We start from the raw sequence: 72089 nt of genomic DNA, 5'->3' as shown, positions 1-72089 counted from the left end.
GGATCCTCGTTTGGCAATCCCCAAATTGTACACAATTTTGTAACATGTGAATGATCGAGGGTTTTATCTCAAAATTATTTGCCTCTGCAGTAGGAGGACGAATAATTGAATGTATCCCCGTACCAGTAGGGAGTACATAATTTCTGAACGGTCGGTCAGCCTTAGCTGCTACGTTACCCGCATTACCCAGATTTGCATTGTTGTTGACACCGTTACTCACGTTCTCAGCCATGGAAAAATCCAACCTTCTCTTTATCTTTCGATTTTGTCTGCATGTTCTCTCAATTTCAAGATCTACCTGTATGAGTTCATTTTTTCTACTTCCCTGCATTTACAAATAATTCCTGAAACACAATATAACTTCGATCCGAATGAGTGTAAAATATAAAAACCAAATTAGAAAGAAAAACAATTAATTTTGATATTGGAAATTAAGTCCTCGACAACGGCGCCAAAAACTTGATCGCGAAAATATGATACGCAAGTATACGTAATCGATTCAAGTAATATAGATAGTAAATAAGATGAATAAATAGAATTACAAACATAATTTAAACAATTGTAAATAAAACAATTAATCAAAAGATGAAAATCAATAATAAAAAGACCTAGGGTATTAACTTCATCAACTTTTCATTTTATTAACTCTATTAATCAATTTTAAATTTCTTTCTTCCTACTCTAATAGCAGGTTAACATAAATCGATTCCTATTCTTTTTCAAGATATAAGATCTCCACCTATATGCAGGTTTTCTACATCTCTGTGATAAACTTAAACATATAGCAGTCATTAAGCATAGAAACCTAATTGCTACACAAGCCATACATGGACTTTCGTCCAATATGTAACCTATGTCTATATTACAATAGCATATTCATTACTCATTTTTGAATTTTGAATCAAAATCATAAATCAAGCAAATATTAATCATAGATTTACGAGCATTAAGCAAACATTATATAAATTAGAATAAAGAAAGGATCAATAGAACATTATAATAAAATTAAATAAAAATCCAAGTGACTACATTAATCACTAGAAATAGGTGTTTAGTTCATATCAGACATGACTAAAACAACAAAATAATTATTTAGAAACATAAAATTTAAAAGCTTGAAGAAGAAATATGAAAGTGCAGAAAAAATTGTCTCAGAATTAAATTTACTCTCTAAATTCGTAATTAAAATCTTACCTAACTCTAACTAAAACATAAAGTATGAATTTATACTAAAAAACACGAATTCCTCTTTTTTTTTTCATTAGCGGGCCGTGACTTGGCCTTTCCTAGGTCATGGCCCGTGTCTTTTTAAAGCACTTCAAAATCTAGTTAGCCCTTCAGGCGCCGCGACCCTCTAAACCCAGGTCGCAGCCCGCATCTCCATGGACCTCCTGGGTTTTGACTCTGTTTCTTCTAGCGTCACGACTCTATTGACCAAGTCGCGACTCTAATTCCTTTCAGCAAACCTTCAACCCTCTGAATTTGCTAGAGTCACGGCCCTAAACATCCTGCCGGACTCTATTTCCATTTTTTTAAGATTTTAACCTTTCAACATCCTTCCTCATCAAAAACTTATTATCACTACAAGAAAAAATGCTTTTAATAACACCGAAAATGTGTTATCAAAACATACGATAACACTTTCTGATGTGTTAAGACCGACTATGTTATCGTAGGTCTGGGTACTTTACATAACACTTTATCAGTGTTATACAGATGTGTTATTGTACTGTCAACGATAACACAATTTCTGTGTTATTTTAATATATAGATAAGTGTTTAATTATGTTATTTATAGTCGATTATATAGCACTTTTTTTGTGTTATACTACACTTTAGTATAACACTTTTTTTGTGTTATACTACACTTTAGTATAACACATTTTTTGTGTTATACTACACTTTAGTATAACACATGTGTTATATTAGCTTAGAAAAACATAATCTTTTTTTACTTACACAAAACTAGGAAAACAAATATGAAAGTTGAAGCCAAATAAGGTAACATAAATAGATTTTTATTAATTACTCAAATGTAATTACAATATTTAGTCTACTAGTCTAGGCTTAAGAAAACATATTACAACATAATTTATGCCCAATTTAGATTCCTTTATCACTAAATACAAAACAAGAAATGTATACAAAAATTAGTGAAATACATTTGTCCATTTTAAAGGCCTGAACTACAAATGTTGTCAAGAATTGCTCCAAAGAAATCATCTCAATATACCTGCACATTGTAAAAAAAAAAGTCCTTTTATTATTAAGAACAAAAGTTCTTGCCACCACAACAACAAACTTACAGTCTTTTCTTAAATGATACATTGAAAACTTCAAAAGAAGAAAATGGAAAACTAAGATAAATACTTATCTGTTTTAGTTCAATAAAATAAGAGAGCTATCAAGAAAGAGCTAGGGAATTTTCAGATGAACAATAAAATAAGAGAGAATCAGTAGAGAGTTTCTCTATGGTGATGAGTCTGATGACTCAAAACAGCCAGTTGGGACATAAACTATATAACTAACTAACAAAAACACATACCCTAATACACACTCATGCCCTCACTTCACACGAGATAAATAACTACAATTCTAACAGGAAAATGTATTCAGAATTATATAATATCTATAGCAAAAAATAGCTAATTCCACCATTGAAAACCTGATACATCCACACAGGCATACAAATAGTAAATCCAAGATTCCAAATACAGAGTACTTCAAGTATTTATCTCTCTAAGCATACTGTGTGATTGTTTACTTTTTCCAAGTAATGAGACCTTATTAACAAAATAAAGACAAACAAAGCAATAAAAAATTAAGACAAAGCTGTTACTAACAGAATTTTGGATTATCAACACTAATACAATCTAATCTAAAGGAAAATTTTGTTAATTTAAGAGATGAACTCTATCTCTAAACAGAGAGATACACCACAAAATGTAAGAAACCTATCATAACTTAAAAAAACTTTCAAAAAGATCACTCATGCAACTAAGAAGTTTATGCTCAGTCTAATATAAATTAAAATACTAAATAAGAGGAACACCTCATGTAGTTAATGACCATTAAACAAATAAGCTCCAAAGATTTTTCAGAAGTTCAATAATGGTATCATGAATCAATATGCTTTGATTTACCACAAAAATGAATTTAATACCTATAACCGCTCTGTGAATATTGGGCTAACAATTCAAAGAAAGCAGGATGACTTTGAACCTGCAAATGGAATTAAAAAAAACAGAGATATTATGCTACCTAAAATTTATGAAAAACTGAAAGAAAGTGAACAAGTTCCAGTTAAGATTTTAGTTAAAATGAGCCCTCAAAGAGCTCAATACTTCCCAATTAATTTAGGACAACATGCCTGAACTATTTATCTAAACTAACTATACCAATCTTAAAAGGGAAGCAGCAAACCTTTTTAGACATGGTGCCCATCTTCTAAAGTATTGATACAGATAAACTTCCAGTATCACCAGCAGCTAATTTCTCAATCAAATGCACCATGACTAAACTGGCAGAAACCTGCATATATTTACAATATAAATTAACTTAAAATGCCAATAATCAGTAATCACATCAAAGAAGCCATCTAAAACTATATGATCTGCAAACATTTTGTTAGGCATCAGATATTGAATAGAGCTATATAGGATTAGTGTGTTGACTTGTAAATTTACTCAAGTTCTATTGGTTGGCTAGTAAGTGTTATTGTTAGTCTATAAATAGTATAAGAGAATACTTGGAAGAGATATATAGAAGAATTTGGTTACTGTTTAAAGTTTAGAATTTCTACTCTGGGAGTTTTGGCTAGGTTTTCTCAAATTAACCTAGACTTTGTGCAAGATTTAGTTCTTTTCAGTACAATTCGTTTATTCTTAGAATAAAGCTTACAGAATCTTTCAAATCAGCAACCTAGACTGTGTATTAATTAAAATATATTAAATGAGAAACAATGGGTCAGTTGTTCAAATAAAAAAATTAATGATCAGGAAAGAAAATGCATTAACTCGAACACGCTAAAACAGCAAACGTATGGTGTTGACTTTAAAATGACTAACTAAAATTCACCCCAAACTTCATGCAAGAAAGAGCCATATATAAGTTTATACCCAAAAGTAGAAAAAAAAATTGCAATATGGATTAGCGCTAGACTTGAACGCTGAAAATGGAGACAGCTAACCTCATTTTGGCATGTTGAAGTTAATATGTTAGATACTGATACAAGGCAGTACTTATAAACTGGAGCAACTAGATCCAAGGCTTTTTTACTTGCCTGAGAAACAAAAACAGGGCAGTGCTCATATATTTCAGTTGAGGAAACAAAACTAAGTAGACTAGCAAAAACAGAGGACAAATACAATTTTAAATTAGCAGGACTTATAGGAAAAGTTTTATTGTTATATTAGCACTGCCTTTAAGACTTCCATTGAATGAGATGTTACTTACACTGCCATTTATAATAACATGAAGTTTCTACCCTGTGCTAGAAGTTCTAAATTGTCCCAGTTCCAACCCAGTTCATATATCTATTCATACAACAGAAGAATCCTTTAGAAATTATCCTGTCTAAATCAAACTATGACACAATTAGTAAAGCAAAATTCTAGTTATGTTGCTCACAATCAAGAGATGTGATGAAACTTTTAGGTAAAATTACCCATTCAATGATCTCACTACCCAATATTACAACCTTTCCAATAACAGTTTTACACAGATGGATAAGAAAGGAAGAAACATTGCTGCTTTTTATATTTTTATAAAGCAAACCTTTTTTTTTTACTTGGCAAACTTGGAAATATCTTAAGAGTAATTAATTTAAAAAACAAAATGGACCTTGCAACACTGTCACAAATCAATGGGACACAGTTTTGGGCACAAAAGAAGCATAGCACTAAGGAATGCAACAGCTACATTACAGGGCTATTTTCTATTCTTATAAGAAAGGAGAGGACCAAATTACTAGTTACAAAGAACCGTTACCAATTAGAAATAATATGAGCATCCTATGCAAACATAAGTGCTAAAGTCCAAAGATAAGAAAATTAAGAACCTCATTTTTGAAAGCCTGGCCAATTTGAGCAGCAGCAAAAGGAAGCTTGTTCCCATTGTAATAGTACAAGTCTTTGAAGTTAACAAATATGCCTTGTGCAGTTTCTGGCCGCATGAACCTACAGCAGAGGAGATTTAATTACATATCATTACTGACCAAACAGGAGTCTTAATAAAAAAGAATCGCTAAGAAAGAAACAGTACCTCACTTGCCGCTGCCTTGAAATGAACATATATAACAGATGCCTCTACACCCTCAGCAAGAGATGCCTTGCTGCTACTATTGCTCCGGATTGCTGACTGAACCTGATGAAGAAACAATAACAATATAGAACCAGAATGTTTTCTTTTTTAGGTAACAAACAGAGCACTTGCTTTAAGACCAAAAGGAGACAGAAACAGAGGTCTACCAACCCAACAAAACAGCACAAAACAATGGAGTGCATTAATTCAACCCCTACATTATTTTACCTGAGAAGACGCACTTTTGAGTACAGAAAGTACATGAGAGCGAATCATACCCAATGCTCGAGACTGTCATAACAAAAAAATTACTCAATTATTGGAAATGGAAACAAATTTTAGTGGAAGAATGTGCAAAAATGTAACGTTATACCTGCAGTTGTCAATCATACCCAATGCTCGAGACTGCATAAATTTGTTTCTACCTGCAGTTGTCAAAATTTGAGTAAGTAAACGCCGGATTCAGCATACTGTGGATTGTTTTCTACATACCTAATATAAAGTAGATAATGTTTAAGGTCATCAAGTTGATTGAGAAAATAAATGTCTCAACAAAATATGCTAGTAATTCCCTAAATCAACATATAAATTAATGGTACGACACAAGTAATATTTAATGAATGCAACTAAAGTAGCAAAAATAGATACATAAATATATATGATGTAAATAGCATCCCCTTACACTATGCAGTCATCAAGGCGTTTGAGCAGAGGGAGGAAGTTCTCATTGACAACATTCATATTTGGAGAATAAAAATTTGTAGAGATCTGCACAAGGATAGACAACAGCAAATCATTTTGTAATGATAAGAACCGAATAGTTTAGTATAATACACTGTCCAAGTTTTGAATCCAATAAATTGCAGTTCATTTTATATTTCACTCTCCAATTAAACTTTAAAGACTGGACACTAAGACTAATCTGACAAATTCAACTTTTACACTAAAAAAATTCAAGCAAAGAAAATGTTAGATAGTTCAAATGCATTACTAAATTATATTCATATTTCATTACATGCATTTAAAAAAATCCAAACAGAAAAAATTACAAGCGGTATCATTATCAAAGCCTACCAACCTGTTAAAATGAGCTTAATTTATAAGGTTTTAAGAATGGTCTATTTTTCCCAACCCAACAACCAAAAAAAAATAGGGGGAGAAAAAAAAAAAGATAGTGATGAACCCATATGAAAGAAATTTAAAAGAATAAATGACAAACACGAGATCACTTCACATGAGTATATGTAGAAAGCATAAGCTTAGATATGACCACGAACTATGACTTTAGATCATTAAGAAAACATGTAAACAAAACCAGAGAACTATATAAATGATATTAGAATGTCAAACTAGGAATGCATTGCAAGAGAAGGGAAGCTTATAGATTACCCCTAACAATGTGACCAAGATACGAGCTCCACTGCATCCTAATGGGTGTCCCAATGATACAGCCCCACCATGTACGTTAAGGCTTTCATGCAGTTGTAAGTATAATAAATATTTTAAACCATTCATTCATAACAACTATGAACAAGTGCAACAAGAAAAAGAGCGAGAGAAACTGTTGCAATAATGAATAAAATATTCCTTAAAATATACTTCAAGCAGCAGTATGTTTAAAAAATCAGATTTACAACTAAGAAAAAGATATTGTAAAGTGCTATACCAATAAGAAAATTAAGTTGCCCTCAATTCATATAGCAATACAAGGATCTGTGTATGCACCTCAAGGTAGTAAGATGTTTGAAAATCTGGGGAAAAAATGACAAGCACAAATATTCTTTAGTGTATAAGTTCATTTTTTGTATGTAAAAAATAAATAAACAAGAGAAAATGAAATCCCTTGAAATTCTATTTTTTTTTCTTTCCCCTTCTAAAAATACAATTTCCAAACAGAAATGTAAATAAAAGTGTTCAAATGTTAGTAAAGCTCCCTACGGATAATTCGTTTTCCAAAGCTCCCTATATATAGAAAATTTACAGTTACAGAGCACAAGTATTAAAAATAAAGGTTGAAAATTTTAATGAAAGCCCAAGAGCCTAATTAGTCTACAGATTTCATACCAGATTTAATTCAAAGAAGAAAAATTCAAAATCGAAACTTTGAACCAAAAACTGAGATAAGTCTACAGATCAGTGCTCGAAGTATCATACAAAAATAAAACTGTAAAACCCACATAGCTCTTACCATTTTCTGAAAAAAAAATTCCTGAAAGAGCCTCATTGTTTGATCCACAAAGTCCAATCTTTCAGATATCTGCAGCAGTAACAACAATGGCAGAGCATTAATCAATTAACAGCTTAATCACAGAACACTAATCGAACGGTTAAGCATAAATATTCATAGAAGTGATCTAACCTTCTCAGTAGATCCAAACTGTACTAGTCCTCATGGTTCAACCAGTACTACCACAATGGTCTGCAAAGTGAGTTTGATTGTTAATAATTCTGAGTTGTGAGCCAGAATCGAACAACTTTGACAACATATGAGAAGAAGCCATAAAATTTATAACACAAGTTTCTACCATACTAATCTCAATTAAAGTACTCAAAAAGAAAAAAAATTGTACCTTTATTCCAGAGGAAAACTAATAGCAAACCTCATAATCATCCTGTAGAGTGAAAGAAAATTCACAAAATAAGCAAACATAACAAGAATTCTAACTTCAAAAAATTCAACATATGTATGTGATTTCAACTCTAAAAACTGAAAAAGAAAGAAGAAATACCTGAAATGAACAAGCTTTTTTCTTCCAACAGAAATCACCTCAAAACCACTCCCCAGAACCTGAATCATCCTGTAGAGTTAAAATACTCTGCTTGGCTGCTCGGAAAGATTGGGAAAACTTGAAAGAAATTCCCACAATTTGTGTCAGTTGGGATGCTTAAAATAGCAAAGCTTTTTTCAAACGAGTTCCATACAAGTGTATGCTCAATTAGATAAGCTCCCAATATTTTGCTAGCCAAAATAAACTAACAAAAAACCCTCCACACATTTTACAATTCCTTCACTTTCTAAGTAACCAAACACAAATCTTTATTGACAAATCATCCAAAAAAACGAAACCCAGAAAGAAGTACCAAATCCACGAGGCAAGAAATCTCTGCCCACCACGCTTTCCAACACCGAAGATTTACCATAACTCTATTTACCAATTTCAAAAACAAAACGAAAAAGATTTAAAATCCCAGAAACTGAACAGAAAATAAAATGAAAACCATTATAAACAAATGAAGAGGAAAAGAAGAAAAACCTGGCCTTTGAAGGTCTCGGGTCTCAGAAATGTTGAAGGAATTAAATGAAAGGAATTTTCAGGTCTCTCGAGTGACTCACCTTTGGCTTTCATCTCGGTAGGTGTATTATTCTACATTTTCCAAAAAGAACATTCATTCATTTCTTTCTTCCCCGTCGACCATGAAAAATCCAGACCTGGAAAGGAGAAGGGCCGGTGGTGGACATTTGGGAAAGTCGGGCCGATCGGGTGTCTTCATTGAAGCGACGATACAGAAGAAGATCGAAACGAAGTGAGAGGCCAAGGGCAGGGAAAAGAGTCGAGTCGATCAGGCTCGACGACCGGGAGAAGCAAAAAGAAATTAGGATTTGGCCGAAGGGTCTCTCGGGTCTCACAAATTTTCTGGTCTCAGGAATAAAAAAAAGGCTAAGGGGCGGGTCTCACAAATTTTCAGTTCTCAGTAATGAAAAAAAAAAGGCTAAGTGTCAGGATGGTGTATATTACCGCCCTTTTTTCATGCCCAATATAATACTCTAGCATAACACTTTTTTATTAATATTATATTCATGTGTTATGGAAATGGGTATTTGGTGTAGTGTATAATTTATCCTTAACACCAATTTTGAGTCAAGCAACCACTGAATGCTCATTGTTTTCACCATTTTCTCTTTTCACATTTATCTCATGATTCATTGCACTGACCTACAACAAAGACAAACATAAGCATAATCTTGCACAAAACAAACATAAATACCCAAGATTACCACAAAAACACATCCTAAAACGACACTAAAATGGAGTTATCATTTTTAGAGGTGTTCAAGAAGCTACATATTAACATACCTTTCGCTGAAGCACTATAATTGATGCCTAGATATGTAAAGTATGAAGGAGATCCTGTCTAACAAGAGGAAGATGGAAGATTATGAAACTGTAGCATTGACTGAAGAGTATAGTGAAATTTTGCAATGAAAGATCCCACAAAAGTTAAGAGATCCTGGAAGTTTTACTATACCATGCACCATGGAGTTTGAATGTAAGCATGCATTGTGTGATCTGGGGGAAAGTATAAATTTGATGCCATTGTCAGTATTTCGTAGACTTGGATTAGGAGAAGCGAGGCCCACGACCGTGACATTACAACTGGCAGATAGATCAGTCAAGCACCCAAGAAATATTATAGAAGATGTGCTGGTAAAGGTGGATAAGTTTATTTTTCTGGCAGATTTTATTGTTCTTGATATGGTGGAGGATGAGAATGTCCCAATTATTATGGGGAGACCGTTTTTAGCAATTCGGCATGCTTTAATAGATGTGAAAAAAGGAGAATTACAGTTGAGAGTGCAAGGTGATGAAGTAGTATACAATGTATTCAAGGCCATGAATTATCCTAGGGCGAGTGATAGTTGTTATTCGGTTGATATGATAGATGGAGTAGTAGAAAGTCAGAAGCTAGTAAAAGATCTACTTGAGCTGAGTCTTACAGATGATGACGTAGATGAAGAGGATTGTGAGGAGGCAGTGAGTTATTTGAATTAGATACAATCATATGGACTATTGAGAGAGAAGAGGTCTGAAGAACTTAGTCAAGGGTCTGAGGGACCACTGCCTTCCATTGAGAACCCTCCTGTTCTAGAATTGAAGGCTTTGGCAGACCATTTACGCTATGCATATCTTGGAGCAAAGGAAACCCTTCTCGTTATAGTATATGCATTTCTTACTGAGGTAGAGGTAGAAAATTTATTACAGGTATTAAGAGTTCATAAGACTACTATTGGATAGACTCTAGCTGACATAAGGGGAATAAGCCCATCGACTGTGATGCATAGAATTTTGATGGAAGATGATGATAAACCAACAATTGATGCTCAAAGAAGATTAAATCCAACAATGAAGGAAGTGGTAAGAAAAGAAGTTCTTAAGTAGTAGATGCTGGAGTAATTTACCCAATTTCAGATAGTGCATGGGTGAGTCCAGTGCAAGTAGTTCCAAAGAAGGGAGGAATGACGGTGGTTAAGAATGAGAATAATGAATTGATTCTAACTCGTACTGTGACAGGTTGGAGGATATGTATAGATTACCGTAAATTGAATAAGGCCACTAGAAAAGATCACTTTTATTTTCCTTTTATTGATCAAATGTTGGATAGGTTGGCGGGCCATAGTTATTATTGTTTCTTGGAGGGTATTCAGGATACCATCAAATTTCCATTGCACCTGAGGATCAAGAGAAAACCACGTTTATATGCCCGTATGGTACTTTCACGTTTAGAATAATGCCATTTGGACTTTGTAATGCACCTGCAACATTCCAAAGATGTATGGTGGCTATATTTTCTGACATGGTAGAAAAGGGTATTGAGATCTTTATGGATGATTTTTCTTTTATTGTTCTTCTTTTGATAACTGTTTGGAAAATTTGGAGATAGTTCTTGTTATCCATATTTTCCAGCTTTTACATGTGGCATTGCCAAACGAGTCAGTGGGCCCTCAGAAGAGGGCCGGGCCCAACTTGGGACTAGCGAATGAGGGACGAGGAAGCCTTGACAGCCTAGACCATACTGAGCCCAATGATGGGCGAGTGGCCCTAGCATTATAAAGGGACCGGGACTGAGATGCAGGCCCGAATTACCTTCCCGATCACGCCCAACCTACATTATTCGGGATGCATTTATGGTGGTAGACTAATTGTTTCCAAGAGACGAGTCCTATCAAGAATCTAGGTGAGGTCTCCGCCATCAAGATATCAGCCTTGACAAATGAACTTGGGTCCTGGTAAACGAACCAGGACTTCGGTAAGAGAACCTGGACCATACGTTTTGATAGTACAAGCCTAGTCTTTGCTGATGATGACGTGTCCCCAAGAAATCCAGAGGTTGGTCTCCCTAACTAACCTGGAAAATGGGGTATGCACGGAACGTACACTGTTCCTAGGAAACAGTACTGCCACTACTCTGACAGATCCTGCCCCTAGGATCACCTCGATAGCCCACGCGGATCAGTCCGTGCTAATGTACAAAGGACAGTTGTAAGGCTTCAACACACCTAAGTCAGTCCATTGGGCCCAAATTAACAACCCTTAATTATGTCACCTTTCTTGTATTATGACTCCATTAGCGAGAAATTGTAATTATATCCTTATTGGGCCCGGATTAGTCCAGCCCAAGTGACATGATTGCCTATAAATAGGGTTAGTTATGCACTGTAGCGAGGATCCCAAATTTTCTCTTGTAAGCAAAATGTTGCTGAACTTGCAGAAAACCTCCATTGTCAAAACTCTCTAAAGTCTAATACTAGTGACTCGTGGACTAAGGCTCATTAACACCCCAACCACGTCAAAACTGTGATCTCATTTATTTCTCAGTCTTTCTTTCTAGCTCTTATTTCATAATATATTTATAGTTTCCAAAAAACTCAGTAAACATTTTGGTGCTTTCATTGAGAGTTGAAGAAAGCTTGAATCAAAATTGATCATCTGCGAAAATGGTGAACACCAGGCATACCGTGTTTGTTCCTACTCACCAACAACAACAAGCCAATGGAGAACCATTGTCAGATCAACAACTTCCTCAAGCCTAACCAGAGGATATGCCTTATCATGGGCCCTTACCTGATGACTCCCAGAACATCGGGGAAGGGGGCGACTACGATGAAGGCTATTACGAGGAACACGAAGAGGAGTATGAAGATCACGAGGCTGAGAACCCCGTTGATCCTGACAAGAAGGATGTGGATCCTAAATAGGAGGATCCAAAGGTGGTCCATCTGAGACAATAGGTCCTGGATCAAGAAGCCAGAATGGCTGAAAAACTGGAGGCCACCCGCCAAATGCAAGAGTCCCTCCTGGCTCTTCAGGCTTTTATCGCTGCCCAAGGATTAGCAGCCAGTCCTTCAACCATTCCTCCCCCACCAACACAGTCGCCTGTCCCACCTATAAGGACTGGCATGCCCAACAACGCTGCCCCTATTCCTCCTCCGAGACGATCCCCGCAACCCAGAGTCGGTTCCTCAAACCTAGTTCAAGAAAAAGGGAAAGTCAAAGTGGTCGATCCCGTCGAAAAAGAAAACCCCCAAAAAAGCTTCTCCCACTCAAAAAACTTGGGTTGACCCAGGGCAATTCCCTAGGAAGGAACAAACAGATCTTGTTCCAGGACGGAATCATTTGAACAATCTGCAGGGGAAGCGCCTACAGGGTACTAAGCCCTGGAATGTCCCCAAACCGAAAGATCAGGGAGGATCACGGAGGGCGTAGATGCGGAGAGGACCCAGAAACAGTCAGTACGGGAGACGATACATACCGAGTGGATTTGCGAGACAGCCTCAACGCTAGGAAGGAGCGGGCCCGGAAAGAAAATATTTGCCCTCATGGAGGCGACTTGAGAAGTAACCTCAACGAAAGGAGGAGCGAAAGAGTTCCCCTAGACGATGGAATGGCCAAGCAGTTCATGGAACAGTTGGTCATTCTAAAAAAGGTCACGGGCTGCTTGGTCAGGAAACAAGAAGGCGGAGGTTCTGACTTAGAAGACGAGGAGAAGGAGTTGTGCGCCAAACACATCCTGGACATCGTGTTACCTAAAGAGTTCAAGATGCTGGATATACCCACCTATACAGGAAACACTGACCCCAGAGATCATTTGTCCTGCTACATTCTCCTGATGACTGTAACTCATTTCTGTGACAACGACAAATGTCTATGCTTCTCAATCACTCTGGCTGGACCAGCTGAAGAGTGGTGGAAAAGGCTCAAGTCGGGATCGATCCAGTCTTGGTACGGATTGCAATTAGATTTTTGTAAACAATTTATGGTCGCCCAAAAGATGGACATGGAAGTAACTGCGCTGGCCAACATCTAGCAGCATCCCACAGAGACCCTTAGGGCTTACATCCAATGCTTCACGGAAAATGCCTTAAAGACTAAGGTGGATGATGGACAGTGCCTAGTAGCTCTCCAGTCTAGAATCAAAGTTGGATCCCCTCTCTGGGATGACATGCAACACAACAATGCGGCCACTCTTAAAGAATTTATAAGGAGGGCACAAGGTTTCATCCACTGGGAAGAGGCTCGAATCCAAGCCTTTGGATGGCAGTCGGTGTCCCACTCGACAACACAAACCTTTCTGGATACGGAACGCAATATTTAGAAAATCTCTATCTAGCACCTCCAGCAGCGTCCGGATCTGCTGTAACCCTGGGGATGCCATTCATGACCCTGATTGTCTATGGTCCCATTTCATCGAGATATGCTCCAACTCTGTCTGCCCCTTTCTTCGGGTACGGAGTGGCACCAACCGGGTATAGTGTCGCTCCCGGCGGTGCCCAACCACCCCAAGCTGAAACAGCTAAGGCGAGCATAAACCCCTGCTGGGGAAAGACATTGGGAAAAATTCAGAATCGATACGAGCCCACGAAGAAGGGAAAGAATGGGTACGAGCCCCAGTACACGGAGTATACAAACTTGGTGGACACCCAGGAAAACATCTACCTTGCAACGGGAAACGTAATCCATTACCCAAAACCAAGCCCCATGTTTAAAGGGGGAAAGCATTCGAGGGACACCAGCAAAAGGTGTGCCTACCACAAGTGTTATGCCCCGAATTCTCCGATGTGGTTTAATGGCGAGATTAGTAGGCCGAGAGGGCCATACTTGTTTAATTATTCCATTAAATGATATTATGCATGTATATGTTAATTATATTATGATATGATGTTATATGCGTGCATGTGGGTCCACATTTAAATAATTATGTTATTTTGATAATTTGGCCCATTGAGGGTGAATGTGTGTATTTGGGTGCATAACTTGATTTGTGAATGAGATTCCATTATTTTGGAGATATATTCGAGCTATTAGACATGAGATGGTCATATATAATGGATTAGCGGTTTTGTCATAACGGGGTCAATTTTGGGGTAGTATAAATGTTTATTTGATGATAAATTGGGAATATTTGAGATCAGGGTGAAATTTCGGAGGTTTTGACTATAATGTCCCCGGGGGTATTTTTGGGACCTCGAGCACTAGGTTTTATTTGAGGTTACTTAAGCTGGAAGTAGCTGTCAGATAGAACGTACGATTAGAAAACCTCTCGTTCTCCCTTTCGATAGTTCGTTTTACCGTTTGAGCATTTTCGAAGATATCTCGAGTTCTAGGAGTCGGAATCAAGTGAGGATTGAGTCATAGCGATCCTAGGAAAGATTAGAAGCTTCTTAACAGAAGGATTTGACGGAAAACAACCCAATCAAAGGTAATCTAAGTTTAAAGTTTTGAGTTTTATGACTTTCTAAGCTTTGAATTGGACTTTGTGAGTTGTTGGGTTTTTGGTTGGTTTGAACCTTGGGTTTTGAGGGTTTTGGTGTTTTGGGAAGCTTGGGAACTTTGTTATGATGATTGGGGATGGTTAGGTATGATTTTGGGAGTTTGGAGAAGTTGAAAACACGTTTGGGAATGGCCCAGGGTTGGAGGCCGCGGCCCTGGTTCGATGAGGAAGAAAGGGAGGTTCTGTCTTGGCTGGGCGCCGGGGCCCTTGGTGTTGGCCGCCGCGGTGCTTGTTTCAAGAATTTCTGGGGGCCGTGGCCCATGGTGCCAGGGCCACAGCCCTTGCCCTATTTTCACCCCGTTTGCTCGTTTTGACCCCGAGAACTTAGCTATAGGCCTCGGGAGTGTTCCTACTACTTGGATTAGTTGGGATTGATCTTCCGGAGGCTAGATATTGGTGTGGGAACCTATGTTGACCTTTATTATTGATGATGTCCCGTGTTTGGTTATGATTAGGTGACCGCTAAAGGACTAAAGGTTGATCGTTCTCACGGGTCATTCTTTTAATCATTCTATCTTGAATCTGTGGTAAGAAAACTGCACCCTGTGTATATGTGACATGTGTGATTATTATTGAGGCATGTTGATTGATAGATGTGGACATGGATTTCCTATTAAATGCTAGCAAATGTTGAATACTTGTATATGTACTGATTAGTCAGGGACATTGACCTAAAGAGTCAGAAATGGCATAGCGTCATGAACGCCGAGCCAAATGAAGATTAGATCTAATAGATATCAGCAAAGAATGACTCATATGGGGTACTAATGCTGGATCGACCCTAAGGTCGATGAACTTATAAGCGCTTGTCTGGTCTAAGACCAGTTATTCAGAGCCAGGGCATATGACCCCGGTGACTGTTTGTCACATGGCTAGGGAACGCTATTCCAGGGTTATGAATGTAAGTCATGAGGAAGGTTATGTTGGTGACTAATCACCATACACCTATCCTGTTTAAACTTATGAAAGGCTCACTTATTTGTTAAGCCCTGGTGACCCTATCATCACATGGCTGGAGGGTGTTGTCCCCGTATTAGTGACTCTTGCGATAGTCACCTATTTGTTGGGACTGATAGTCCTGGATGATTATTATGATCATTGTTGATATTATACCATGCTTTATTGTGTTTTCTTGCTGGGCCTTGGCTCATGGGTTCTATGTGGTGCAGGTAAAGGGAAAGAAAAGCTCACCCAGCCTTGAGTGGAGAGCTTAGGCGGTGATGTGTACATATGCGGCCGCTTGACCACCACGGCCAAGGCGTTCTCAGAGGAACTAGGGGGTTTACCCTATTTTTGCCGCTTAGGTCGGCGTGATTGTAAATTTGAAACAGTAATGACCGTTTTGTACTGAGAACAACTTGTAAATGTTTTGATTAGTTCTGTAGAGTGGTTTGTAATGAAAATATCCATTTTCCTTTTATTATTTTTCTACCTTAACCTGTTAATTACACTTAGAGCACGTTTTTGACCAAAGGACTCGGGTAGCGGGTCAAATTTCTGGTCCACCATAATTGTTCTGGGGTAACCAGGGCGTTACAACAAGGATGTGGGCCAGACGATCGAAGAATGTCGTCAGCTGAAGGACGAGATTGAGAATTTGATCAAACTGGGACATCTCCACCAATGGGTCAAGATGCCAACGGAATTTGTGGGACTGGCAGCGGCTCCCGAACAATCTTTGGCTCCGGGTGCACAAGTATCGTACCAAACTCCTCGGGGAGGGTACGCTCCAAGATCGGGAGCACAAGCCCCTCAAAGGGCCCCAATATTGCAATCACCTAGAGGTCCTGTGGCTCCAAGGCCTGGAATGCCCTATCCTCCCAGAACCATGCCTCCTCGAGTAGACGACCACGTGGCCACCATATCAGGAGGCCCGCACCTGGGAAGACCATCCCAAAATGATCAAAAGAGATACCTCATCGAGCTCGATCATAACCAAGGGGTGTGCGCATTGGTCCAAACTCTGGCCAAGTGTCCAAAGCTGATGAACCTACCCATAACGTTCATGGAGGAAGATGTGCGAAACGTTTGTTTCCCGCATCACGACCCCTTAGTCATTGACGCCCAAATCGCCAACAAAAGGGTATCCCGAGTGTTGGTAGACGTCGGGAGATCCGTCAACATCCTATTCAAACCAGCCTTCACGACGATTGGCCTAACAGAGGAGGATCTAGCTTCCTTCCTTACCCAGATCTACAGCTTCAATAAGGATTCATTGCTCCCGACGGGCAAGATTCAACTCCCCGTGATGTAGTGGTGGATTATTCCACTACGTACAACGTGATTTTTGGGCGCCCCGTTGTAGTCGACTTTGGCGCCATCACCTCCATCCGCCATCTATGCATGAAGTTCCCATGTGCTAATGGAGGAGTGGGAACTGTACGGGGAGACTAGAAGAGTGCCCAAAAATGTTATCACATCTCCGCCCGACCAATCTTCATGGTCTGTGAAGAGCCTCTCGAAGGTTAAAATGCTGATCCAATCCCACCACCTCTGCCAGTGTTGTGATAAATTTAATATTTGATTTTAAATACGCAAGTGCACGTAGTCACACAAGTAATACAATGATAAGTAAATTGTATCCACAGGGATTGCAAAATAGAAAAATAAGCAAAACAATTACTAAACAACTTATAAGTACTAAAAATCAAATGGGTTGTTTTTAGGCTAAACAAAATATTAAAAAGATGGAAATACTGAAATTAAAAACTAAATTGATCAAGAAAATTGAGAGAAATATATGGATTGCAAAATGGACTTGAATTATTGAATTCCCCTATATTAATCATCCTGAAAAAATTGTGGACATATTGCGGCATCAATATTCTACCAAAACTCCCAGGTTAACAAGAATCATTTAAACACTTATAAAACTTTCCCAAATTTTATGACATTAATTCTTCTACCCAATTAAACATATTCCTATGCAAAATAAAATTTAAGAATGCAAATCAAAGTTTAATTCTCAAAAGGTACACAAGGCAAATAACATATCCCTATGTTACTTACTAACATAACCTAACCTAGATTATGACTTGTGTCATCCAAGTTCTTCCCATTATATTTATTCTTTCCAGCATTAAACATAATAAAATACCTTGCCATTGTTGGCCAAACAACAACAAGAAATTAATATAAGCACACTTGAATGAACAAAGGAGATTTTATTAAAATAAAGTGCAAGAAATTGATAGACTATAACATAAGGTTCATCAACAATTCAAGCCACCTTAAAATTAGTTCATGGCTGAGTTCATAAACATTAATCCACAATCAAAATAGCCAATAATATTCAGATTCCGCAATCACTAAGAAAATGTAAAAATGGAGTTTAGAAATAGAAAGAAGAACAAATCCAAAGTGATGCTTAAGCTAGCTTCTTCCTTCTCCTTCTTCTTGCTGATTTTTGGTTCTCCTTGTTTCTTCTTTTGGTTTTTTTGCCCAACATGGATGCTGCCTTCATATTACGGCTGATGCCTTCTTTTGTGTATTCTAGGTTTTCTCATTTTTGTCCAAAAGTACCATATTGCCCCTTTTTCTCCAAAAACATGAATTCCTCCTTTCTCTTTTGTCCTTTTCTCCAATATGTTGACTAATTCTTTCTGCCCTTGCCACCTCAGCCAAAATTTCCAGCTTACCCATTGACTGCCACGTGTTCCATGTGCCCAAAAGCTGCCTGATCAAAATGCTTCAGCAAAATCTGTTTTGTTGCAGCAAATCTGATAATTTAGCCATCAACAACAAAATTCAATCAAAATGGTTTCACATGTTAGTCCATTCCTTGTGCAAATATTTATCCATGAAACTATTAACTTTAACCCAATAGCTATTAAAAACTATAAAAATAAATCAACTTAATTAAGATAATAAAAACACCAAAGTTAGCTACAAAAGCTAAGAATAAACTAACATCACCCATGATTTTTTTCCCAATTATAAGTTCAAAAGCACGTGAAATAACTCTTTTTTCAAGAGTTATCACACCCCTAAACTTATGACATTACTCGTCCTCGAGTGATGACTCTAAAAAAAAAATACAACTAACAAAAGACACAAAACGCACAAAATAAACAACAAAAGACAAGGAAACAGCAAAGACAAAACACCACAACAATGGACAAACTTTGCTATGCCAATGATAAAAAGGGGAAGGCTCTTGGGAAATTTTATTTTGAAAAAGAGAAGCTGAATTTCAATCTTTCACAAGTTTTAAACCAAATTCTACAAGCATTAATGTTGCTGCCAAAATATGAATCAAGTGTTTCACCCTTTGTACGCCCTAGATGTCAACACGTACTTTGTTGAGGCAACTCGGGAAAAGCGAACTAACAAAATGCCATAAGCAATACGCCACGTGTTCACCATTCATCCGGGGAGATCTGGTACGATCCCTTAAACAAATAGCTCGAACTGATGAATCATTTAGCAGCTTATCACCTGGAACCATTGCATAAACATGACACCAAAAGACACAAGCTAGATTTACATTAAGCTCGTGGTACCTCAGAGGCCTGACATACCCCAGGGTCTTTATAAAGTTGACCACGCAATATAAACGTGCCTATAACAGACATCACATGTCTGTTCAATTCCCGAATTCCTGGATACGCAATTTAAACGTGCATGATCAGACATCACACACCTGATTAAGGCCATGCGGCCTATTACCTTTTTATCTGATTGATTAGACCACACCTCAGTGTAAAATTTAGATATTAATCATCAATGTCACAGGAATGATGTGAAGGATCAAGAGATCACGGGATGACCCCAATACCTACCTAGAGACCATTCTCCTATAAATACCAGTATCTTGGGTAGTGCAAAGAGTTGGATTCTTTCTGTAATGCAAATACTCTGTAAAAATAGCAAGAGAGAGAAACAATAATAATATTGACTCGTGGACTAGGGGGATTTTAACCTCTGAACCACGTAAAAAGGAGTGATCATTTTTCTCTTCGTAGTTGACTTCCAGCATCCTTGAGTATTATCATTTTCTTATTACGGTTTATCATTAAGCACTAATTCATCCTAGTTATTCATATAATTCACTGTTGGCGAAAAATCACGTCAACGATTTGGTGCTTTCATTTAGAGGATTTAGATTAGTGCTATCACAAAAACTTGATCATGGTGGTCACTCGTTTGAGACATGGTAACGAGGTAGATCAACATGGTGGGTAGGAGGCTCACCATACTGCCGTATCCAACGAACAAGACCCAGAGATCCAGCAACGATCGAGGAAACAGCCGATGGGCCATGATGACACTAGGAGTTCAGCGCCCCTACCGCCAAATCTGAACCAAGGTTACCTGACGGCGGTAGAAATGGAAAACATGCAGTTGAGGAGTCTTCTAGCCAAAGCAAATAAGCAAATCATGGAAGTCTTGGCCCGGCTACACCCTCTTACAACCGACGTTAACGTCGGAAAGAGGCAAAGCAGGACTCACAAGTCCCGCCAGGATAGTCGGCCCAGGCCCAGTCGATCGGTTAAAACCTCAACCCCGAGTTCTGCGCCTATGTTGCACCATCGCCAAGAAACTATGTTTTACGATTTTCCCAGGGCCCATCAACGAGTCAGCCGGTCAGTCAGAACTTCAACCCTAAGTTCGGCTCCACCATCAAATGCACCCAGGAGAGCTCGCGATGGTTCAAGGAGGAGATCTGGGGAAGCTCGCGTGGCCAACCTGCTCCAGCTAGCCCCCTGCGGAGCGATCGGATCACCAGACATAGAGGGATGGAGGCGCTGGAACAGAGAGATCGCAGGCTAGTTTGGTCTGACCTGACAGAACTAGAATTGCATCACCGATCGGACATCCTCCTTCGCCGATAAGATATCCATCTCCTCCTCATCCTGCTTGAGACATTCCAGCATACGGGAACAGCAGGAGGAACCTACCTCCCACTGTTCCTACTCATCACCCGCAAGCACACGAAAATGTCCCAGATCCTCACCCTCGGCAGCAGGCTCTGTGCTTTTCCGATGGGAGATATTGGACCGAAAGCCACCGAAGTGGCAGATCTGGTGGAGACCTGAGAAATCATCTAAGCTTGGCACAAAGCCCTCGATTTTCCCCGCGGACCGACCTTCGAGATCGCCTCAACTCACAGAGGGGAGAGCCGACCAAAAATGAAAGTCGTGCTTGTTGAGCAGATGGTCCTTCTGAAATACGTAACAACGGGAATGTCCTGCCAAACCAAGCTCAAGCTTGGAGGGACAATAACTCGCGTAACGCGTACAATGGGACGAGAGATGTTGAACAGCCCCTGAACAACCAAGGGATCAAAAACCAAACCCTCGAAAGGTTAGCTCAGATGGAGGAACTAATGAAGAGGCTCCTATCAGAGAAGGGAACAAACGAATAAAACTCGGGGGACGAGCTCGAGATTTTTGCCCCCAACATCGCAGCAACGGCGTACCCGCCAGGGTTCAGGATGCCCCATCTATCCAAATTCAATGGGGACGGAGATCCGTTGGATCACTTGGGGATGTTCAACACCCTGATGATGGCCCATAATATTGGGCCCGAGCTGAGATGCCTGATATTCCCTTCGACTCTGATCGGGCCAGCTAGGCAATGGTTCAAGCAATATAAGAAGCAGTCTATCAGCTTGTGGAAGAGTTTCTCTGCCGATTTCAAGAGGGCATTCCAAGCCTCTCAAGTAGTTCTCGTCAAAGCAGATTCCCTGGCGAACGTGAAGAAACAGCCCGGAGAACCCTTAAAAGCTTATCTGAGCAGGTTCACCAAAGTTGCGGCCTGAGCTAGGGATGCGGATGAAAATTCTAGACTCATGCCTATGAGAACTGGAATCCTTGTTGGGGGCGAGTTGTGGAAAGAAATCCAGAGGAAAGGTGTCAGCACCGTGGATGAATTCCTGAACAAGGCACAGAGATGGATAAACTTGGAAGAAGCGCGAGTATCGGTTGCGGGAACCGGCCAAGTCTCTAACCATCCCACTGGAGCGAAAACGGACGTCGTAACAATGACTCCGACCGTTCCCCTTGAATAACCAGTGTAACGCCCTGGTTACCCCAGAACAGTTACGGTGAACCGGAAATTTGACTCATTGCCTGAGTCCTTTGGTTAAAAACGTGATCTAAGTGCTATTAACAGGTTAAGGTGAAAACCAGTAAAAAGGAAAGGATATGTTTTATTGATACATAAAACTGTTCATGGGCCCACAAGAACATTTACAAATTATTTACAACTCAAAAGGGCATTACTGTTCCAAAATTTCAAACCTCGCCGACCTAAGCGGCAAAAATAGGGTAAAGACCTTAGTTCCTATGAGAACACCTTGGCCATGGTGGTCAAGTGGCCACATATGTACACATCACCACCTAAGCTCTCCACTCAAGGCTGGTTGAGCTTTTCTTTTCCTTTACCTGCACCACATAGCACCCATGAGCCAAATCTCAGCAAGAAAACACAGTATTATATGTAAATATCTTCAAATGATTATCATTATAATCACACAGAGCTCATAGCTTTCAAACAGATGAGTGAATATCACTTGAGGTTCTGGTAAACCATACTGAGTGACTGACAAGCAAGTCACTAATTCAAATGGAAGAGTGGCTGTTGGGTAAGCCCACTAGCCTTCAACAAATGAGAGACTGATGGGTAAGTCTCTACTTAAACAAATGAGTGACTGATGGGTAAGCCACACAAGCGCTTATAATATTCATCGAACTTGAGGTCGGTCCAGCATTAATGCTCTTTGAGTCATTCAATGCAGAAAGTCGATTAGATCTAATCTTTATTGGCTTGCATTGAACACGCTAAGGCCGTCCTGACTAATGAGTCAGCGCAATGTGACCAGTGCCCAGTACCACTGCCGAACTTGACTAATGAGTCACAGCTTCACAGTTGATACTAGCACCTTTGCCAAATCTGACTAATGAGTCAGTACCATGCACAAGTGAGCAAGTATTCCACAATCATTTCATGTACACATTTATACAACCAACATGCCTCATGAATAGCCATGCATGTCACATTTGGGGTGCAATTTTCTTACCTCTGATTCGAGCTAGAATGAACAAAAGAACGACCCTTGAGAACGGTTTAGCTTTTAGTCCTTTAGCGATTACCTAATCATAACACATCATAGGATACCATCAATAACATGATAATCAAAGGTTCTCAAACCAAGATTTAGCCTCCAAGAGATCAATCCAAACTAATCCAAGTAGTAGGGACACTCCCGAAGCCTAAAACTAGGTTCCCGGGGTCAAAACGAGCAAACGGGGCGAAAACTGGGCAAGGGCTGCGGCCCTAGCACCTTGGGCCGCGGCCCCCAGAGTTCCCTGAGGCAAGGGCTGCTACGCCCTCCATCAAGGGCCGCGGCGCCTAGCAAGCACAAAAACCCCACCTGCTTTATCAAGGCAGGGCCGCGGCACCCCAAGAACAGGGTCGCGACCCTCAACTCTGGGCCATTCCCAAACGTGTTTTTAACACTCCAAAGCCTCCAAAAACATACCTAAACATTCCCCAATCATCAAAACAAGATTCCCAAGCTTCCCAATGCATCAAAACCCAAGGTTCAAACGAATTGAAAACTCAACAATTCACAAAGTCCAATTCAAAGCTTAGAAACTCTAAAAACTCAAAACTTTAAACTTAGATTACCTTTGATTAGGTTGTTTTCTGTCAAATCCTTCAGTCAAGAAGCTTCTAATCTTTCCTAGGATCGCTATGCCTCGATTCTCACTTGATTCTGACTCCTAGAACTCAAGATTTCTTCAAATATGCTTCGGGTGGCAAAAATGAACTAACGAAGGAGAATGAGAGGTATTCTAATCGTACGTTCTATCTGAGAGCTACTTCAAGCTTAAGTAACCTCAAATAAAACCTAATGCTCGGGGTCCCGAAAACACCCCCAGGGACATTATAGTCAAAACCTCCAGAATTTCACCTTGATCTCAAATATTCCCAATTTATCATCAAATAAACATTTCTACTACCCCAAAATTGACCCCGTTATGACAAAACCGCTAATCCACTAAAAATGACCGTCTCATGCCGAATAGCTCGAATATATCTCCATAATAATGGAATCTCATTCACAAATCACATCATGCACCCAAATACACAAATCTACCCTCAATGGGCCAAATTATCAAAACAACATAATATATCAAATGTGGACCCACATGCATGCATATATCATTATATCATAATATAATTCACATAAACATGCATATATTCATTTAATGGCGTAATTAAACAGTTACGGCCCTCCCAGCCTACTAAACCGCCACTAAACCACATCGGAGAATTTGGGGCATTACAACCAGGGGTGAGAAAGTAAGAGAAAGGGAAGTGGTGAGGGCGGCCAGCACGGTCCAAAGAAGAACAAGCCCATGGAGAAGTTTAAACTGGTCTACGCGGTTTATACCGACCTCATAGACACTAGAGAGCGCATTTTCCTAGCAAATTATGCCCGCGTTCCATGGAAAAAACCAGAGCCCTTGAAGAATCAGAAGGCAAAGAGAGACCCTTCCAAATTATGTCGATTCCAAAACGACATCGGTCACAACACCGATGATTGCAGGCATCTGAAGGATGAGATCGAGACACTCATCCAGGCCGGACCCCTAGCTCAATATGCCCATAATCGAGTCACTCCTAATCCACCTGCCAGGCAAAACACTCAATCAGACCTGAAAATCCCAGCAAATCCAACCGGAGCCCAGGTGGGTCAGGACATCCATCCTCCAATAATGGGAGGAGAGATAATGGCCATTTTTGGAGGCCCTCATCTGGCAGGCTCAAGCAAAGGTGCCCAGAAAAGATACATCAACGAATTGAGGTCTCACAACGGAGTCGAGTTTTTCCCAGAGCAGCACATACCCAAACATCAGCGATTGAAGAAACAGCCAATCAGTTTTACTGAAGAAGATGCTAGTCATGTCCAGTTCTCGCATAATGATCCTCTAGTCATAATCACCCAACTCGTCAATCGGAGAGTTAGGAGGATACTGGTTGATAATGGGAGTTCAGTGAACTTGTTGTTTTGGTCCATGCTAGAAAAAATGGGGCTATCGGTAACCGAGCTAAAGGCCACCTCCATCATGTTGTATGGGTTTTCGGGTGAAGGTTGACAGCGATAGGAACAATTGAGTTAGTAATAACCTTGGGAGAGGGACCCCAAACTGTCTCCAAGATCCTCGAGTTTGTGGTCATCGATTGTCCCATCGCATACAGCAAAATTTTGGATCGACCTACGTTGATGACATTTGAAGCCATAACTTCTATCTGCCACCTCGCAGTCAAATTCCCCTCTTCTATGGGGATATGTATAGTCCGAGGCAATCAGCTCGCTGCCAGGCAATGCTATAGCATTTCCATGAAGGGAAAATCACAACTCAGGCAGTAGACGATGGCCATTCACAACTCGGGCGGAAGCGAGGAACCCCAGGAAGTGAGAACTGGTCCTGGGATAAAGGAATCACAACCAGTCGACGGCGTAGGTACCACCCTGAGTGACGATATCGACCCTAGAATTGGTGAAGATAGGTCCGAGCTCCAGGCTATCGAAGAGCTCGAAGAGGTAAACATCGATCCTAAAGGCCCTTCGAGGGTCGTTAGGCTCGGGAAAAACCTTGGTGATGAGAGAAAGGCGGAGCTGCTGAAATTCCTGCAAGGAAATCTAGACGTTTTTGCCTGGTCTTATGAAGACATGGTAGGGATCAGCCCGAGCATCATCATGCATACCCTCAACTTGGACAAAAGCATGCTTGCAAAGTTGCAGAAACAGAAGCGTCTGGGCACGACCTGAGCTGCGACCCTGGAAGAGGAAGTCGCTCGACTTTTAAAATGCGGCTTTATCCGAGAGGCAAAATACCCGATCTGGGTCGCCAATCCTATTCTGGTCCCAAAACCTAACGGAAAATGGCAAACCTGCATCAACTTCTCTGACCTGAATAAAGCATGTCCCAAGAATTGCTTCCCCTTACCAAGAATTGACCAGTTGGTGGACGCCACAACAGGGCACAAGCTCATGTCCTTCATGGATGCATACTCTGGTTATAACCAGATTGCTATGAATCCCGCGGACCAGGAGCATACTAGCTTCATGAATCCAACCAATGTTTATTGTTACAAAGTCATGCCCTTCAGGCTGAAAAACGCGGGAGCTACATATCAGAGATTGGTCAACAGAATGTTCGTTAATCAGATCGAGAAAAACATGGAAGTTTATGTTGACGATATGTTGGTCAAGTCAAAAACTGCCGATGACCATGTTCCCGATCTAAGGGAATGTTTGAGATCCTGAGGAAGTATGGTATGAGGTTGAATCCTTAAAAATGTACCTTTGGGGTGGCGTCAGGAAAATTTCTGGGCTTCATAGTCAACACTAGGGGGATAAAGGCGAACCCTAAAAAAATCAGATCGCTACTCGAAATGTCATTGCCCCAGTCACAAAAAGACGTCCAGAGTCTGACAGGAAGGGTGGCAGCCTTTAATCGGTTCATTTCCAAGTCTACCGACAAGTGTTTGCCATTCTATAACCTGCTCCAGGGGAATAACAAGTTTGAGTGGACTGAAGAATGTGAGCGGGCCTTCCTTGACCTAAAAACACATTTAGCCAAGCCGCCAGTGTTGTCTAAACCAATGGTAGGAGAGCCTCTTCTTCTTTACTTAGCTGTTACAGAAGATGCAGCTAGCGCCGTGCTAGTCTGGGAAGAGGATCGGGCTCAAAAACCAGTTTATTATATTAGCAAAAGGCTTATCGGAGCTGAATCGCGGTATCCTTTAATGGAAAAAAATGGCTTTCTGCCTCATCACGGCCTCCAGAAAGCTTAGGCCGTATTTTCAGTCCCATTCAATCCACGTCATGACCGATCAAACTTTAAGGCAGGTACTGGAGATACATGAGGCATCGGAACGTCTTTTGAAATGGCCATCGAGCTCAACCAATTCGAAATACTGTACATGCCACGGACTACAATCAAAAGCCAAGCCTTGGCAGATTTCATGGCTAAATGCACTGGATTCCAAGAGGAACCTGGGGAAGAACCGGTGTTGGCGTTGTGGAGAGTATTTGTGGATGGTTCATCTAACGAGAATGGGTCCGGAGCTGGAATCATTTTGATATCCCCGGAGGGACATCATTTCCACTCCGCGTTATGGTTCGGATTTGAGGCGTCCAACAACGACGCCGAGTACGAAGCTCTATTGGCTGGGCTTAGAGTGGCCAAGGAGCTGAAGGCCAGGGCCATCCAGTGCTACAGCAATTCCCAGCTCGTGGTAAACCAAGTATTAGGGAAATACCAAGCGCGGGGAGCCAAAATGGCGGCCTACCTGACCAGGGTGAAGAAGGTGCTATCCGAATTTGAATACAGCCTAATTGGGCAGATCCCACGTGAGCAGAATGCTGACGCTCTAGCAAAACTCGCCACCTCCAGGGAATCCGAGACCTTGAGCCTGATACCGATGGAATTCTTAGAAAGATCAAGCGTGGTAGATGGTACAAGGGAGATCGAGATGATCGATGCCAGGCCAACCTGGATGACTCCCATAGTCGAGTATCTTACAACAGGGAAATTACCCGACGAGTGAAATAACGCAAGGAAGATACTCTATCAAGCTCTGAGGTATACAGTCATAGACGAAACGTTATGCTGGTGTGGCCTCTCCCTGCCTCTTCTGCGATGTGTCCTACCAGAGGAGGCTAAAACTATTCTGCAGGAGGTGCATGAAGGCTTTTGTGGAGATCACGCTGGGGGGCAAAACCTGGCCTTGAAGATATTGAGGCAAGCATATAATTGGCCCACTCTATCAAATGCAAATGGTTTTCCACGATTGCCCGAGCTCCACCAGTCGAGCTAAAGATGATCTCATCCCCATGGCCATTCGCGGTCTGGGGAATCGACTTAATTGGAGCCCTGCCCACGGGAAAAGGAGGAGTTCTCTATGCAGTAGTGGCCATTTACTATTTCACGAAGTAGGCGAAAGCAGAGCCCCTGGCAACGATAACGTCCAAGAGAGTCCTCGATTTTGTGATTAAGAATATCTTCTGTCGGTTTGGACTACCAAGGAAGACCGTGTCAGACAATGGAACCCAGTTCGATAGCGACCTCTTCACCGAATTTTGTGGAAGACACGGAATAATTAAGAGTTTTTCCTCAGTGGCCTACCCCCAGGCTAATGGGCAGGTCGAAGCTGTGAATAAGACGCTCAAGGCAAGCCTTAAGAAGAGACTGGACGAGTCCAAGGGAGTTTGGCTCGAGCAGCTCTCGTAGGTACTATGGGCATACCGGACCTCACACCGAACTTCGACGGGGCACACCCCTTATTCCCTGACTTTCGAAAGTGAGGTCGTCATTCCTGTTGAAACAAAGATAGCCATACACAGGATCCAGACCTTCAGCCAGGAGCATAATGACAAATTGCTCAGCGCATGCCTTGACCTGATTGATGAAAAGCAAGAAGATTCACAGCTACGGCTCGCGCATTATCAACAGAAAATCACTCGTTACTTCAATTCAAAGGTTAAGAAGCGTGTCTTTGAATTAGGAGACCTACTCCGAAGGGTGTTTCTAGCGGCCAAGGACCCCAAAGATGGTGCCTTAGGCTCGAGTTGGGAAGGGCCCTATTAGATCATCGAAATCGTACAGGAAGGTACATTCAAATTGGCCCGGCTTAATGGAGAAATGCTACCACAAACCTGGAATGCTATACATTTGAGAAAGTATTATCAGTAGTCAAACCTCGTGTCTATGTTAGGCTTGCATATAAAAGCCAATTAATTAAAAAAAATGAATGATGATGGGTATGGTTTCATTTATGTCTGTGTATGGTTCCGTTTGTATGATAGTTCAAAGTAACCCAGCAAGTCCACTTCCTGATTACTTGGGGGGCAGATCACCGAGCGACTAGGTTCCAAAACTTAGAAGTTGGTTAAATTGATTCAGTGTTTTTCCAAAAATCACGAGGTGTCGATAAAACTAACGCGAACTAAGTTTTTAAAAAATTAAATATCATGGACATGACCAGGTTCCAAAACTTAGAAGTTGGTTAAATTGATTCAGTGTTTTTCCAAAAAACACGAGGTGTCGATAAAACTAACGCAAACTAAGTTTTTAAAAAATTAAATATCCTGGACATGACCAGGTTCCAAAACTTAGAAGTTGGTTAAATTGATTCAGTGTTTTTCCAAAAAACACAAGGTGTCGATAAAGCTAAAGCGAACTAAGGTTTTAAAAAATTAAATATCCTGGACACAACCATGTTCCAAAACTTAGAAGTTGGTTAAATTGATTATCCAATGTTTTTTCTAAAAAAACATACGGTGTCGATAAAGTTAACGCGAACTAAGTTTTTGCCTAGCACATCATAAAGGACAAGAGATTGGAAAACAAGTAAAACTTGGATAACTGAAGTTAATGAACAAATTGTCTCGAGGAGAATAACCTCGTGCTTAGCATTTACAAATAAAAGAAAATAAAAATAAAATTACAAATTCTAAGCCCCCCCAGGCCGCTCTGAGGACGTTACCTCCTCAGTCTCCTGCTTGCCCGCAGCGGAGGTCTCCCCGGTCTCAGTCGGCGCCTGCAGCTCCTGTTGTAGTTGAACCTTGAACTTCTCAAGGTAGTGTCCCCATGCATCAGCCATAAAGGAGAAGTTTCCTTCCTGATTGAAGGCCCAGCAGTGGTAAAGCATGCTCTCCATGGAGGATGTCAATACCTTTTTCTCCTCCAGAAGGGCCGCCTCGACCTCCTGCTATTTTGCTTTGGCCCCCTCGAGCTCGGCCTGAAGGGCTATCGAGACTGCCTTTGCCGCCTGTTCGCCTTCCTGAGCAGTGGTTAATGCAGCCTTCGCTGCCTGTTCACTCTCTTGGACCGCCACCAACGCAGCTTTGGCATTCTGCTCGCTCTGTTGAGAAGTGGCGAGAGCAGATTGGGTCACAGTCAGCTTGGCCTGAACTTCGACATTCCTAGCCCTTGCCCGAGATATGCTACGATGCTGAGCCAGGATCGCCTGCAAAGAAGTAAAGAAACAGCTAGGCGCATACCAAGGAGAATAATAAAAGTCAGGTCAGGAAAAGTGCTTATCGTGAGGTTCATTCCCAGAGCCGACTCCATGACGTTCTCCGGGCTCCTCTCCTCGATCGCCTTCAGTTCGGTTGGCTTGGCCTTGTAAAAATGATCCACCACGTAGTTCGCCGTCCCATAGAACGTCCCCCGAAAAGTGTCTGGGATTATCTCCAAGTCCTGTGGGTTGACAGGAATGCGAACGGAGGCGGAAGGGATCGATGGAGCCAGGGGACCAGGTGGTGCTACCTGGTCCCGAGCGGGAGCTGGGGGAAGGCGAGGAAGGGGTGCGACCGGACCCCTCTTCTCCGCAGGGGCGACAGGCGCAGCTCCTGAGTCCGTGCCTGTCCCTTTGGCCGGGGATTTGGAAGTAGCCTCGGCCGGAGGAGTTTTCTTCGACGTGGGTCGAAGTTTCTTAACCAAAGGGCCGCCACTGGATCTCTCCTCCTGGAACATCAACCGGATGTCGGGTTCCCCTCATTGTGCCATCTCCTCAACTAGAAAAGAAAGGAAAATGTGTTAGATATACGTGCATACTCATCAGTTTGCAAGGAAAGTACATAGAAAGCATCAAAAAATCCTACCCTCCGAGCTAGAGGAGTCTATTTCCACGACCTCCGATCTCGGAGCTGCTACGGGGGAAGGAGAGTCTAAGTCAAACACTTCTTGGATTAAGGGAGGTTCTAGGTCAGACTCAACCTCAGGGCTGGACTCCTCTACATATTGCCTAAGTCTTGGGGCTACAATACCTTGGAGAAGGGATGGCCATGACCTAAGGTTGGTTCCATACTCTTCAAAGAAGGCTGACCTAAAGGACAAGGTACTGTCCACTACTACGGTCCCCCTAGGATGACCCATATCATACCGGAGAACCAAGTGGTCCACACACTGGAGCAGGGTGATATTGCAATCTGGGTCATCAGGGTTACTGTGTACGAGCTGGTTGGGGTTGAACCTAACTAGCCTAAGGTCGGCCACAACCCTATCTAAATCCCTAAAAGGATATGGGTTACCTTGGCCAGAAGGGCCAGCTGTTGCCCCCGACGCGGCTTGCTCAGCAATGGGATCCCCGGCAGACTTAGGAGCTCGCCTCTTTCGCACGAGGGGTACCTCGTCCTCCTCCGATGCCTCGTCGTCGGCCTCAGCATTCCTCTCGGGAATGGGAGGGAGCTCACGGATTATGGGAGCAGCGGCCTGCGTCCTTCTCAAGGCCAAGGTCTGACCTTCGGCAATCAGTTTACACGCCAGCATCCTGTCATCAAACACGAGCTGGCGGTAGTCCTTCTCGTGGGCGGAAGCCCCGCCAAAGTCTCGTACTGACCCCCAAGGGTCGCTGATCTGGCCGTCCTCACAAAAAGGCTACGCAAATACATTCCAAGAAATATACGCACAAGGAAGACTAAGTATGAAAGGAATTTTATGTGATCTGAGAAAAGAAAACTTACGGGGGCAGTTCAAGTATCGGTGTTCGCAGTTGCGGAACCCGTTCGACATGAAGAATTGATCGTTGAAGTCGTTGGGGTGGCTGGGCAGCTCGACGACTGCAGGCGAGTTAGGGAATCGAGTCAAATAATAGAACCCGTCCCCTCTGGTCCAGGCTGGCTTTGAGGCAGAAGAAGTAGAGGATGTCTGCCAAAGTTGGGACCTCCCACTCATGCTTCAGGAACAGGTATTTCAACCCCTCCAGCAGTCGGTACTAGTTGGGGGGGACCTGGAATGGCGCCAACCTCACATAATTGAGGAAGTTCGCAAAATATTGGTCGAGGGGGAGAAAGGCCCCGGCCTTCAAATGTTCGTCACTCCAGGCCGCGAAGTCATGCTGGAGTGGTGAACAGCTCCGCTCCCCCTCGTAGGGAGGTCGTGCGATTAAGGTCCCTTTCCCAGCCTCAATGTTGTGGGATATGAGGATTTTTTTTACCCTTCCTTGGGTCGTTATCTTGGAGATGATCCTCTCGGCCTCGAAGAAGGCGTCAGGAGCAACCGCGACCTCCGCCTCCACCACGGGACCAAACTCAGGAAGGGGGGAGTCAGGGACGACCTCCTTCCCCTTGCGGAGCTGCTGATACGACAAGCCAGCTGCGTTCTTCTTAGATGCTCCTTTCTTTGGTGCCATCAGAGCGCATATCGAATAAAAATGACAGGGTTTTTAGTGGGCAACGTAGAACTTTTGAACAGAAGAAAAAAAAAACAAAGGCGAGGTGTCTTAATACACGAGCTGATGCCAATATCAGCCCGCGTGATGCAACGCGTTGCCTGTGCCACTCGCCTAGATTTTCCAATAGACCCCTGATATTCAGGGATCCGTGTGTCAGGCGAGTCAGGCCACTACTTGCCTTGGGAATAGGGTTTTAAAGAAAAACCGCCCAAGAAGCGTGACCCTTAAGCTACTCGGTTTTATACCCTAAAAACCTCTCGCCTTCCATACCCCGAGTGGGCATTTCCTAAACTTAACCAGAAATTTACCCAGAATTTTACCCAGAAATCTCTCAATCTATACGTGCTTTAGGATCTACTCAATACGCCTAAACTCGAAACCTATGCACCAAATTTATTCAGAAACAACCAACTGTTTATGACTATGGAGTGTAAATTTTCATGGCAAAGAAAAAGGAAACTGAAACACACGAAAAATAGGAAACTTACAATGTATTTTCCAAGAGAAGGTTGCAAGCAACATAGAGGTAGAAGTCCTGGAGGAATCCTCGAGACTGGGCTTCCGGAGGGTTTTTGTGACAAGAATATATGTATTTTTGGGATTTTAAGCAGATGAAGAAGAAGAAGAGATTTTGAGACTCGAAAGAGAGGAAATGAAGAAAAATTTCAAATAAAAGGTTATGAGTACTGAAAATGGCCAGCCCTATTTATACGTAAAAGACATTAGGAAACGAGGACCGTCCAATAAAAAAAATACGAGATACGAGGGTCATGATGCGAAAGATGAGACGGCAGCAAAAAGGTGGCCAGGCCATTTAATGCCATCCTCGAAGCCCGAGCAGGCGCTAATCACGGTGTTCCACGTGTCTAGTACTCAAATGGTGGGCAGGGGATGGATAATCGAAAAGGAAGTTTAAAAGCCCCCACCATGAAAGTCAAAAAGTGACGTCATAGATCACGAGCAGGGGCTTGGGGGGAAAATTAACGCCCTAAATATCAGCACGTACTTTGTTGAGGCAGCTTGGGAATAGCAAACTAACAAAAGGCCATAAGCAATACGCCACGTGTTCACCATTCATCTGGGGAGATTTGGTACGATCCCCTAAAAAAATAGCTCAAACTGATGAATCATTTAGCAGCTTATCACCTGGAACCATTGCATAAACATGACACCAAAAGACACGAGCTAGATTTACATTAAGCTCGTGGTACCTCAGAGGCCTGACATACGCCAGGGTCTTTGTAAAGTTGACCACGCAATATAAACGTGCCTATAACAGACATCACATGTCTGTTTAATTCCTAAATTCCCGAATATGCAATTTAAACGTGCGTGATCAGACATCATGCACCTGATTAAGGCCATGCGGCCCATTACCTTTTTTATCTGATTGATTAGACCACACCTCAGTGTAAAATTTAGATATTAATCATCAATGTCACAGGAATGATGTGAAGGATCAAGAGATCACGAGATGACCCCAATACCTACCCAGAGATCATTCTCCTATAAATACCGGGATCCTGGGTAGTGCAAGGGGTTGGATTCTTTCTGTAATGCAAATACTCTGTAAAAATAGCAAGAGAGAGAAACAGTAATAATATTGACTCGTGGACTGGGGGGATTTTAACCTCCAAACCACGTAAAAAGGAGTGATCATTTTTCTCTTCGTACTTGACTTCCAGCATCCTTGAGTATTATCATTTTCTTATTACGGTTTATCATTAAGCACTAATTCATCCTAGTAATTCATATAATTCACTGTTGGCGAAAAACTACATCAACACCCTTTAGTGCATGCATAGCTTTTCCTAAACAATTTCAATCACCAAAAATCAAGCTAGACCTTGGTGCTCAAGCTTAAATAATATCTCCATGAGTTACTTAGTGATTCCCTCTCCACTAATGTAGACAAACACCACACCAAAGATCAATAGGACTTTATCAAGCTTGTAATGATAGGCTAGGGTGAAGGTAGGATAAGAGAGATAAATTTTGGCTCAAATCACCCCAAACACCTCAATCTTTCTAGGACCTAAATACATAAATGCACACATTAATTTTCCCCAAAGAAAATCCCACAACACAATATAAATCTTGCCACTAGCCTTTATTACTAACATACAAAGACAAAAACTAAAACAACTTTTCCTTTATTTGAAGAGTTACACCCCCAAACTTATTTACAAACATACATACTTTTGCTTTCTTTTTCTTTTATGATTTTCTTTGTTTTCCTTTCTTTTTTTTTTTTTAGATGATTTGATGCAAGGGAGTGCACTCTTTAATTTTTTTTTTCTTTTTGGATATTCTAAATTTTTTTTAGAATGAAAATAAACTACTAGATGGCAAGAGAACAAGAAAATTGAGCACACTCTCCCCCCAAACTTAAAATCAATATTGTCCCCAATGGTGAAAACAAGCCAAAGAAGAAAAGGAAAATGCGCACCCAATTTTCTCTCACCCACTTAACTCAACTCAACCCCCCAAAATGCACAACAAATAAATCCTATAAAGATCAAGGTGTTAAAAGGGTGTGGTGAAAAGAGGTGATTATATATATAAAAAGGTAGGCTAATGAGTGGCTAAGAAAGAAAAGTGACACTTAAGTTAAATGGGGTGACTAGGGATAAAAATGCATATAAGGTGGGCTTCAAAGGCTCAAACGGTCCAATGATGGCCTAAATCGTGTCATCGGTGTGGTGTTGTCTAGGATTTTGCCTCAAGGAAAATCTCTAAGTAATTCTAGAAACTTAGGCTCTCACAAGAAACTAGCTCTGTATAGGGTCTCAAAATTGTTTAATCAAGCTATGCACATACTAAAAAGAGAAACAGTCTCATCAATCATTGGCTAGCAATATTCACACTCAAAGAATTTAGTTGAAAAGTTAAGAAAGAAAGTCATTCAACTTAAAAGTGTTGTTAAAGTGTTGCAAGATCGTCATTGAGCCCCCTAGTTACCTACGAACAAAAGCAAAGAGTATCCAAAAAAGGTTTAACTAAACAACAAGACAAGAACATAAGAATCAACAAGACAACACAGAAGCAATACAAAACAATAGACAATGAAAGGTAAACAACAAGATAGTTCAAGACAGGAATTAAGTACAGAATAATAAATACAAATCAAAAGGTGAGTTAAAGAGGCTCCCTCCACCTAGTCCTCGGAGTCAGCATCCGAAGGACTAGGGTCATCAGGAACAACTGAAGCGGGCCAAGCCTCCAAGATGGAGCTGGGGAACACTGGGAATGCAGTGGTTGGTTTGGTGAAGTTTCACTGGAGGGACTTGATGAGTGCAGCATCCCTCTGCTTAGTGTACTTCCAGTAGTCATGGTGCTAAGCTTCTAGGGACACCAGCCGTCCAAGAATCTCCCTCTGCTGAGCAATGAGGTCAATGAGGGCAAGAGCAAGGGGCGGAGCTGGTGGAGGCATGGTGGAGGGCTAAGCTGCTGAGGTAGACGCACGAGTCTGACCAATGATAGTGAAATCGATGTCCCGACGCTCGAAAAGTACATCCTCTGTGGAGGCAAAAGGCACCCTAGCTCTAATGCACAGCTGTGTAATGAGTGATGGAAAGACAACTTCCTTTTTTTATTCCCGGCACAGCTAGCAATCTGCCTAGAGATCAACTGGCCCACATTGATACTCAGCCCAACCAGTATACAGTATAGCAGGAGCACCCTCTCCTTGGACACTGTAGTGTCATGCGTGGTGGGCAACAAGCGGCACTTAAGAAAATTTAACCACACTCCAGCTTCTGGAAAAAAAAGAGGTGTGCAAGAGAGTGAGACATCGCCAGAAGATAGGCACCACTGAACTCCGGGGGCTGCAACATGTTGCAGTGCCTTGTCAAAGTTTTCTGGTGAAAGGGCCAAGGCCATCTCATTATATGCAGTGCATTCAACGCTGGCTAACCAAAAGAGGTAATTAATAGCCTCACCAGCAAAGGAGACAACCTTGCCTCGAACCAGCACTTCAGAATTTTCAGCAGAGGCTATGTTGGCATAGAACTCTCGCACCAGTGGGATGAGAGCTTGCACAGGCTTTTGACATAACACCTCCTAGTTGTGCTACTCAATGACTCTGCTGATAAATTCTGGCAGCTCAACAATGGTGGGTAAGACGCCCTTTTCTTGGAGAAACTTCTTGATTTTAATGGATTTGTATTGTGCTTTGGCTTGATCAGAAGTAAACTTTTTAGTGGGGCCGGAAGGAGTTGAGTTTTTCTTGGTGGAAGGGGTCGGTACGGCACTGGTCGCTGGCTGGGAGGCAATTTTGGTGGAAGAGGAGGCCTTTTGTTTCTTTGGAGTAGGTGCATTGGATGTGGGTTTGGTGGCTCTCTTCGATTTAGGACGAGTTGTTGTTGATTTTGTGACTGGCGGGGTAGTTTTTGTTGGGGTAGGAGCATTTATAGTTGCTGGGGGAGGCAATAGTAAGGGCAGTGGGAATTTGTGGGGCTTTTAATGGGGCAATGGTGGTTTTGGATTTCTTTTTGGTTGTTTGTGGGGTAGAGGTTGGTGTAGATTTTGGTTTGTGTGGTGGTGGGACAGGGGATGGAGGGGTAGATTTGGGTTTCTTTCTCTGGGCTCTTGTTTTAGTGGTCATTTTAGGCAAAACAGGATCAACTTAATCACACGGCAATAAGACAGCAAAATCAGCACCCAATCAACACAGATCCTGCTTATCAACAAATCCCCCCCCCCCCAATTCACCAAATTGTATGAGGATAAGGAAATTAATACCCTAATATTTTTTAGTGGCTTGATGAAGAGAAATGGTTGAGACTCGACTTGGAGACGTCTAGGCTCGGACTGGGCTAGAAGTGCACAAGCTTGAAGTGACCCAAGCAAATGGCGCCTGAGTGCTGCGGGTTTGGAGCAGCAACTGACCAAAAATGCGCCTGATGTACATGATGCGCGCATAGAGCCGCACCTGGGTGCCGAGGGGTGACTGCTGGGAAACCCAGCCAACGTGTGGCTCGTGAGCTGTTGGTTGCCTAGGTGTCGAGAGTTGGGGTCACACCTGGGTTCAGTTGTGACTGGAGTGGCGCGCCTAGGCGTCTGGGGTCGTGGTTCACTCAGCTGAGGCGCACGAAGGGCAGGGGCGCCTGGGGTTGTGGCTGCGTCTGGTGAGATTGGGGGGAATGGGTGGCTTGAGTGCTTCTCGTAGGTGGGGAAGATGATAATGGGGGAAGTAGGGCATCAGATCATTTAGATGCATATATAAATATACATTTTATATATAATATAAATTTTATTGATATTATATATATATACATATATTTCATACATTGTATAGGTTATATAAACTTATATTATATATAAATTTTTACTATATTATATATATATTTTTCGTTATATGTATAAAAAAATTGTAAATAAATATATTACTATATTTATTATTATTATATATATGTTTTTTATTTTTTTAAATATTCTTATATGTATATAATAATATATATAAACTTTTATATATATATATACATATAGTATTATATATATATACCTCTGAATGAAATCACGACCTAGGATTTTTTTCTCTACCAAGATTACTACCATTTTGCTTAAACTTTGCTTCAACAATTATAACTTGACGTAACCCCTTTTTTTCGGAAATATTTGCGGCCATTTCGCTAAAGCAAAAATCTCGCAAAACCATCAGACTCTAAAATCACTTCCAAAACACTTTATTTCTTGCTTTCTTAACACCTGAAACACCAAAATACACATAAAACCACTCCAAAACATCACAATAAAATGGAATTAAAATTACAAAAATTAAAATTAAAAATAAAAATAATTAAAAACACTCATATGTATATATATATATATATATATTTCTTTTCTTTCTTTTTTCTATAGACACTATCACTTTACACTTGCTTCTTTTTGGGTTGTCTTTAAATTAGTGCATGAATCACTTGACAATCCAAAACAACAACAGCTTTAAGGATCCTCCAAAGTGATGGAGGTCTTCTCGCGGTCGACCTCACCTCCCCAATAATGTTTTAGTCGCTGCCCATTCACTTTAAACTCCCTTCCGAATTGATCTTCCTGAACTTCAACTGCTCCAAAGGGGTAAACTTTCACCACAGTGAATGGGCCTGACCAACGGGACTTCAACTTGCCTGGAAACAACTTCAAGTGCGAGTTGAAGAGTAACACTTTCTGCCCCTTCTCAAAGACTCGAGCTTGAATTTTCTGATCATGCCACCTCTTAGTTTTCTCCTTGTATAACTTAGCATTTTCATAGGAGAACAACTTCATCTCTTCCAGGTCATTTAACTATAACTTTCGAGCTTCTCCAGCAGCTTGGAGATCCATATTTAACTTCTTGGTGGCCCAATATGCCTTATGCTCCAACTCAACGGGCAAATGGCAAGCTTTCCCAAAAACCAAACGATACAGTGACATACCCAAAAGGGTTTTGAAAGCCATTCTATAGGCCCAAAGAGCATCATCCAATCGCTGAGACCAATCCTTTCTACTAGGATTCACCACTTTCTCTAGGATTCCTTTGATCTCTCTATTAGATATTTCCGCTTGACCATTTGTTTGGGGGTGGTAGGCGGTGGCAATCTTGTGCTTCACTCTATATTTGGCTAACAAAGCTGCCAAAATCTTGTTCACAAAGTGGGTTCCTTCATTACTTATAAGTGCCCTTGGAGTGCCAAAACGAGTGAACACATGCTTATGTAAGAACTTCATGACCACCTTGGAATCATTAGTAAGACTTGCCACTGCTTCAACCCACTTAGAGACGTAGTCAACTGCCACCAAGATATACAAATTCCCAAATGATGGTGGAAATGGCCCCATGAAGTCGATTCCCCAAACATCGAACAATTCCACTTCAAGGATGCTATTTAAAGGCATTTCACTCCTTGCTGAAATATTTTCAACATGCTGGCAACGGTCACATCTCTTAGCAAATTCATGAGCATCCTTGAAGACAGAAGGCCAAAAGTACCCCGATTGAAAAACCTTAGCGGCTGTCCTTTGCTCACCAAAATGTCCACCATAAGGAGCTGAATGACAATGCTTAAGTATGCTTGAAAATTCATCCTTATGAACACAACACCTCATGATTCGATCTAAACATTGTTTGTACAAATAGGACTCATCTCAATAATAAAATCTCACATCATGAAAGAACTTCTTGAGCTACTGCCTATTCAAATCAGGTGGCTACAAACCACTCACCAAATAGTTGACAAAATCAGCGTACCATGGAGTAGTGGTTTGGTTCACAACCAACAATTTCTCATCGGGAAATGTCTCTTTAATAGGCCCTTCCTTTTGCTTTTCACTTCTAGCTTCAAGTCTAGATAAATGGCCAGCCACTTGGTTCTCCGTTCCTTTTCTATCCCGAATTTCCAAGTCAAATTCTTGAAGAAGCAACACCCATCGAATAAGTCTTGGCTTAGCATCCTTCTTGGCAATTAGATATTTGATCACTGAATGATCAGTGTAAACCACCACTTTAGTCCCCACAAGATAAGTTCTAAACTTTTCAAAAGCAAACACCACCGCCAAAAGCTCTTTCTCGGTGGTGGTATAGTTCAATTGGGCATCGGCTAATGTCTTGCTTGCATAGTAAATGGAATGAAAAACCTTTTCTTTTCGCTGCCCAAGTACGGCACCCACAGCAAAGTCACTAGCATCACACATCAATTCAAAGGGGAGAGACCAATCCGGAGCTACAATGATGGGTGTGGTGATAAGAGCCTTTTTTAAAGTCACAAATGCTTCTTGACACTCCTTGGTGAACTCAAATGCGCGATTTTTTCAAGTAAGGAACAAAGGGGCTTAGAAATCTTTGAAAAACCTTTTATAAACCTCCTATAGAAGCCCGCGTGCCCCAAAAAGCTTCTAATCCCCTTGACTGTAGTAAGTGGTGGTAATTTTTCAATGACTTCCAGCTTTGCTCTATCCACTTCTATGCCCTTGTTAGAAATTATGTGGCCCAACACAATGCCTTCTTGCACCATGAAATGGCATTTTTCCCAATTGAGTACTAAATTCTTTTCTTCACATCTTGCTAAAACTTGCTCCAAGTTAGCCAAACAAGTGTCAAAAGACTCCCCAAATACTGAAAAATCATCCATGACGACTTCAAGAGACTTCTCCACCATATCTGAAAATATTTCCATCATACAACGTTGGAAAGTGGCGGGGGCATTGCATAGCCCAAACGACATCCTTCTAAAGGCAAAGGTGCCATAAGGAAAAGAGAGGTGTGTTCAAACATCTTACAAGGCATATTCAGTCTATCAATCACATTCATGGAAACATAAGAATGAGTCGCTCCAGAATCAATTAAGACTCTACACATCGTACCAGATATAGGGAGCTGACCTGTAACTACAGTGTTGCTATTGGCCGCTTCATTCTGGGTTAAGGCGAAAACCCTTGCTGGCACCAGATAGTTTTTGTTGTTCTGTCTCACTTTCTATTGTGGCCAATTCTTTCTCACAAGACCTGCCTGGCCGCACTTGAAACATTTATTGGTACCAGCCTGTCATTCTCCTGGGTGTCGTTTCGAACATTTAGGACAGCTGGGGTGCTCAACTTTATTGCTTTGGTGATTCCCACGGTTTTCATCATCATTTCGACTGTTGCGGTTGTTGTGATATATTCAATGTCTAAAGCTTTGTCTAGAATCTCAGCATAGCTAACTAGCTCTGTACTGGTCATTTTGACATCTCTGGCAATCATAGGCTTCAGTCCCCGTATGAATCCTTAAACACTCATGACCTCATTGAGACTATCTTAGGTGCAAACCTTGCCATTCTGTCAAACTTCTAGGCATACTATGTGACTGGAAGACTACCTTGTGTCAGTGTCACAAACTCATTAACTCTAGTTTCTAGTAATGTAGCATTGTAGTACTTTTTGTTGAAAACTTGTACAAAGTCAGCCCAGGTGATGGTGTCTAAAGTGTGTGTCTTCTTAACCATGTCCCACCAAATTCTAGCAACTACTTTTAGGATTGCTAATTATCTTGTTGTCCCTGGAAATTCTTAGTCTGTACTAGTAGCCTTTGTCTTATTTTTTCATGTCGCAACTCATTACTTATCCTCATTGTTGCATCAGTTCATAGCTTGTCATTGTCCTCTATGTTGAACTATGTTATCGTGGATTTACTCGCCTCTCCGCCACCATAGTCTCAATTTACTCCATTGAGGTTTTGGTGTTGTTTGTTACTAAATGTTGTGGCGTGTCCACTTTGTGTGCTCCTCTGCTACTCCACGTATCTATCTAGTTAACAACATCACCTCGCAAGACAATGTTATGGAGTAAACTCCCTAACCTATGTCTATATTAACAATCGTGTCGTAAAGCATATGTGTCCTTTGATCTTGATAGTGTCCAGTTATATTATAATTGACGTAATCCATTATTCGCTTTACTTTAAACTTGATAGTGTCATACTTGCGATTTCCTATGATGCATCTCATCCATTAAATACATTCATTCTCAACAAACATCTTTTAGGGAGCTCATATCCACTCATCTCTGCGTTTACATCATCTATATGAACCCTTGAGATTCCACTGAGCCCATCGAGAATTTTATTTCTAGAAGTCCTAATTACTAGAGACATACTTTCTACACAACAATTACAAAACTAAAAAAATTTAAAAGCAGAAAGGAAACGATAACATATAGAACAAATACTTACGACGCGGTGAGGTGAGATCTTCCCATCTTTAGCGTGTATGGGGAGGGTCATTGGAAACATGGACAACATGTCTCTGATACCATATGTAAAAACATCCTAGTCTAGTGCTTTGTAAAACATTCACATATTCATTGATTTATAAGAGAAAGTCACTTATTATAAAGATTTCAGTGGGGTCTTTCTTAAAACGTGCAAGTTGGGCCCAATAGTTTAAAAACAAAATATCAGTTTTCATGCAAAGTTCTAAAACAACCAAAAGTTCAAGTCTCACTGATAAGTTTTAAAAAGTCCCATTAAACATAACATTATTAAAAGAAAATGGCGTTTTAAACTGATCGTTTCTCGTCCATAGGATGCCCCCACGCCATACACACCAGGACGACAGAACTCCCCACATCACCACGTGTGTCATAGAGAAACCTATTTGCTACCTGGAAGGGAAAGGAAGGGGTGAGCTAAAAGCCCAATAAGAAAGTACAAACAACAAACAAGTAAGATACAACAAGTCACAAACACATTCGTCCATCTTTATACATCATAGCATCATTGTCATAATGGTGTCAATATCATAAACATAAACATAATCACGTCAACATTAATTTCATTATCATAACATCATCATAACATAAACATCATAGCATCATCATAGCATAAACATCATAACATCATCATAACATCATCATAACATAAACATCATAGCATCATCATAGCATAAACATCATAACATCATCATAAACATTTTCCTTGTGAGCATGGCCCGCTAACTTGTCCATGTCACCCTTTGAGGTAAACAGGATCTTTGGTCCTTGAATAACATCGGCGCGTCCGCCCTTGGAGTTACGTCTTTATATCCTTAGTAAGTCGGGTTACGTCTTCATATCCTTAGTAACTCCTTTGTTGTGTCACGTTCAACACGCTAACAACCATTACATATAACTCGGTTACGCCTTCATATCCTTTGTAACCCCTTGTTGTGTCACGTTCAACACGCTAACAACCATTACATATAACTCGATTACGTCTTCATATCCTTAGTAACCCCTTTATTTGAAGTGTCGTGTTCATCACGCTAACATCCATTCATATCATACAGCAATCATACAATCCAACATATCATCATATTATAGCATTTCATAATTCATTACATTTTCATTCATACGAACAGTCTTACCATTCACAGCATAAATAAACAAAATTCTATCTAACTTCCTTACCTTAGGTCCAAGCTAAGTAAAATGACAAATTCTCAACGAGCCTATACCATAATCAAAATAACATTGCTTAGCTTCACATAATCTCTATTTTGCCCACTCATATAACTCATGTGTGCATGGGTCATGCACACATGGTGAGAGTTACTCGCAACATACAACAATGCATAATTACACATAAGGTCATAAAAGAATAATGCACATTCTACCTATATTGCATGCATGATCTTTCTATAAAAACTACATGGTTGCATAATAGACATATTTTTTAACGTAAAAGTGAATTTGCATGCGACATGCATACGTGGGAACGTTGCGTAAACGTGGCGTTTAAAACGATAATTCTACGCGTCTTACTTCTATCGTTTTCAAAATAATAAACTTGTAACATACTTTGTTTACCATTATTTTATCTTCTTAAAATTACTAGGTTAATTAAATCTCTCAAGACATTATTTTATTTCATAAAATAATTTATTTAATCATTTAAAATATAATAACTCCATTACTTACTTTTAAATTCCGTAAAATAACCAAAACTAAAAAATTATGTAAAATTCTCATAATTTAACATGTTTATTTAGAAAATAACATTATAAACCAATTAACAAATTTACAAGTTTAATGTGAGAAAAATATAATTTTTAGATGTGGAAAATTACTTTTTTTTTTTACTTGTGTTGTTTTTAAATATTAATTTTAAAATAGAATAAATTCATATGTGAAAAATCCAATAATTATTTTTATAAATATTTAACTAAACTTTCAGCCATAATTTAATTTACTTAAAATTCACAAGTGAACTAAATTCAACATTTTTCTTAATAAAAAATCATAACTATTAAAATAGACACTCATATTACATTAAAAATACCACTTTTAATATTACCATAGTTTAGGGTATTAATTTATTTCAAGATACTCACCAAATTTCTTTTATTAAAAATACAACTTCACTTTTTTTTACAAAAATTCCAGCAACTATCTTTATTCTCAAAATCACCATTTTTATGTTTAACACTCAATATTTTCTAAAAAATAAAAAAAAAAATCTGTAGGTAATAATTTGTGCAAAAATATCATTTCAAGGAATCTTAAAACCTTCCACTTAATTTCTTGAAACATCAAAACATTAGCCAAATTATTTAAACATCCAAATCATTATTTTCATCATATACGAACCACTTAGACACCAAAAATCAGCAAGCATAAATCATCATAAAATTCTTCTTTTGCATCATGCCTCACAAGATTCATACAAAATCATGCATGTTTAATTAGCACAAATAAATCACAAATCCTAACATGCTCCTATTATACAAATAATTGAAAATAAAATAACTAACACATATTCATTTAAAACCTTACAACACCCTATTATATTTCCAATGAGTTCATACATGCCACCCAACAAAATAATAAAGACAACATGCATTATTAGCATACAACTCCAATATTCATATATACCTTTACATTAACCTAGCATGTTCCTAACAAGTATAGGTGAAAAAAAAAACACAATCATGCATCAATGCCCTATAGGCCAAAACCCTCATTCTCATAAACATAAAATACCAAGATCATCATATTTAGTGGATCAAAACCAAACCCTTGCATGCTTTCACATAGATATCATAACATCAATATCATCATACTCAAGATCCTAAGATCAAACAATTCATATAACAAGAGATCAACATAGTTTCATAGCCAATAGAAATCCATATTCAAAGTCACAAACAATCATAAACCTAAACATGCCCATAAAACGAAACCAATACACATAAAATAGTAAAACTTCTAACTTTTATCTTTCACCCAATCTCATCTTATACAAATAGAAACAAAACTTTTTCATAGTTTAACCATAACACAATTTTCCCATGACCAATAATAATATGATGCCTAACACCAAAACCACATGAAATCATAGAGCCACACACCTAGGCCAACCCTTCATGTATCAAAGCCAAAATATCAATCAACCAATACAACCCAAATCATAACAACAAAACGGTTAGAAATCTCATTACCTCACTTGATTGTGAAATCAAGAACACAAAAGTGACCAACCCAAAATTATAGCCACCACTTGTTCAAGCCTAGGGCTTTTCGAAATCCACCAAGAGAAAAGAAGAACACCAACAAACCACAACAATAACTCATCAAAACTCAAGAAAGAAAAAGAAGAGAGGATTGAAAACCACAAATACAAAAAATACATACCCTTGTATTGAATCCTTCATTCTCTTCTTCCTCTCCTCCTTTTCTTTCTTCTTCTCCTTCCCTCCCTACACTACAAAAAACCTCACTTTTGTCGGCGCAAATTTGCGCCGACAAAAGTAAGGTTTTGCGCCGGCAAAGGTCCACGACATACCCCCGTCGCTAATTTCACTTTTGCCGACGCAAAACGTAATGTGCTGGCAATGGTATTTTTTGGCGACAAAAAAATGCGCCGGAAAAAATAAGGATGCGCCGGCAAAAATTTTGTCGCGTTGTTGTGGAAAACACTTTTAGCGGTGCAAAAATGCGCCGGCAAAAGATGACTCTTTTAGTGGCGCATTTTTGCGCCGAGAAAGGTGTATATATGCAGTGAGGGTTGAGACTTTTGCCGACGTAATTTTGCGCCGGTAAAAGTATTTTTTAAATAATTTTTTTTATTATATTACTAATTTTATTTTCAATATATTAATATTAATTAATAAATTTCGATTTTAATATATTAATAATTATTTAATTTTTTAGTAATATTATTTAATTAGAAATAAAATTAAAATTTTATAAATAAATAAAAAAAATTACAACTATTAATATTTATTGTCTCCACCAAACATGAAAATATAAAAGTAGTTTAGTAAAATAAATAAATGTCTAATAAATTAAACTTTAAATAAATAAATAAGTTCTATAAATGAGTATTGCCCGCCTCATCATCCCCGCCCCCGTCAGCATCATTGTCCTCGTCCGAATCCTGTTCTGGTAAGTCAACAGTAAAACCAGGAGCCATTTCACCAACCTGCTTCAACAAAGCACTGAGCAGGAGATCTTGACGCCGTTGACGACTCTCAAGTTTAGTCGTATGCTTGTTTAGGTTCAGATTTTCTAGCATAATGTCCTGACTTCGCTACAAAATGGTGTCCACTTCAGGTGGCAATTGCCCGAACATTTGAGAAGTTGACGAAGATGCTGCCCTCTTTGCGCCAATTGCCTTCAACCTAGGCAACCCCCCACCCTTTCTTATAACGCGAGCGGGGTCCAAGGACATCCGTGACAATATCCATATCAGGCGGGAACTGACCGTCGACATTATCGCCGACACAAGAAGCAGCAGATGATACAGGGGTCGTACTCTGGGATGCTCGATGCTCGGTCATCTCAGTCTGCACAATAAAAAGCACGTATCTATCTGCCAACATCCTATCATTAATAACTGCAGGCCAGTGATTGAAAAAGAATGTAATTAATTTTGTTCCTGTATCAGGGAGCAAGTGGGCTAAAGTAAATTTGGTCATGAAAATCCATATCTAAATCAAAATCATGAAGATGTTGTTGATATATATGGTAAGTGCAGTTAATTCCATTAATAGGGAATTTATGTCTCTAAACATGTACATCAATTATATTTATAAATATATATATCAGTTTATATAAATATATATACCAGTTTAAATATATATATGTATATCAGTTTAAATATATAATATATATCAGATTATATAATATATAATATAATATATATATCAGATTATATATAATATATAATATATATCAGTTTATATATATAATATATATATATATTTGTATATACCAAATTTTGTGGAGGTCCAGTCGACGTGGTGGTTCGGTGGTGGCGGGGTGGTCTGGTGTACAACTGAGAAAAAAAATAGAAATGAGAGGGAAAATTCATGGGCAAAACAAACAAACAATGAAGAAAATAAAATAACTTACCTTGAGCTTACCTTGAGAGGGAAAATGAGGGGTGATGTCGTTGAAGAAGAGAGGAAAATGGTGAAGATGAGAGAAAATTGAGAAATTGAAAAAAAAAAATGGGGAAGAAGGCTCGGGCGGCTGAGCTATATCGTTATGAAAATGCGCCGACAAAAGTCTATCAGAGAAACCCTAGTTCAAAACGACACCGTTTAAATAAGCATGCCTTTACCGACGTATTTTTAGACTTTTGCCGGCGCAACAAAACGCGCCGGCAAAAGTCTGGTCACCTACGTCCTTGAAAACGTGCACAACATTAATTTCACGTTGAATTTTGCCGGCGCGTTAGGTGAATTGCGCTGGCAAAAGTCACTTCTATTATAGTGTTAAAATTTTGCCGGCGCAAGTCGAAATTGCGCCGGCAAAGGTAACGCCGGCAAAAATCTTTGTTTTTGCCGGCGCATTTCATGTGAACCCATTTCTGAGTAATTGGGTGATTTTCATATTTTGGCCATTTCGGGCATATTTGGCATATATGTGATATGTGTGTGGTGCTTTATTATTATTTGGTTAAGCCGGGGTTACCCAACACGAGATGATCCTAGGAGGTAAGCTAGTGGGAAAGTCACATTGGGATTTATTCTTGACTCGAAGTGAGTCAAGGGGTATTTAGAGCATTACTGGGTTATTGGGTAATGAGAATGAATATTTGGTGATAAATTGGGAGTTAGTAAGATCATGGGGAAATTCTGGAGGTTTTGACTATTTTGTCCCCGGGGATGTTTTCGGGACCCCGACTGTTAGGATTTGGTTGAGGCTACTTAAGCTTTAAGTAACCTTTTAAGAAATAAAAAGAACGTTCTGTACGTTCTCTCTCCCTCAAAGTTCTATTTTCATTCCCTGATTGTGTTTTCGAAGGTAACTTGAGTTCTAGGACTCGGATTTAAGCGAGGATCGAGGCATAGCGATCCTAGGAAAGATAAGAAGCTTATTAGCCGGAGGATTTAGTTGGAAACAGCTCAATCGGAGGTAATTCAAGTTTTAAGTTCTAAGTTTTTTAAAGTTTTTAAGCTTGAATTGGACTTTGTGTTTTGATGAGTTTTTGTTAGATTTGAGACTTGGGTTTTATGGGTTTTGGATCATGGGGATGTGTTGGGAACTTTGATTTTTGAGTTTGGAGATGTTTGGATATGTTTTTGGGAGGTTTTAAAAGGTTAAAGTCAGAGAAGATTGGCTGGTCCGAGGTTGGGCCGCAGCCCTGTTCTTGGGCACCGTGGCCCAAGCTCGATGAAGCAGGAGGAAGACTTTGGGAGCTCTGGGGGCCGTGGCACTAGGTGTAGGGAATCACAGCGCTTGCCCCTGATGCCTCTATTCTGGCTGGGGGCCGCGGCTCTTGAGGGTATTTATGGCTGAAATGATGTTTTACGCTTAGGAACTCAAACCTTAGGCCTCGGGATCATTCCTACTACCCGGATTAGTGGGGTTTGATGACTTGGAGGCTAGGTCTTGGTTCCGGGATTGGTTTTAGAACTTGAACTTATTGGATCACCGTTTATGGTTGTGACTAGGTTATCACTAGAGGCTTGGAGTAAGGATCGTGCTTGTGGCTTGTTTATTGGTAACCTGTGCTTGGACCAAAGGTAAGAAAAATACACCCTATATATATGACATGCATGGTTATTCCTGATGAATGTTGGATGTATAAATGTGACATGCGTGGTTATTGTTGAGGCATATCAAGTGATTAAATGTGATGCATGTGTTCCACGAGAAACATGTGATTAGGGCATGCTATGAGTATTGAATATGAGATTGTTCAGAGCTTGAGCCTCTGTGTTTATGCATGATCCTAATTATGCTAGCAATTGTTAAGTAAGCATGTTGAATGCCCTATATTCGGATATTTGACATATGATATATGTTTGGTAGCATTGCTTACTTGCGTATGGCACTGACTATTCAGATTCGGCACTGGTCGCGTATTACTGACCTGAGAATCAGAAACGGCATAAGCGTCAAGAACGCAGGGCCGATAAACGATTAGATCTAATCGACATCACCATTGAATGACTCATATGGGGTATTAATGATGGACTGACCCTAAGCTCAATGACAATTATAAGCGCTTGACTAGTCTAGGACTAGTTACTCAGAGCCAAGGCCAAAGGTCTAGGTGACTATTTTGTCACATGGCTGAGGGAGCGGAATCCCATGTTAGTGACTTGATGATTAGTCACTCGTTTAAAGGTACTGACCCCCTGTTAGTGACTTGATAATTAGTCACTCGTTTAAAGGTACAGACCCCCTGTTAGTGACTTGTTAATCGGTCACTTGTGCATTATTCGAACTTATTTGCCTGCTTGAGTAGGGCTATATTTGCTAGGCGTGTGCCTTATGATTTGATGACATGTTATTACTGTTCATGAGCATATTAAGTTTTTCTTGCTGGGCTTCGGCTCACGGGTGCTATGTGGTGCAGGTAAAGGCAAAAGAAAGCTGGACCATCCTTGAGTTGGAGAGCTTAGGTGACGATGTGCACATATGCGGCTACTCGACCGCCACGGTCGAGGGTTGAAGGAGGAACTAGGGTTAAACCCTATGCCGCTTAGATCGGCTAGTTGTAAATATTTTCTTGTAATAGTTCTTTAAATTATATTTTTGGGACCCCAACGTATACAGTAAACGTTATAATGAAACGTTATATCTTAACCAAAAATTTTAATCCCTAAACTGCTAATCATACTTAGTTACACGATTTTGGCCAAATGACTCGATTAACAAGTTTAGCACTGTTTATAAGGCACACCGTAACGGCCCTTGGAGTTTAGGGCGTTACACCTGCATCTCAAGATCCGGGAGTGGGGGTTCTAGCACCAAACTGGGAAGGACCCTATGAGATCCAAAACGAAGTATGTCCGGGAACATATCTCTTAAATCAGCTAGACGGAACAGAGGTCCCAAGGGCCTGGAACGCAGAACACCTCCGCCAATACTATCAGTAGTCCGAAGGATCTAATTATCCTCTTTCTAACATTTTTAATTTCAAGTAATATATGCCCCAGGGCCATTTCTTTTTTAATGAAAATGGTGTGGAAAATACACCATAAGAAATGTTGTAAGAAAATAAAAAGTTCATGTCCGTCTTTAATTTTTACACGAACAAGTGACCTAAGACTACCCTCTTTGGTCAATTGGGGGGTAGCACAATCTACACAAGTCCAGGATTAAGAACAAAAAAGGATGCAAAGCTCAGAGCTTAGTCCTAATCCAAACTTGTGTAGACATGGGGTTCAAAACCCAACTCCCAGCAAAAAAGGATGCAAGGCTCAAAGCCCAGTCCTAACCATAATCTATGTGGTCTGGAGGGGTTCAACCAGAAAAGGACACAAGGCTCAAAGCCCAGTCCTAGCCCGGACCCATATTTTCCAGAAGGTTCAAAATCCAACTCCTTAAAAAGGATGCAAGGCTCAAAGCCCAGTCCTAACCTGGATCCATATGGTCCGGGGATTCAAAACCCAACTCCCAAAAAAGTTGGTCCGGACCTAACATGGTATGGGATAGTCTAATCAAGGTTCCCCTAGAACGGTCCAGGACCGTTGGAACTTAAATCTTAGGTTTTAAATTTATTAAGTTTAGTCTTGTAAACGGCCCAGGTCGTTGGAACCTGAACCTCAGGATCGAGATAAGTTAATCAAGTAATTTCTACCTAAGTCATATTTTTAATGGTCCAGGGCATTAGAACCTAAACATCAGAATCAGGGCAGATTAAGCAGATGACAGTTGATAACTCCTTAACGGTCCAGGCCGTTGGCACCTAAACCTCAGGTTCAAAATAAATTAATAAACTGAGTCATATCTAAGAAACTCATAACGGTCCAGGTCGTTGGAACCTATACCATAAAGTCAGGATAAACCAGTTAAGTTATATTTGCTAAGTCCAAAACAACCCAGGTCGTCGAGACTGGAACTTTGGTTTCCCCTAATGGTCCTGTCCATTGGAACTAGGATGCCACATTTAATCTCAATTCATACATAGTGGTAAAACACTTAGTGAATTTTTGAGAAAAATAAATGAATATAAAGCCGGAACCATTGTGCAAAAACAAAAATAATAACAATACGGATGGATAAGCAATTGTCTTCGATGCACTTGCGCCCATAAAAATAATAGGTTTACAAAAACAAAGAAAAGGAAATAGGGAGCCCTAAATTAAAGTACAAAGGCTTAGGCCCAGGCCTAGGCTTCGTTCTGCTCTGGGACGTCTGGAGCGTTCTCATCTTCCTGATCCCCAGCAAGAAGCGCCGCATCCTCCTTTTCCTTGGCTTCAAGCTTGACCCTCTTCACAGCCAGATCTGGATAGAGGAGGAGATTCATATTCTAATCGTGGAGCCAAGCCATGTAAACGGCCTCATCAAATTTGGCCACCAACAATTCGTCAGCCTACTCCTTCTCCTTACGAGCCTTCTCGCTCCGCTTCATCTCCAGCTAGGCCATGGCCTCCAAAGCCTGGTTTTGTGCCCCGAGAAACACTACCTTTTCCCTCTCTTGGAAAATTTGGGCCTCGGCCGCCTCCAAGAGCGCCTTGGTAGAAGCCTCCGAGCCGCGAGAACGGGATAGCTCTGCCTCTAGATTCTCGACCAATTTCTTGTGTTCGGCATCTCTCCGGGACAGAGCCTTCTCATGCTCATACTGGACACGGGTAGCCTCATTGGCGTAGGCTTCCCTGGCAGCTTCGCGTTGATTGACAGCCCCCTCCAGCTCCATTTGGGTCATCTCCAACTTCATTGCTAGCTCTGCCATCAGTTTCGCGTTCCTGTGAGCCAGCAAGGCATCCTGGAACAAAGCAAAGTTAGAATACACAAAAGGACAATGATATTAAAGAAATAAAATAGATAAGTGGCTTGCCACAGTGACTTGATGACAGATGGCCTGAGAGACGAAGAATGCTTCTTTTCTCGCCAAGGTGGCATAGCGTTTAAGCTGAAGGGTGGACATTGTAGTCCCCACCTGGGCCAGTATGTCCGCAGCAAGTGGGGTTGTGTCCTGCCCCAACTTAGGCCGAAAACCCATCTCGGCTTCCAGCCGATCCACAATTTGCTGAGGGGCGTTGAGGCCTCTGGATGTTCAAAATGCTCCACCTTCCGGCGGAGGAGCAAGGCCCGGGCTACCTCGTCCCATTTATCGTGCCCCTCATCCAAGGCTCGGGTCACCATCTTCATCCTCTCCTCTAGGATGATTGAATCCTCCTCCCCAGGAAGGGTCGGGTTGATGAGAAGCTCGGGAGCATCCGAGAGCTCTGTCGTAATAACAAGGCTCTCACCATAGGAATGCTCCTATGCCAAGGAGAAATCCTTGGTCTTTTCCTTCTTGGCCCGCTTCGAGGACTCTAGGGCAACAGAGTTTGTTTTCCATTTACTCCTTCCACCTCCTTTCGAAGGCTCCTGCTCCAAATTAATGACCTAGAGAGGAACAGGTTGGGATGGGCGCTGCCCAGACACCGCCGGGACCAATGCTACAGCTTGAACTCCTTCGGGCTCCTAGGTACGGTTGTGAGTCCCCGAGTATTAGCTCTATTATATTCTTCTTGGCCGAGCCCTTGGCAGTTTTTTTTTTTTTTTTTGCTGAGGACTTGGCCACAACAGCCCTAGCCTCGATCATCTCCTTCATTTTGGCCACGAGATTCGACATGTCCAGGTCACCTGAGATAGGAATAAAAAACGGATTAGTAACGTAAAGGAATGGGGGTGACAGACAAATGTAAAGGAAACATGTAAGTCTAAAGTCCTCCGGGACAAACCCTTATCCATGGAATGGGCATGACTCAACTTTCCTAGTGCAAAAGAATGAATTTGGTCCCCCATGTCATCTGGGCCCAAAAAGCTATCGTACTGAAGGAACCAGGATGAGTACACGAGGGTCAGCGTGTCTACAGCAATGGGGAAAGGAAGCCCCACATCGCTAACAGTCCCAGTCAAATAATCCTGGTACTGTTGCCTATTCCTAACTAAGCTCTCAATATGAGGGGTGTAAGTTAAAACCGGAGGCGTTTTACCTTGACCCAAAATATTAGCTCCGAGAGCTCCAGTGTTGGGCTACCTCCCCTCGAGAAGGGCATCCAATTCCTCAGACTCGACCCACTTCTCATGGCGTGCCTGCTCCGTTTTCTTTTTCTTCGCGTCCGCCTTCACGACGACCTCTATTTCCTCGATGTGAATAAGAGCTAGGTCCTCTCTCAGGGTAGGATCCATCTCACATTGCAGCCCCCTAAAGCTAGGGTCGTCTATTGATTGGTGGGCGGCAATCTGCTTGACCAGTCGAAGGTTCTCCGTGGTCACGAAGCCTCCCACATCCAGCTCCTCAACACTAAGGGTGGCATAATACTTTTCTATCCAGGATCGACATAGTGAGCCAAGCTGGAGCATATGGACTAATTCACAGGAACGTGAGTTTCCAATAAACTAAACATAGGGCTAGATGAAAAATGAAGAAGGACGACTTACCCACGCGCTGAAAGTCTAGCATCAAGGTTGTAATGCCCCAAATTTCCTAATAAGGTTTAGGACCTTGATTAGGAGGCCGGGAGGGCCATAATTGATTTATTATATTATTAAATGATTATATGCATGTTTATGTGAATTATATTATGATATGATGATAAATGCATGCATATGGGTCCATTTTTAATTATAAGGGAATTTTGGTAATTTGGCCCATTGAGGGCGTGATTGTGTATTTTCATGCGTGTGGGTGAATTATAAATAATACCACATTATATGTGGATTTTTTCGAGCCATTCGGCATGAGACGATCTTTGAATGCAAGTTTTCAGTCTAGTCATAACGGGGTTAATTTCGAGGCTCGGGGTGATTTGAGGATTTGAACATTGTCGAAAATTAAAGGGTAATGGGATATGATTTATTGTCATTTAAGAATATTGAGAATAGCGAGAATTGGAGGGTGTTAATTTTGATTAACGACATAGGCAGGAAAGGACGATTTTTCCCTTGGTGATTGTTGAGGCTTTTATTTAGGCATGAGGGCATTTAGGTCTTTTCACCCTAAGCTTATAATTAGCCATTAGAAGGCTATGGAAGTGAACCTAAACATAGCACCTCCTCTTCCTTCTCCCGTACACCATTTTCTCTCCATTTCTTCTTGAATTTTGAAGCTTTATTTTAAGGAACCAAGCCAGGGAACCAAGCTGTGATAAGCTAGGGTTGTGTTCCACCATTGAAGAGGATGCTAAGCTGAGATTGAGGTAAGTTTCTAGCCATTAAAACCTTAGTTCTTGCTTTGTTTTCATTTGGTTTTCAGTTTGAGTTTTGAATTGGAAAGTTGAGAGTTTGATGGAAGTTTTGGCTAGGGTTACTTGGGTTGTGATGCCTAGGTCATGTGTAGATGGTATTTGGGTTCATTTGGGGGTTTAAATGGAGTTTGGAAGCTTGATTTTTAGGTTGGAAATGGAGGATTCAAAGGAGGCTAAAACCAGGATGAATCTGCCTGGTGCTAGCGCTACAGCGCCCAAAGGGTAGCGCTACAGCGCTAGCCAGGGCAAATTTTCCCCTGGTTGTAGCGCTGGGGGGGAAGCGTTGTAGCGCTACCCTATTTTTCCTGGTGCATATTTTGGGCACTTTTGAGGGTTTTTGGCTCGGGGTTTCAATTCCTAAGGTTAATCTACTCACTTTTTGGGTACAATTCGGGGTCCCGGGAGTGAGGTTTAGGTCAAGACCCTATTATTGTTGATTTCATTAATTGGAGGTTGTATTTGGTTATGACTAGGTGACCTCTAAGGGATTAAAGGATCGATTGTTCTCTAGGGTCGTTCATTTGTTATTTCTCGCTTAAACCAGAGGTAAGAAAACTGCACCCCGTATGTGATGCATGTGATGCACGAGAAACATGTGGTTAGGGCATGCCATGAATGTTGAATATGAGGTTGATCAAAGCTTGAGTCTCTATGTTTGTGCATGATCCTAATTATGCTAGCAATTGTTAAGTAAGCATGTTGAATGCCCTATATTTGGGTATTTGACATATGATATATGTCTAGTAGCATTGCTTACTTATGCGTGGCACTGACTTACTAGTCAGAACCGGCAATGGTGTCAGAACTAGCTGTGAAGCTGTGACTTACTAGTCAAGTTCAATAGTAGTTTTGAGCGCTGGTCGTATGTTACTGACCTAAGAGTCAGGAGCGGCATAAGCTTCATGAACATAGAGCTGATGAAAGATTAGATCTAATTGACATCTGCATTGAATGACTCATCATGAGCATTAATTCCGGACCAACCTCAAGTTCAATGAAAACTATAAGTGCTTGTCTAGTCTATGGCTAGTTACTTAGATCCAGGGCGAGAAGGCCCAGGAGACTGTATCGTCACATGGCTAAGGGTACGGAACCCACACTAGTGACTCCTTAGTCACTCATTTAAGGGTGCAGATCCCATGCTAGTGACTTGCTCATCAGTCACTCATCTAAGGGTACAGATCCCACGTTAGTGACTCCTTAGTCACTTATCTAAGGGTGCAGATCCCATTTAATTAGGGCTATAAGCCCCAGCATGGTTATCAGAACCTCAAGTGTTAATCACTCATCTATTTAGGATTGACTTGATAGTCATCCATACAGGAGGGCAGGGCCCACAACCATCATTATTTGAACTTATTTTCATGTGTGATTAAGGTTATTATTGCTAGGCATGCACATTATGATTTGATGACATGTTATTATTGTTCATGAGCATATTGAGTTTTCTTGCTGGGCTTCGGCTCACGGGTGCTATGTGGTGCATGTAAAGGCAAAAGAAAGCTGGACCATCCTTGAGTTGAAGACCTTAGGTGACGATGTGTACATATGCGGCTGCTCGACCACCACGGCTGAGGGTTGAAAGAGGAACTAGGGTTAAAACCTATTTTGCCGCTTAGGTCGGTTGGTTGTAAATATTTTTTGTAATAAACCTTTAAATTATATTTTTGGGATCCCAATGTATACAATAAACGTTCTAGTGAAACGTTATATCTTAACCAAAAAATTTAACCCTAAATTGCTAATCATACTTAGTTACACGATTATGGCCAAATGGCTCGATTAGCGAGTTTAGCACTGTTTAAAAGGCACACCGTAACGATCCCTGGAGTTTAGGGTGTTACAAGGGTGGGGTTCTTCTCTAGGAGGAACCCAAATGTCGTGAACCAATAATGCCTGACATCCGGGGGATGTTTCCATGTGCTGAATGGATCCGGACTAATGCCACGAGCCTTCAACTTATAAAATTCGTCTCGCGTTTTGTCCTTAGAATTCAGTTGTGGCTCCATCTTGTAAAAGTACAACACCTCCGTGGGGGTGAGTGTCGTGATCTCCTTTGAAGCAAAGAATATGCGCCATCCCACAAGCAATTTATATGCTTGGGGTAGAAGCTGAAAAGGCGCGATCCCCACGAACTTGAGGAACCGCGCGAAATAGTCGTGGAGCGGGAGAGTAGCTCCCGCACTGATATGGCCTATGCTCCAAGCCTTGAACATGCATGCTCTGGTATGAGCTGTCTCTTCTCGCCGGGCCAGTCTGTTGTAAAAGAGCCATGGAGTCAACTCTACTCCGAGGGCCTTCTCTAGTTCATTTAGCATCCGCTAGTTCCAGAATTCATTCTTTTCCCCGTCCATTTCCCACGTGTTGCCCGTGGGAAGCTTGTGCCCCTCCAGGACTACAGGGCCCGCTTGGACCTCATCTTTCAGATGCAAAGTAATGCCACAACCCATGATCAAAGACCTGAAAGCAACAAGAAAAGTGAAAGCCAAGCAATTAGCACCAAAACCGAAGAAAACTTGTTAAGGTACGAGGATTCTCCTAAAATTTCTTGGAGAGGTCCCCTCCGGACCTAGATCAAGGTTCAATAGATATCCCAGGAACATAAGTCGAGAACTAAAGTGTTAATAAACTAATTCAGCCAAACGGCTTTGGGGCGTCCGAGTTCAGTGGTCCGGGACAATCAAGCCTGCTTCACCAATCAAACTACCTATGGTGTGAGGTGTCATCTAGAAACCCTACTGTTCATCTCTATCACTACCACTACTTAGAACCACCTTACACGGTGGTCACGGCCCTCACGTCTATATTGTCGCGGAAATAACATGGCAATAAAAATGACCAAAATATATAAGAAAGTGACCAAAAAACTTACTGTGGGGTAGTGGATTTGGGATACGTTGAGTTTCATGCGACAATGCCAATAGTAATTCGGTCTTGAACTTGAGGAGGCAATGTAGCAGTTCGTCGACGCTCCCAGACGGATGAACTGGGACAGAATTGTCTGCTTGCTGAATGAAAAAAGGTTTCTTCAGAGACAATTGGGCACGAAGATGCACTAACCACCAGAGAATTTCGTCGGCAACTTTGAACATACGAAATTTTGGCTCTCTACTCTCTAGATTGAGAATTTGGGATCAGTAAAAATGTGGAAGTGAGCCTGTTGAGGTATTTATAGGAAGAAAAGTTAATATTCAATCGAAGGGTCCACAATGAAGATCCCAAGACTAGCCTCATCCGACGGTCCCGGATAGTGCAAGGGCATTAATTGGCCCAATCGAGTACTAAATTGTGGATTCGTCAATCCACGATCTACACCTATCTCATCCAATGGTCCACCTTGAAAACCCCAAAACTATCCCCATCCAACAGCTCTGGATAGTGCAGAAGCATTAAACAGGCCCCTCGAGTACCCAAAGCACCTTTTTCACACAGACGGGATGCTTTGAGAAATGCGCTGACAACCATCGGTCACCTTACAAGCCTAGTCTTCCCTGATGTTGACGTTTGCCCAAGAAATTCGAAGGTTGGTCTCCCTAACTAACCTGCAGAATGGGGTACGCACGGAACGTACACTATTCCTAGGAAATAGTACTGCCACTACTCTGACAAATCATGTCCCCTGGATCACCTCAATAGCCCACACGGATTAGTCCGTGCTAACGTACAAAGGACAGTTGTAAGGCTTCAACACGCCTAAGCCAACCCATTGGGCCCAGATTAACAACCCTTAACTATGTCACCTTTCTTGTATTATGACTCCATTAGCAAGGAATTGTAATTATATCCTTATTGGGCCCGGATTAGTCCAGACCAAGTGACATGACTGCCTATAAATAGGGTCAGTTGTGCACTATAGCGAGGATCCCAAATTTTCTCTTGTAAGCAAAGCGCTGCTGAACTTGTAGAAAACCTCCATTGTTAAAACTCTTTAGAGCCTAATACTAATGACTCGTGGACTAAGGCACATTAACGCCCCAACCACGTAAAAACGGTGATCTCATTTATTTCTCAGTCTTTCTTTCTAGCTCTTATTTCTTAATATATTTATAGTTTCTGAAAAACTCAGTAAATAGTTCTGAAGAGATGTCAGGAATCGCACTTAGTCTTGAATTGGGAGAAGTGTCACTTTATGGTAAATGAAGGAATTGTATTAGGGCATAAGATCTCGAGTAGGGGAATTGAGGTAGATTGGGCTAAGATATCAACAATAGAGAATTTACCACCTCATGTCTTAGTTAAAGGAGTGAGAATTTTTCTTGGTCATGCGGAGTTTTATAGAAAATTCATTAAAGATTTTTCCAAGATTTTGATACCCTTATCTACATTGTTAATTAATGGAGTACCTTTTGAATTTGATGAGAAGTTTTGCCATGCTTCAAGGTACTTAAGGAGAAGGTGACTTCAGCACCGATAGTCGTTGCACCAAATTGGGAACTGCCATTTGAGTTAATGTGTGATGCAAGTGACTATGTAGTAGGAGCAGTGTTGAGCAACAAGTTGACAAGGTATTTAGAATGATTTATTATGTGAGTTGTACTTTGAATGATGCTCAGGTAATTATGCCACTACAGAAAAGGAGCTCTTGGCCATTGTGTTCGCTTTTGATAAGTTTAGTCCATATCTCATTGGGAATAAGGTAATAGCATACATTGATCATTCCGCCATTAAATACCTTATGACCAAGAAAGATACAAAGCCTCGTCTTATTCGTTGGGTTCTATTGCTACAAGAATTTGACATGGAGATTAGGGATAAGAAAGGAACTAAAAATTTGGTGGTTGACCATTTTTCCAAATTAGAATGAGAACAAAGTCAAAGTGTGAAAGAGGTGAAGATTAATGATGCTTTTTTTGGATGAGTAGCTATTTAAGGTATAGGAGAATAAGGAGGATCGTGGTTCACTGACTATGTTAACTTCTTGGCTGCCAATATAGTGCCTCCAGAGATGTCTAGACAACAACTAAAAAAGTTTTATTAGGAGGTAAAGCATTATTATTGGGAGGAGCCCATCTTATACAAGCATTGTGCATATCAGATTATTCATTGTTGTGTGCCTAAAGATGAGATGGTATTGATTTTTACTCATTGTCATACTTTCCATTGTGGTGGTCATTTCAAAGCAACAAGGACAGCTGCAAAGGTATTCCAGTGTGGTTTCCATTGGCCTACGTTGTGGAAAGATGTGAATACCTTTGTAAAAGCTTGTGTTCGATGTCAACGAGTTGGAAGTATTTCAAGGAGAGATGAGATACCCTTACTTGGGATTCTTGAGGTGGAATTATTTGATGTATGGGGTATAGATTGTATGGGTCCCTTTCCAGCATCTTACAATAACAAGTACATCCTGCTAGTGGTGGATCATGTATCTAAATGGGTGGAAGCGGTAGCAACACCTACAAATGATAGCAAGGTGGTACTCAAATTCTTGCACAAGCACATATTCACTCATTTTGGCACGCCTAGGGCTTTCATAAGTGACAAAGACAGCCATTTTTGTAACAAGATGATGGATAATTTGCTTGCTCGTTATGGTGTTCTTCATAAAACCTCTCTGCCATACCATCCTCAAACCAATGGTTAAGCGGAATTGTCAAATAGAGAAGTCAACAGTATCCTTGAGAAGACAGTCAATAGATCAAGAAGAGATTGGTCTAAGAAGCTAGATGATGCATTATGGGCATATAGGACTTCATACAAGACTCATATTGGCATGTAACCATACCAGTTAGTTTTTGGTAAAGCATGTCATTTGCGAGTGGAGATGGAAAATAATGCTTACTGGGCAATGAGGGAGCTAAATATGGATGCCATAGCAGCAAGATATCATAGGTCTTGGCACTGAATGAGATGGACAAGTTTCGTAATGAGGCCTATGAGAACGCTAAGATATATAAAGAGCATACTAAAACTTCGCATGATAAAATCTTGTTTGCAAGGAGTTTCAACCTGGCAAGCAGGTGTTATTGTTCAATTCTAGGTTGAAATTGTTCCCAGGAAAATTGAAGTCGAGATGGTCAGGGCCATTTACTGTGGTTAAAGTATTTCCTTATAGGGCAATGGAATTGCAAGGAAAGGATCAAGAGATGTTTAAGGTGAACGGGCAGAGAGTAGAGCCATATTTTGGTGGTCCTATTGATACAATCAAGACCATCATCCAGCTACAACCTTTGTGACGAAGAAGCAAGCGTCTGGCTAAATGACATTGAAAACAGCGTTATTTGGGAGGCATCCCAAGTTCTTTTTAGTATTTTGGTTTTTTTTTATTTTAATTGGACAAGTATTTATTTTTTGTTTTTGTTTGGTGTTAAATTTTTATGTTGATTTAGTTTTCTTTATAATTTTGGACCTTTAGAATTTAGATTGTAAATAAGAATCGTTGAATTCGTGAAAACTATAAAACTATTAACAAAATGAAGTTTTCTACAGGATCCTATTTGAGCCACGACACTCCCGTATTTGAGCCGCAATGCATGCATAGACAGATACATGAGGAATTTCGTGAGTGCCCAGGCGTCGCGGCGCCCTAACATTGAGCCGCAGCGTGCATCCCTAAAATTGAACCCAGAATTTGACACGGGCAGCGACGCTACGCCTTATACGCTGCAGCGCTTCCTCGAGAAATTGCTATAACCCTTCTTTTTTTTTTTTTTACTTTTCCCTTCACTTCATCACTTTCTCTCTACACATTTCAAACTCCCCACCCCCAATTCACTATTCTTTTTAGTCCAAACCTTCAAATCTCTTGATAAAACCTCTAACAATCCTCCTATAAACTTTATTCAATCACTTTTCCATCATTACTTTAGCCTAAATCACCTTTAAACCTCATTCATACCATTCATAAACCCTAAATTTATATTGGGGGATATTTTGCAATCTTTGGAAAGCTTGAGGAATTGGGAGTATCTTTCATCATTTTTCATTGTGGGTAATTGTTTCTCTCTTAATCTCTTGATATTTTGGTGTTTTTGAAGTGTATTATTATGACTTTGGTGGTTAAGAGGCTATATTGTCTAGTTGGGTATTGATTATTTGTTTGGGAAGATTATTTGTGAGTTTTGTGGTGTTTTGTGATTTGGGAAAGTGACAAAAAACAAGGGGGGGTGCTGTCAATTTTTTTTGTAGAATTTAAGTGTTAAGAAGTGTATGGGACCTAAGAGATCGAGTCGTGGTGCGTCGTCTTCAAGGGGGCCAGTTTCTTTTGATAGGTCGAGGTTTGTAAGTAAATAAGCTCAAGATAGACATGAGCTTAAGAAAGTGGAGTTTAGTTCCAAAGCGAGGAATGGACTATCAGAATTTGCCTTTTGATGACCCGACCTTTGAGCTTATTCGGGTTATCCTTCAAGATAGAGGTTGGCAGTCATTGGTAAATGTTGAGAGCATTCCTAAACCAAACGTCTCTCTGGTGTATGAGTTTTATGAAAATTATCCTGAGCAAGAAAATAATACATGTTTTGTGAGGGGGAAAAGGGTACCGATTAGTGTTGGGACGTTTAACAATTTTTATGAGCTCCAGTCTTACTCAAATGAGCAAGATGGGTATAATGCATTCTTAAGCACTGAAATTAATTATGAGGAGATGGTGGAGTTTATTGGTTCAACCTGGGGCTAGGTTACTTAATGAGCCCAAACACATGTATAGTTGTCAACTCAACCGAATAGCACGTGCGTTCTTATATTTTTTGAGTGCTCGGTTGATCCCATCATCACATTTTTCTGATATTGCTATGGACTGATTGCTTATGGCTTACCCAATCATGAAGGGGATGAAAATTGATGTGGGAAAACATCTTAGAAATAGTATTGTGTTTATTTTTCAGCTCACGAAAACTGGTGGATTGGGGCATGGATCCTTTATCACGAACCTATGTGAAACTTATTGGGTTTCAATGCATCCGACTGATGTTAAAGGACGGGTTCAAGGTATTATTACTCGGAGTGTTGTTTATGGTTATTCTGCACCTATAGCAGTTCCCGATCCTGAGGAACAAAGGCCGCGTCATCGTCGGCGTGCTGAGGTTGTTCAACAAGAGGATGCAGAGGAAAATGTAGCGGCTTCTATGGATGAGGATCCACTGTTGGCAATTGGTGGACCAATTAACCCTCATGTCCAATATATACATGCTCAATTGAATTATATTATTCAGCTGAATAACAATATGCAACAATATTGGATGTCTAGGAATGTCTATGAGCATACGCATGTCGATGAATTGAATGCCTTGGTCAATCATTGGAATTTGAATGAAGCTTCGCAGCCTTATTTTCAGTATCCTCCGGAGTTTCATCCTTACCAGTAGCCACCGCCTCCTCCACCATGCTGATGTGGTGGTTGGGTAAGTTTTCTTTTCCTTTTATCTTTTTAATACATTGAGGGAAATGTGTTATTTATGTTTGGGGGATGGATTACTTGGTTTTTTTTTTGTTTTAGTTGTTGTTAGTGTTTATAATTATGAATCAAGTTGTTTTGAAGCCGATGATACTTATAATAACCATGTGATGTGAGTGATTTTTTTTTTTAAAAGCTATGCGAATCCATGTGTTTGGTGAAATTAATTTAGTGATTAGCTTTAATTTGAGTTTTAATTGTTATGAAAGCCTTAATGAATAAACTTCTTACAATCCTTTAATATATGCATGTTAAGTGGGTTTGTGGATCAAAATTTGAAAATATTCTAGAACTTGCATAGTATGTTGATTGAGCTGAAATTGGAATGATGCATGCTTAGGATGATGATTTAGGCAATTCTTTGAAACTAATGAGCCTTTCAAGCCAACCTTAATATATTAAATCTCTAGTTACCCAAATTTTAAGATTAATATGAACCTTTTTTTTGTTTGGCACTTATTTTGAGCCTATTTGAAACTTTGTTATTTTCCTTTCCCTTTGATGTAAACCATGAGCATATGAAAAATGGTTGGGGGATGGTTTGTAATGAAGTTTATAGTTGGAAATTGGCGTCATTAATAGAAGGAAAATCGAGAGAGAAGAAGAAAAAAGAAAAAAAAATATATTGAAAATGAACTACACTCCAAATTGAAAATATACAAAGAAATAAGTTTGGGGGAGTGTAGTATCAATAAAAAAAATGTTTTCAGCAGTAAGAATTCTCTCAAAGTATGAAATTTTGGGAAATTTGGGGATCGTTTGTGAGTTTCAAGTTGAGGAAGATTGTTTTGTTTGAGTTGTATGCTTTTGGTATAGTTGAGCCTAAATGACATTTTATTCACCTACTCGAGCCTAAGCATTTCGTTATAAGCTTAAAAAGTCATTTTGATTCTTGAGCATGTGTTATCATATTAGGGGAGATTGATGAATTATGCAATCAAATGAAATACTTGGTTTTTATGGAATGATTTGGAAGATTTGACATGTATATGGTATTGTGATTGTGAGTTATTTATTGGTTAAGGCTGATTTGTGTAGCAAAGATTGAAGTTGACTATTGAATTGATTTTACTGAAATTCTAGATGAAATGTAGTTGAAAATTCCGAGCTTGTATTGCATGGTTTTCATGAGGTGGAGGCTTGTTAGGTTAAACTTGATTCATGTCTATGATTAGTTTGTTTTAGATAGTGTCAATAGGTTTTACTCGAGGACGAGTAAAAGTTAAGTTTGGAGGAGTTTGATATAATAGTTTTTATAGTATTTTAAAGGGTTATTTTTTGGAATTTTTTTTAGTGTATTTAGTATTGTTTGTGCAGTATGATGTTTTGTTGCTTGTGTTTGATAATATTTAAGGATTTAAGGGAAGAAATTGATAAATGACCGTGTTTGGCTTCAAAAAGATGTTATTTGGTGAAAACAAGGGCATTTGAGGGCGCTCTCACATTTGAGACGCAGCCCTGTGATTAGACAGAGAGGTCGAATCTTGAGAAATTTAAGGTCGCGGCACTACCTTCGAGAGTCGCGGCACAGGCATATTAGAGTCATGGCACTTGTATAGTCAGAGACGATGCATACTTCAGTTTTTGGACACGGGCCGCGACGCTTCATTATAGGGCCGCGGCGCCTGAGTGGTCAACATGCAGATTAGGGCATTTTAAGCAGGGGAAAAAGTGAAAATTCACGTTAAAGCACAGATTACTATTTAAGCATCATTATGACGATTTCTGAAGAAAAAAAATCCTAAGTAGGAGACTCAAGGAACACACTGAGGAGGCAAAGGCTTGGAGATCAACTAGTTCTGTCATTCTTTTTCATCATTTACTTTTACTTTCTCATGTAGTGATGTTTATATTTAGTTTAATGGATTTTACTATGTTTAGCATGAACTAATTTCTTATTTAGGGTGTTAATGGATTCTCTTGAAACCTTATGATTATCTAATGAAGCATTTATGGATTTCTTATCAATATTGTGAATTATTTGTCTTGTGTTTAATGCTTGTGATTAATTGGTCATTAATTGCATGATGTATATGATTTTAACCTAAGATATGAGTAGTGAAGGATATATATGGTATAGTCAAATAATCACAGGTTTATATTGGACGAGAGTACCTGTGTGACTTGTGTAGCTTAGGGTTTACGTGTTTAATGCCTGCAATATGTTAGTTTACCACATAGATGTAGAAGATAGCTTATTGTAGAGAATTATAAGTCCTCGCAAGAATATAATTTACAATTGTAATCTGCCATCACAATAGAAATAGAAATTCTTAAATTCACATTAGAGAAGCATTGGTAGATAGTTGATGAAGTATAATAACACTAATTCTTAATCCATTGAATTAATATTTAGTATTGAGTTATCTATTGTTCTATTGGTTGTTTTAGTGTTTTAGTTTTATAAATTCTGAATTTATTAATTGTCAATCAATTAGAATCAAAGATTAATTTTGGTAATTAGTAACAGTCCTCGTGGGAACGATAATTTACTTACTATTTTATTACTTGTTACGATTACTTGCGTACATAAATTTCACAACAATTGTTCATTTGTGATTTATAAGTTAAAGCAATACCATTGATGTTTTAACATAATAATAATAATAATAAGCTAAGTCACATTATTGTTGTTTTAGTTCGAATAAGCATCTTTTTAGACCATCTCCAATGCAATATGTAAATTTTGTGTCAAATTTAGCACAAAAAATGAGTTAATGCTATATTTGGTCCAATATTTGCAATTGTGCTCCAATGCATAAGATGTAAATTAACACAAAAAAAGTCAATAATTCATTTAATATTTATTGAGAACATATAAAAATTAATTTTTTTTATTATCCAAATTATGTACTCCAAGAAATTTGATATTAAAAAAATAAATAAAAATTGATATATAGTTGGTCATTTATTGTCAACTACTCAATTATAATAATTAGTGGCAATATGATAAATAAAAAAATTAGCATTTATTGATGTATCAAATTTGGCTCATGTTATATTTTGTGACAAATTTGAGGCAACTTTTAGCATGTATCAAATTTGACACACTTTTTAGAATATCATTGAAATTATAATTTTTTTATATATAAAATATGTTGAATATAGCATTGTACGAATTTTTTAGCACTTCATTGAAAGTGCTCTTACATGGCTAATTTAAAGATCATTGTTAGTTGACTTAAGATAATATATGGTTAATTTACATATGTGATTAGTAACCCTCCTAATGATTTAATTTTATTTATTTTTTATTTAGAATACTGAATATGCCAAAAGAAAAACTTTGCTCTCAAGTCACTATCTAATTGCCATAGAAATAACTTTTGGGTGAGCTTAAGTGACCTGGCTTAAAATAAGTGGTAGCAAGAAAAATAATGGTGTCAGATTCCCACTGAAGATGATGTGAACAACCACGTGTTTTTTGCAAGCCATCAATATAAATAAATTAGGGTCTGTCTACAGTATAGTTCTGTTCAGTACCAGTACGGTTCATACAATCCACCAAACTGATCAATTTATTTCATCACGTGACATTATTAAATTTGATTTCAACTACTGAACGAGTTTTGTTCTATCCATCCACCAAGTTTGTCTTCTGTTTTAACACAAATCATTTCATTTTAACACTGAACTAATTCTGCTTATGATGATCCCATATATCAAATTAAGGTTTATTTTATTAAAGTTTTGAGGCCTAAAAATAACATAATATCTACACAAATATATATTGGATTTTCAGTAAATATAAAATGACTATTATTTTATTATATCATTTTTATACATTTTTTCTATATAAAAAATATGTAAATAGCAAAAATTCTCAATTTTAACTGTTTGTTTTGTTAATTTTTATTTTAAATATTTAACGAAATATATATTTAAAATTAATTAAAATAAATATTTATTAATTATATTAATATAAATTAGATATAAGACTACATATTTAATTATTATATTAATATAAATTCAAATTCAAATATTATAAAATATATTTATTACAATAATATATAATACAATATTAGATATTTAATAATTATATTAATATAAATTTAAATGTTATAAAATATTATTATGATAATAATATATAATCCTAATTTTTTACTAATTATATTAATATGAATTCAAATATTATAAAATATTATTATTATAATAATATTTAATACAAAACTATATATTTAATACTTATATTAATATAAATTTAAATATTATAAAATATCATTATAATAATATATATAATACTTACTTTTTATTAACAAAATTATCATTTATATATAAAAATGTTATCATATTATATATTTATTTTTTAATAAAATCATAAACAATGTTTTGATTTAATTTTTCATTTAATATGTTTATGTCATTTTTTTATATATAATATTATTTATTTATTTGAAATTTATATGACAGTTATACAAATTTCACTTAATAATTATATGTTTATATTGGAGTTTCAACAAATTAAATAGAGATCGCATAAATACGTAACATTTAAATAATTTTATTTAGAAGTACTTAGAATCCAAACCAATCCAATTACTTTGAACCAATTCAAACCAATCCAATTACAAAAAAATCGAATATCCAATTACAATTGGATTGGATTGGATTGGATTGTATTTGTAAAGTTGGATGTTAATTAATGGATTGGATGGCAGATGAGACTATAAAGATCCAATTAGGAATCGATCAAATCTAATTACAATTAAGAAAATATATATTCTTTATATATATCATCATATTAATTATTGATCTTTTTTTTATAGTTTTTAGCACATTGTAGATGTTATTGTTGTTGTTTTTATGTTATGTTATTATAGCACTTTAGTTATTAATTTTGAGACTATTTTCCGATTTTTTCGGAAACTATAAATATATTGAGAAATAAAGCTAGAAAGAAAAGCTAAGAAATAAACAAGATCACAGTTTTTACGTGGTTGGGGCGTTAAGGAGCCATAGTCCACGAGTCACTAGTATTAGGCTTTAGAGAGTTTAACAATGGAGGATTTCTGCAAGTTCATCAACGTTTATGCATACAAGAGAAATTCGGGATCCTCGCTACGCTGCACGAATGACCCTATTTATAGGCAGTCATGTGACTTGAGTCGGACTAATTCAGACCCAATAAGGATATAATTATAAGTGCTCACTAACAGAGCCATAATACAAGGGTATAACATGATTATAAGTTATTAATCTAGGCACATTGGGCCGACTTAAGGGTAGTAGAGCCTTACAGCTGCCCTTTCTACGTTGGCACGGACTGATCCACTTGGGCTACCAAGGGGATCTTGGGGACAACATCTGCCAGAGTAGTGGCAGTACCGTTTCCTAGGAATATTGTACGTTCCGTGCGTACCCTATTCTTCAGGTTAGTTAGGGAGATCAATTGCCAGATTTCTTGGGGACACTTCAGCTGTAGGAAGGACTGGGCTTGTTCTACCCGGATACCTAATCCATGTTCATTTATCAATGCCCAGGTTCATTTACCAAGACCCGGGTTCATTCACCAGGGCGGACATCACAATACGATAATAGATCGAACATCCTAACGGCGGGCCAGAGCATTGGCAATGGACTTGGAGACTTCGCCTGGATCCCACTCAATGGGATCCATCTCCTGAAATGGATTGTCTGCCACCATAATCTAAATCCCGGAGAATATAGATTGGGTGTATCCGAGAAGGCAGTTCAAGCCTGCATCTCAATTCTGACCTGCATACTATGCTTGTGCTACTTGCTAGTTATTGGGCTCGACATGGTTCGGGTAGATAGGGTTCGGTTGCTCATTGTTCGTTGGGCCCTAGTTGGGTCCGGGCCTCTCCCGAGAGCCCATGTAACCCGTCTGGCCATGCTATGCGTCCAAGGTGAGAAATATGGATAAGAGAGACATTAGTAATAAAAATTTAATGGATTTAATGTTGTAAATTTAATACTTCAAGAACTTAATGTGGTAATTGTAAGGACATAATTTAGTATTATTACTACGTATTGTCTAGTCTTTTGAAAGCTTTTTCTACTTGTTAATTTTTTTTAATATTAAAATTTAGATAAAAGATAAAATAAGTGATCCATTCTAATCACAAATCTAATTACAATTAAATTTGATTTTTAGCCCAATCCAATTGGATTGGATAATGATTTCTAATATCCAATATTTAATTAAATTAAATTAAATTAGTTAGTGATAAAAAAAAAGTTGGATAAGATGAATAACCCTTAACTTTATCCCAAAAAAATTATAAATCCCAAAGTGGATGAAAATTCAAATCTCACAAAAGGCACAATTGAATTCTTAATTTTACAAATCATATAAATGAAGTTTAAAAGCAAAATAAATAAATAAATAAATAATTAGCGCGGCACAACAGGGTGGCCCTCTGCCCAAGTGGCGATCAATTAATAATAATAATAATAAATTGGGTAGTGTGCCGAATATTAGATTTGCTCCAACAAGAAAAATCTTTGCTTCTCTAAAAAAAAAATATAATAATATAAAGTCTGCCAATCTGCTCCATGCAAATAAGGAAAATAGGTAATTTATTGATTTGGTAAATTATGTTTTTATAAAATATCATTTTGTTATCTATTTTTAATAATGTTTGTATGATATTATGTATTTTAAAATTATATATATTTGATACTCTAGACTCAGATTTAATAGATAAAATTTTATCAATATGATCAAACTGTCATCAGTTATATGTAATTAAGTAATTAAATTTAAATTTGGAACTTACATAATTGACAGCAGTTTAATTAAATTGGTAAAATTTTATTAATTAAATTTAAGTTTATGGTATCAAATATGTACGATTTTAAAATACAGAGTACCATATAAATATTATTTACCAAAATAATACTTTGCAAAAACATGAGGTACCAAATATTTACTTACCCGTAAATAAATAAAACAAACACATAAACTATTTATTAAAATATCAACTTTCACATTTGTAAAAAGATATGTTATGATATGCATTTAAAAAAAAATGAAAGAAAGATAAACTTCTTTCACCTATGCATATTTTAATTAATTAAGGCACAAAATATGATAATCCAATGCTATATTGCAAGAGATAAGAGGTATTGACCGAATTTGGGCTATTAATTTGGGTGTATATATGGTATAAGACAAGGTCAAAAAAGAGGAAAGCTTACCTGTTAAAGATACTTATAAAGATAATCATGCTTAAAGGATGACGCTCTTTGCACTTTACCTTTCCTTTTGATCTTTACATATTTAGAGCAACTTCACATAATCAAACCATATCCCATATAATATCAGCTACTCTAATTATACTTCTCTAAGATTTTCAGCCAAAAAACACAGGACCAAAAGTCAAAGATCCTTTTATTTTTTTCTTTTTTTTTTTTAAATGGTAAGAAGGCTCGTGTTGTGTCTGAAATGGTGTTTGAAAAACTCAACGTAGTAAATAAAATTTGCACAAGCAAAGGTGTAACCGAACAACACAAAAATTGAGTGATATTCTAGTAATTCTTTCCTATTTTAATTTCTTAGAGCAAAAAAATTCCAGTACATGGTTTCATGAGGAATATATATAGAGATATCGATAGATAGATTGCAACCTTATAAATACATAAGCGAAAGCTTGCAACTCAATTACATACATGCACAATGCCTTGAAGCATGTTCAAATTTATGACATATATACACAAAGGAAAAACCAGCATAAGATTACACTACAAGAAAAAGAAGAAGAATAAGCTACTTTCGCTTGATGAGAGCTGGAAGAAATCTGAAAATTTGTCGAATGAGCTCAGCTCCTCTCAAAACTCGACCTTTACTGAAACAGAGACTAACCAACAACAGCAATAAGCACGTAGAATAAGTTTTTCGGCATTGTTTTACAGAGCTTGCAGCTTTACCGGGAGCCTTAAAATGTCCCAAGAGCCCTACTACTTGATGAACTCTTTTCCTACATAAACTTACTGAGCTCCACACTCATTTTAACCTATCGGGCATTGCCAACTTTGGATGTTAAGGCTACCCTGAGCTGCTCCTGCGTGTAAATCCGACTACCCATCTTCACTGTCGCTTGTTGGATCATCAAATCGTTCACCACCGAGACACTGGCATGGTGAACATCCAAGTCTAGCTCCATGAGAGCTGCCATTACCCTGGCGGCCGGGTGGTTTTTCTTACTACATTGAATCCTAATCATGGCATCCCAACCAATGATTTTGACGTCTATGTCCAAATCTATAAGCTTACTCCCACCGTGGTTTGACATCGAAAGGTCTTGATCAGCCGACGAAGAACGCGAGTCTTTACTTGCTAACTCCCTCTTCATCGAATCCATTTGCTTCTGGAGATCCTCCTTGTCGGTTTCCGACGTTTGGAGCTTCGATTTAAGCTCGTTGATGTATGAAATTGCGTCACCTAGGAGGGAAGCTTTGTCCATCTTTGAAACGTTAGGAACCACAGCTCGAAGAGCATAGAACCTCTGGTTCAGCTTCTCTCTTCGCTGTCGTTCCGCTTCGACATGATTCAATGGCTCTTCTCTCCCATTAGCCGGCTTCCGACCCCTCTTCCTGGGCCTCTTCTCCGGCTCTACTACCCTGCTACTGTCAGCTTCTCTAACCACCGACGCTTCGAGGTCCGAGTGGTCAGAATCGCCTGTTCCTCCGCTCGATTTTATGACACCACTAGCCGGTAAAACAACCCCAGAAGTGAAAGACAACATCCCTTCTTCGTTGCTTCCACGCGAAGTTGGAGACCTCTTCTTCTTATTAGTAGTAGTGTTGTTCTCCTCCGCTGCGAATTGGGATTGCCCAGAAAACAAATTCCCATTTGCGCTGTACGAACTCCTCTTGCTTTCGCCGAAATTCAATATCTCGCCCGATTCAGGCTTCAAAGAATGGGAATTTCCGTTCTTGACGCTGCTCCCGTCGAATCCATACTCTGAGAAATTTAATTCTTTGGTGAAGAAGCTCTGCGTCTGTGCTTGTTGCCCCTGTTGGTGCCTCTGGATCGCGCTGGGATTATCGGTCAAGCTACTCGAGCTCGGGTTTTCGAACTGGACGGTGGATTTGGAGGTCTGCTGGTTTGTTGAGCTCGGAACCGACGCCGACGGAGCTGCCGCGGTGGTTACGGAATCCTTGACTTCCACGGTGGCAGACGTTGGGTCGTTGAGCCAAAACGAGGGATCGTTTTCCCCCTGATCAGGGGCTCCGCCGCTTAAAGGCCATGAACCCACTTCCAAATTGCTGAAATTGAACAAAACCCTGACCTTGTTCATCAGATCCGAACTCTGGAAGATGAGTTCAGTAGACCCTAATTCGACGACCCCATTCTCGGAAGGAATACAAACTATGGTCTGCAATCCGAAGATCTGACCCTGGCGAGCCCTCTCGCAGGTCGAGGCGGTGAGATTATCTATGCCAGTCACCCAAACAGGGTTTGAATTGAAAAAAGCTTGGCCAGGTAGCCCGCCGCCATTCACGAAGGACTGGGTCATGGAGACCAAAAAGAACCACTCTGTATCAGTGACTTCCTC

At 39.7% G+C, this 72089-nt stretch overlaps 2 protein-coding genes and 1 long non-coding RNA gene across 3 annotated transcripts in view; all 3 read right to left on the bottom strand.

Annotated features, from left to right (window-relative positions):
* Positions 1–4457: 4457 nt before the first annotated feature.
* On the bottom strand, positions 4458–7053 carry LOC133833847 (uncharacterized). Its single transcript, XR_009893168.1, has 7 exons — positions 6968–7053; positions 6691–6772; positions 5984–6069; positions 5727–5793; positions 5530–5592; positions 5060–5364; positions 4458–4535 (listed from the first exon to the last, which is right to left on the bottom strand). It is a non-coding gene; the product is annotated as an uncharacterized LOC133833847 (long non-coding RNA).
* A 30942-nt stretch (positions 7054–37995) lies between these two features.
* Positions 37996–38316, bottom strand: LOC133779732 (uncharacterized). The gene has a single exon (XM_062219651.1). The coding sequence runs from the start codon at positions 38314–38316 to the stop codon at positions 37996–37998; it is 321 nt and encodes a 106-aa protein (XP_062075635.1).
* A 31797-nt stretch (positions 38317–70113) lies between these two features.
* The window catches only part of LOC133777880 (transcription factor MYC2-like), a 2742-nt gene continuing 766 nt past the window's right edge, over positions 70114–72089 (bottom strand). The window contains exon 1 of the mRNA XM_062217634.1: positions 70114–72089. This exon is cut by the window's right edge and continues 766 nt beyond it. Within this exon, the coding sequence (XP_062073618.1) occupies positions 70545–72089 (1545 nt within the window). The 3' untranslated portion in view covers positions 70114–70544.

The sequence above is a fragment of the Humulus lupulus genome, chromosome 5 (genome assembly GCF_963169125.1).
Source record: "Humulus lupulus chromosome 5, drHumLupu1.1, whole genome shotgun sequence".
Taxonomy (NCBI): domain Eukaryota; kingdom Viridiplantae; phylum Streptophyta; class Magnoliopsida; order Rosales; family Cannabaceae; genus Humulus; species Humulus lupulus.
This window is presented reverse-complemented; position numbering and strand designations above follow the sequence as displayed.

Bases quoted from the DNA above. Each gene is read 5' to 3' on its own strand.
- LOC133779732 (XM_062219651.1), bottom strand. From the start codon at position 38,316: ATGAAGTTGTTCTCCTATGAAAATGCTAAGTTATACAAGGAGAAAACT.